Here is a 72089-nt window from a genome sequence, read left to right on the forward strand (position 1 = left end):
AATGTTGAGGGTCTGCCCTCATGAGAAAATTACTATGCAGTAATTTCTCCAAAAAACTGTGTCATCTGCGCTCCGAAAAAGCAGATAATAAATTCCAGCGCCAGCAGACTCCATTTCCCATGATTCTCTGCCCGGAAGCAACGTGATGATGTCATCAAAGCAATGTCGAACCCCGGACCCACAGTCCGCCTGCTGGAAAGCTATGAAAAGCCAGGCAGAATGAAACTTAACTCGTCTTTTGTTCCAGTTCAACTGGTGTGAAGACGCACTCGTTTGCTATCACGCTGGACAGCGTGCGGAAACCATCAGATCTGCTCAGCGCGAACAACGAGGGATGCCTTGGAATTTGTTCAGAGAAGGTTTCCTCTTTTTATCTCTCCCTTTCTCTTCCGTTTCTCTAATAAGTTCCGAACAAGCGATCACACCGCACGATTGCTTTAAAGTAACGACAGCTCTTTCTCTTCCGTACCAAAAACGCCATCGGACAATTGAAGTAAGCTTCGTTTCTTTATTGTTTAATATCTAAGTTGTTCAGGCTGTGGCCAGGCTGACAGTTTTAGATATTTCATTTGCCTTTGATTGATTGTTTTGTTTTGCTTCCTGATTCTTTGTGAAGCAGTTTTGAAGTTGTTTAAGTTACTGTGCATGGAAACTTACCACATCACTGTTGAAAGCTGTTTTACTGTGATTGAACGTGCTTTGGAAGTTTAAAGTGAAAGTTGCCCACGCACACACGCACACACGCACACACACGCACACACGCACACACACACACACACACACACACACACATTCTGGTTTTCAGTGTTTGGGAGGACACACACATCCCACATACACGGTCGGGTCCTTGCTCCCTCAGACAAAGGGACCAGCCATTTTGTTTTAAAACTACCTCCATCTTGGGTTACCCCATCAGATCATTATTTCACATGATCATTCCATTGTTTAATTACTAGTTATTCATTTGATAAAATAAGTTGGTGGATATTAATTAGCTAACACTTTGGAAGGAGCTGAAGTGGGTATATTAGTTAATAAATGTTATTGCCAATTAAGCATTTGTCTCAAGTGAGTTTGTTTGTGTTGATATAAAAATTAACTGCAGCTCGTTAAAGATTTCACGGAAAGTTTAGACAAGATTGATAAGAGGTGTGGATCCATCTTCCCCTGTAAAAAGGGGATGGTGCCCCGAGGACATCCAAGGATTTCCTAATTACGTAATAAATCAGTAAATATTTCCATTTTTACGAATTTATTGATGAATCCAAAAAAGTAAGTAAAGCTTACAAATTATCCGTTGACTAATAATCACAACACCAGGTAACTTCACTAAGAATAACAGACTTTTTTATCTATTTTTACTGAGTTTGGCATCTTCACGGGTCTTCTGAGTTCTGTTCGTGACACAAGTGGTATAATCTGGTACTTTGAACTTGTTTTGTTATAATAAAAAGGCAGAGGTGGAAAGTAACAAATTACATTTACTCACGTTACTGTAATTGAGTAGCTTTTTCATATATTTATACTTTTTAAGTCATTTTTAACAGCTGTACTTTTACTTTTACTTGAGTAAGTTTTTAAAAAAGAATTGTAATTCGCTACATTTTAAATCATATCCATTACTGAGTAAAAATAAATTATAGGCTTAATAAATTAAAAATATTACGTGTAGCAGCGTTGGAACGGAAAGAGACACCTGCATGAGCGCCGCGTCTAAACTGTGGGGGTGTACACTTTAGCTCAAAGACATCAGTTCAGTTCCTCAACTCGCTGTTTACCTCCTCTCTCCCTCCTCTCCTGTGTGTTGGATCCCGCACCTTCGCGCACCGGTGCGACGTCATCAGAAATCTGCTCGGTTCGGTAGCCGGACTCGGTTCCGTGTTTGAATTGTGTTTCTCTACCGCTCCGCATGGAAGCAGCAAAATAATGTTTAGCGCTCATAACAAGCGGATTATCAGCGCTCTGCTCATAAAACAGAAGACCTGCAGGCCTCCGTGAGTTAAAACATCCTGATATTGTTCAGTTGTAAACAATGTGCTCCATCCCTGTGTTTGAACTCAGAAGATGCTTCTTGATGCCACAGATATGTGATGATTTAGCTTGTTTCTTTATGTTACTCCAGAATAAGAGATGAAATTATTACTAAAGCAGTTCAGTGTAGTTAAATTAGTCATTCAAAAGATTCTAACATGCTGCAGTGTGTGTGTGTGTGTGTGTGTGTGTGTGTGTGTGTGTGTGTGTGTGTGTGTGTTACACATATAGGACTGCATGAGACAGCATAGTTTCATCAAATCCATGCAGTCCTATATCTTGGCTGAAGTAATGGCTCAGGAAAATAACATATTTCATACATAATGACGTCTCTGCAGTGTTTATGATAATGTTTTATCTCATCTTTGGTCTGGGAGGTGTAACTTATCATGATACTAGCCTTTTAAAACATGTTAACGTTTTACAAGAGGAGATAAATGCATAAATTTAAAGTTCATGTTTGGAGACCAACCTTCCCAGTTTGGAGGCTCACGCTGGTGAGGAGACACCATTAGTTCTAGTAACACCTGGGCTCCCAAGGCCTGTTCTGACAGGATGGACGTTACGGGACCTTTAAGGATTCCAGTTGGACGATTGGAGGATGATTTAGGAAGATTGGAATGAACAAACTGATTTCAGTGGTGAAGGGTTAAATGAGTGAGTGAACCCACCACCAAGGATGAACTCTGCTAGCTTTACAAATCAGCTGCTCTAAATAAGCATGAAGGTCAGAGAGGAGCTCTAGGATGGACACGAATAAAGGAACTGTAATGTAGAGGTAAAGTAGGGTAGGGCCAACGTTAGCAGCTGTCATACGGTCCATCTGAAATGTTTGACTGCATTAGGCTTGTTATATTATGTGACAGGTTAGAGCACAGTCTCATGTTAGTTTTGTCATGAAAACATTGAGATACCTCACACACTGATGGCATCTTAAAAAATATTTTTTTCTCAAAATAAAGAATAATTTTAACCACAATAGAAACTTACCATCCTAGAAAAACCTCGTCCAATCAATGTGCACGTCCTGTTCTCACTGATTGGATAGAAATCCCTCCTTCAAGCTGAGTGTGTGTGTATGTGTGTGCGCGCGCACACATGAGCGAATTGTGAATCCTGGCGTTGTGATTTAGCACTACTTAGATGTAGCCATCCTTACGCTGACAAAAATGTAACTAAGTAACTTTTACTTTGAGTACATTTTGTTTACGATACTTTTTACTTTTACTTAAGTAAGAATTTAGGCAAGTACTTTTACTTGTAATTGGGTAAAAAATGATCAAAGTATTGGTACTCGCACTTAAGTAGGAAATTTTAGTAGTCTTTCCACCTCTGTAAAAAGGTCACAAAACGACTAATTCAAATGTGACTTTTGTAAAAACAGTTTGTTTCCGAATCTAAAAATCTGGTCCTCCTCTCAGAGGCTACATTTGTATAGGGGGCTGTTGTATGTATGTTTGTTATTATGCTTGTTGGAGCTATTTATACTTGTGTTAGTGTTTGTGTATTTTCTTTAAATTTGTGATTAGTACACTTTATATTTCTTGAAGCATTTATAAAGTTTTTTTGTAGATTAATAGTTGTTTATTTTTGTAGTTCGTTTTGTTGTTTACCTTTGTAAGTCAGTCAGGAAAATTCACTGGGCCATTTTGTATAAGTAGGCACTGGTATAGGGCCAGCATGCACTGGGGTGGGCGTATGTGGGTTTTTTTTGTTTTGTTGTTTGTTTGTTTGTTTTTACCAGAGCAGGAGAAGCAGTAGGAAACAATGGAAAACAGTATATGTGTTTTTTTGTTTGTTTTTTTTGCTTGCCAACCTGGAAAATAAACCTTGAAGAAAACGCAGCTTTCGAGTTTGGACATTGAACTTCATCTGCCTGCGTACTACCACAGTGCAGCAGTGGCTTTTAAAGTTGGAAAATATGAAGTGAGTTGACAAAGGAACCGCCACTACAATGCTCAAATAAACTCCTCAATACAATCCAGAAAGTGTTCTCTGTGATTTGAGGTGATTTTTTTTACTGTTTGTACTTTTACTGAAAGTACAAAAGTAAGAGGGAAATTCTTTATCTATATTTTCATACAGGTATACTTCTACTTAAGTAAAGGATGTCAGCAGAGTTCCTTTTGACAAGAAATTTTAATTACATTTTTGTTTTAGTCGTTTGACTAAAATTATGCTTAATTTCAGTCACAATTTAATCATCCAATTTGCTTTAGCTTTAGTCTCATATTAGTTGACTAAGGTAAATGTATTTGTTGCTTATCTGTCTGGTTTAGATGAAACAAACTAATTTCATCAGAAAAGTGGCTGTTATGTTTTAAAGGGGGAGTGTGTATACCAGAAGTGTGACCAAGTCACTGCTTTGCAAGACACAAGTAAGTCACACGTCTTTCCAGTCAAGTATCAAATAAAGTCCAAGTCAAAGACAACCAAGTCCAAGGTGAGTCCAAAGTCAATGATGTGGGAGTCCAAGTCCTTAACTTTGAATTTTCAAGTCATATTCAAGTAATCTGTTCAACTTCAATTTAATTACGATGATAATAAATAAACTCCGGAAATAAAGCTTCTTAAAGTTTTATTTGTTTGTTCAAACAAGCAGAAAGTGCAACTGAAACTGATTCTAAACAAAGTGCTGCTGCATTTAGCAGTACAAGATCAAACCCAGAGCGAACATTGATTTATGATTTTTGTCCATGTCGTGCCATTTTTGTGCCAAAATATCAAATATGCTTAAGTAATCATCAAGTCAACAGATGCAAGTCGATTCAAGTTGCAAGTCATTGGCGTTCAAGTCAGTCAAGTCGTAAGTCTTTATAGATTTTATCAAGTCAGAAGTCATTAAAATATTGACTCGAGTCTAAGTCATGTGACTCGAGTCCGCACGTCTGGTGTATACATTATGAATATGTACAAATTTGCATCATCAGGTTGATGCAGTGATGGCCTGGGTTACATTATGAAATGGCTGAATGTGTGAAATGATCTAATAAAACATCTGATTTTCTAACATCTGTTGCTCACATGATGAAAATCAGGTGACCACTGAAGGTGGTGTGATGGTTGTGACTGTCATGAACCCTTGTATTTTCACACTGACGCAGAAACACAGCATCTCCAACCTTCAACAGCAGTATGACACTGTTGGTCGTACTAGCAAAATAGGAAGGCTGACGCTCGTATGCAATGAAGGTCTTTTCTCCATTCTTAAACAACACAGCTCCTGTAGCATGTAAAGCATGTCCATGTCCATGTCCATTTATGTGGAACACAAAGTGATAAGACTCCTCTCACAGGTGCAGTGAAAAAACCTGTAAAATGTTTTAATGAAAACATGAATGTTAGGTTACGTGGCTAGTCTAACTTTTCACTAAGTGGGAGTGAGGGTTGGTGTGACATGTCCATGATGGACTGGAGAAAAAAACCCAGTTCCCCTTGATTCTCACTGGAGTAGCAGAAGATCGATGTGTTAATAGTATTTAGTGAAACTGAGTACCTGTATTTGGGCCGTAGGCATTTCCAATATTAGTAACAACATGTCTGAAGACCAGAGCTGTTTGTGCATTAAAAGGTCCAACATCTCCTGAGCCCGAGTCCATCAGAGAGGCTGAGAAAGCCACTTGTTTCACTGAGAGACAAAAACTTTATCAATGAATTTCTCAAAGCTGATTGCAAGGTGATCAGTTCTCTGTACTGAGCTAAAATTCCACATATAAAACATGAACTGACAAATTACTTATTTCAGTTTAACTATTAGTTTTATACATTTCCTTTATTATTTTTAAAGAATGAAAACCTGCACACATGAATAAATGATCCTTCTGTCTGACCCTTGTTAAAAAAAAATCTTCAGCATTTGTACAAAACTGGATATTTGAGTATCTCAGATGTGTGGTGTTTAAATTAGGCCATTAGAAGATTATTTCATATGTTATTAACAATGAAGGACAAACAGTAATACCTTGGTCTTATTGTTTTAACTTGACCAGCTCACTCTTTTGTAACTCTAGCTCTTTTGTCTTGGCTGAAAAATGTAGAAAATTATTACCTGATGTAATGGTCAGTTTTAAGTACAGTTTGACCCTTCAATATCTGGTCGACATGGAGACAACCGTCTGCATGTTTCCTTTAATCTGCCGGATCCTGCGTCCCATCAGCTGGAGCTCAGAGTCTTTCTGCAGCTCTGAACACGTGATACCGTATTGTCAACAATCAGGGCCGGAGTGGGACACATTTTCAGCCCTGGAGTTTCAGACCCCAGACCGGCCCACTTAACGAATTATTATTAAAATCATGTTAGAACTTTATGTGTATAGTCTACAAAAGCACATTACTCGGTAAAGCCTTGTAATTCAGTGCAAGAAAGAGTTGCTTTACAATGTAGGTTTATTTGAACATCAGTGCACATCTCCAACATTGTTCTTTACAACACATTCTCTAACAATATAACAATCTACCTTCTGTTCAAACAGCTGTTCTGAGATTTTCAAACCTTTAAAATGAAATGACTCAGCACTCCCTTTCACACTTTTTCCAGTTTCCCTAGACTCACCTGCACACAATTAAAATAATCATCTGTAAAGCTTTAGCACATTTGATATGGAAAACACATTTTTTGTAACCAATGAAAATATTTTCTATGGCAAAATATGCAGGCTTATTTCATTTTACTTTCATTCTAATAGCGATCTGTTGTGGGCTTTGTGCATTTACTAATAAAAATACAACAGGTCCCTACTATTATTTGGACATTAAAATTATTATAATGAAACTGATGTTTGCACATGAGTTGGCTCACCTTCTATCCCAACAGGAGCAATACCCTCACTGCTGGCTCCTGGCTCTTCTTCTGACACTACATTGTGTGAAAATTGTCCCAATTCAGCATTCATTTTCCTTTTTTTACACGCTTTCTGATCAATGCTGAATCATCTAGCATTTTAGAACACTTTCATATAGAGCCAGGATAGTTTTCATCATATAAATTTTAATAATATTCAGTTCACTGACTCAATAAGTAATCCTACCTGTACATGTCCGCTCTGGAATTGTGGGTTTCTGCCTGGTGCTTATTAGGCCTACTGGATCTTGTGTTTGACTCTGACAAGACAGTTTGGTGGCATCAGTCATATCATACTGTTAATTATATTACATAACGTTATGTCATGACGCCATATAATTCATTATTGATGCTTAATTAACTTGAATGGTGATTTGCAGCCGGTAAAGTTTAACATCTTGACTTGCCTTACCCGTTTTATCTTCATTTGAAGTTTAAGACGGCAAGCTTGTTTGAGAAAAAAAGTGCTCATTTTTGCACATTTAGCTGCATCTGTTTCCAGCCCTTTTCTCTTTTTAATTCTTGCCTCCTCCGCGCCACCCTTGCTCTTTCTACTTTCCATCTTTCCATCAACTGCGTGGTCACGTGGTGCGCACAGGCGCATACGGGGAAAAAGAAAAAAAACCGAGCTGCAGCCTGCAGGTAGAGACAGCCGGGAGGAGCGTATGAGATCAGCCCGGCGGCCTCAGTGCCATGACTGAACACCGGCACCAAAAAATAAAAATAAAATGATAAAAAACAAAAACGAGAGCACCGGCCCATGCGGCCCAAACATCGCGCGGCCCACCGGGAATTCTCCAGACCCTCCCGATTAGCCACTCCGGGCCTGTCAACAATCATGTTCCCTCCTCAAGGTCCAAGCTTCCCTTATCGTTCTACAGGACTCTTCATGCCTATGAATAAAGTGAACACTCTCAGCTCGGATTAGTTGCTTAATCAAAGAATTAACTTTTAAATATGATGTGAACATTTAAACTTATAGGTTAATTAATCATTAAAGAATAATTTGGTTGATGAACAAATGTTATATGAACACTAAATGGAACGTTTGATTAATCTGTGAAATGAATTTCTACATGGATCAGTAATGTTTTGATATGACAAGGCCATCACCATCTACACCAAACACAAGGACAAAGTAAAGTTAAGTCAAACGCGTGACACATAGATATTTTCTTACCCACAAATCAGAACCTCTGTATCTCAAGAAGGCGTGTGTTTCCATTTTGGGTTGTTTTTTAAACACAGATAAGGTTTCTCTTTACCTTGCTGACAGTTTCGTTTGCGGCTGCAAACATCCTCAGAGCTGACGCTGATGGTGGCGTCACTTCCTACTCCGTTTATCCGCGGGCAGCAGAGGACGTTGTCGCCCTCTGCTGCCCGCTCTCCCCTCTCCGATGATGCAGTCCCATGCATGATCCAATGAGTAAACCCCATTGTCTCTGTTCATGGTCCCATATCCACGTCTCCTTATCTCGATAGCTTCTTTTATCCATTTTTGCATTTCTGTTGTTCGGTGTTTATGATCCTTTTGTTATCCCAGTCCATTACATGGTTTTCTCTTGTGCAGTGATCTGTTACGGCTGACTTCTTTATTGTGCTTTCTGCTTCTTGTTTTGCTGCTCGTGTGTGTTTTTGAGTTGTTTCTTTCTCACATTCCTTTCTATTGTAGCGTGATGATCCCGCTGCATTGTGCAGTTTCGGTCACACAAAAACAACCTCTGGTAAGCTGGCTAAGAAACTTTTGCAGAAGTGGTCAGGTCCATACCTGATAACTGAAAAGCTCTCTCCGGTCATGTATCAAATCAAGATCACCGGCAGAAACAAAGACCCCATTTATAAGTGGGTCCACAGGAACCAAATCAAACCACACAAGGGTTCCACTAATCTGGATGTTATTACAACCAAAGACTCTGATAACCCTACTCGCATCGCACCAAAAGGGGGGTGAATTTTCCAACAGCAGTTCCATGACTCTTGATTCTAGTATACGTAAGGGAAAAATCATGCCACTGAGCAAAAATGTTATCAAAACGAAGGAGAAGGGTCTGGCTGCGGCCACTGTGCAGCTCCACACTAACCGGAAACACGTGACCTACACAGTAGCCGGAAGCACGTGCCCTCCGCAGTAGCCATAAACACTCATGGATACAGCGGACGTCTTGCTAGTCGCTCGCAAAGGTTGGGGCAGTCTTTCTTAAATAAACTTGCCGTTAGTTGTTGGATAATTTTATATTACTCCCAAAATTACCTCAAAGAAAGTCAGAGCATACACAGAGGGATTAGATTAATAATTTGCTTAATTATAATCAAAATACAATCAATCAACAAATTCAACTTTGCAAAGGGTGAAACATACACACCAAAGTCAGAGGCGGTTTGTTCTCACACAGAGGTAAAGCTGTCGAGAGCTTTTATTAGGAATCACATCACCAGAGATAACCACACCTACTTATCACGGAAGACAAAGGGGAATACTTCAAAGAGGTTTCACAGCAGGACCATGCAGACGTCCAGTCTGGCCTTGATTAGCTGCAGGAGGGAGGCATTACTAATTTAAATGTAAATAACGATGATAAACTCTGTTTGATTACCACAATATTTATCCAACATATCCCTCCTGTTCAGACGGAGTTTATCTTGAACAATCATCATTAAAAGTAATAAATCTACTAATCCTTCCTGTGGAACCATAGTTCATCTACTACATGTAGCAAAACAAAACAATAACAACTCAAGATTAATGTATGTAGTATTAAAATTAACCTCTTAACACACCAATAAGATCACAAAATATGTAGTGACCTTAAAAAACAAGAAAAGTTGTAAAATAAGTAACAACTTGTTTTAAAATGAATTTAAACTAGATGATCAATAACAACTTAATTCTAAAATGATTATTAAGCAAAATTAAAGAGTAAACTAATAAATTTAAAGGATAATAATAAACTCTGAGTTGATAACAAGAATATCAAACAACAATGGTTACAAAAACTGCAATTTACATTGTTGTAATCATACGGAAACCAACTTTATTAGGCAATGTATTCCCCTTCTGTCAGCTCCTCTCTTTGCTTCAGGAGTGTGTATTGGATCAAGGTATTTGTCATCAGTTTGCTTACCATATTCTTCAAACACGGAAGCACACAGCCTAAAATTATGCAAATCATGACCAGGATAACAATAACAGGCGTAAGAAACTTTGACAAAAGCTGATACCAGTTACCAGATACCAGCCAACTCATAAAACTCCAGGATCCCTCAGTTGATTCTTTGGATTTCAGGAAATCTCCAATTTGTCTGACACGGTCGTGAATCAGAGTCCAGTTGTCATGTGATGAAGGGAGAAAAGTACAGCAGTGTTCGCCAATTTTTGCACAGAGACCGCCTTCTGAGGCAAACAGAATGTCTAGGGCAAGTTGGTGCTGCATCAACATCGTTCTCATCGCTTTTTGCTCGGGGTTGTCAGCCAGGAATGAGGTCATTTCAGAGAGTACAGTGGTGATGTTTTCGAGGGTCCACCATACTTCATTCATTCGTTTCATCAGGTTGGCAGTTCCTAGCTGGGGAAAGAGTGTGTAGAGGATACCTTTGGAGTCACCGTAGAGAGGTCTGTGGCCGTCGTTGTTGGAGAAAGGGCGGAAGACTTTAACAGGTTTAAATTCCCTCTTAATTCTGTCCAGCTCTGGTGTCCTCGTAAGGACGGCCCCTTCCTCGGTGATGACATATGAGGAGGGTTGCAGTCGAGCCAAGCTGCAGGTGCCACACCAGTCGCGTGGCAGGTACAGATAGAGAGAGTTTCCGCACTTCCAGATGTATCCTTCAGGGGTCCCCATTCCCATGATTGAGGGGACTTCTAGAAAATGTTCATGTGACTCCCAAGGCGTGTAGTAGGGTTTTCCAGTCATTACAAGGCTTAACAAGGTCACATTTATGATAATGTAACCAGGAGCACTAACCCGGAGTGTCAACCAATGTTTCTTTGTGTGTGATGTGCGAGATCTCACAGTCCATCCGTCTCCTGAGAGAGTGTCATCACAGGTGGATCTGTCCAACTGGGTCATGGAGTTTGAGCAGGAGACGGAGATGCAGAATGGGTCTTTACCTGTGAGACGGAGAAGATGCAGTCCTTTGGAGATGGATGAGTTAGTTGATGCAGAGTAGTTGGTGGGGCGTGTCCAGCGTCTCTGTTGATGCTGAGGAGAGCAGCAGTGAGGAATGGTGCACTCCCGTATCTCAAAGGCTTGGCGGGTTTTGGCGTGCAGTAGACATATGGTGTCATTCAGTGAGGCGGGAATAGCTGTCATCGTGGGATTTTCCATTGAATGATGGGGGATCCAGGAGCAGATATAACAACTGTGTTGGGGTTATTAGGAGCGAATAATTCGTAAGCTTTAACTTACTTTTGGATTCTTCAATAAATTCTGTAAATATGGGAATATTTACTGATTTATTAATTAATTAAGATATTCTTAGATATACGGGGCACCATTCCCCTTCAACCGGGGAAAAATTGAATCCAAAACTCTTATCAGTCTTTCTTGAAGTTCGTAGAATCTTCGGAGCAGAGACTTCTCTTTGACACAACAAAGCTACTGGAGACGAAAATCTGAATTTTATAACGTTTAATTAAACAATTTGTTAAATGAATAAACAATGGAACAAATGAATAATAACCACTTGATATGATTGAAGATGGATGTGTTTGCGTGTGATGGAGGATGTATGAATGGGGTCCTTTGTTCTCACAAAGGAGTAGAGTGTGTGTGTGTGTGTGCGTGTGTATGGATTCAAAATGGAGTCTTGAATACAAGATGGCTGACCCCTTTGTCTGGCTAAAGTGTGGGTGGCAACTTGCACTTTAACTTCCAAAGCACTTAGAATCAGTAGTAACTTAACCTTAAATCACTCAAAACATTTCAAAGGATCATGAAACAACACAAAAGATTAATCACAAGTTAATATCTTTTAGTTTCACCACTTGGCCATAGTAGGAAACATTTAAAGATATTCAAACAATGATAAATAAGCAGTTTATTCTTTCAAAATGACCCGACGGACGTATTGGGAGCGAAAGAGGAAAACACGAAGCTACTTTTGAGCAATAGCGCGGTTTTATTGCTTATTCTGGACTATAGAGGAAACGGGAGAAGAAAAGGAGTGAGAGAAATGAGTTTTCTGATCACCAGAACAGCAAGGCGTCCCCCGCTGTTTGATTTGACGGTTCTCCGTGTTTCTCCGCAGCTTTCGGCGTCGTCCGTCGGTTTGATGCTTTCTCCGTTGTTTGGCGTTCTCCGTGAGTGTTTCTCCACGGGCTGGACACAAAGAGAACGAAGTTTCTTTTGTGCTGAGTTTGACAACTTACAGCGTCTCTGAGAGCTGGATGGAGCTCCGCTCGTTCCCAGTCAGGTCCCGATGGAGTTGGAGTGGTTTCCAGCGGTTGCGTGGCTCAACTTGGGCACTTAGAGCTTCCGCGTGCTCAAGTTGTCGGAGCGTTCGACAAGCGTGTCCTTACCGCCAGGTATCCTGGGCAAAAGAACGGAGTTTTCTTTGTCTTTGCTGAAGATTTATGGTCTTAGTTCGCGGGAAAAGCTCCACGGCCTCCCGCACATGCGCAGAACGTGTTTCTGGTATTAGGCGGTCACATCGTCCCAATGCTTCCGTGTGCAAAGCATCATGGGAAATGAAGTTTCTTGGCGATGATGTGATTATTTGCTTTTCAGAGCAATTTAAGCACAGTCATTTTGGAGAAAATCACTGCATAGTAATTTCCTCATGAGGTCAGACCCTCAACAACTGTTATTAAATCCTAGTCTTTTGGCGGTTAGATTTACCATGTGGTACCAGGTGTTTTGGTGTGCGTTGTGGATATTTATAGGAGCAGGATTTGCTTGTGTGGTGTGGGCAATTCTCAGGGTCCATTGGACCGTAACAAACATTAAAATGGTGGTGGAGAGCTTCATGGTCGTGGATGATGATGCAAACAACTGGATTAATAGCCTTCTCCTAACGAGAAGTTTGACCGCTAGGAGTTAGGGATCTCGTACCTGTGTACGTCTTCACCTCGCATTGAGATGCTCTGGGTCTAAACACCAAAGCCCCTTTGAAGCTGGACTTCTTCCTAACCCGTGTCTATTAATCCAGATGCTTGTGTAGTTTGCAATGTGAGAGATGAATCCAGGTGTTTTGCTCAGCGATTTTCACAGCAGTGGGAGTAGCCAGTAGTACCTGGAAGGGTCATTCTCACTTGGGACTGGTCCAGTTTTTCCTTTTTATGACCTTAATGAAGACCCAGTCCCCAGGCTTAACTGCAGGAGTCTTGTCCTGCAACACAGGAGAAGAAACAGGCCAGGTATTTGCAGTTTGAGATTTGGACAAAATAACCATTTTCATATAATCAGCCAAGGTTAGTTCATCTTCAGTCTTCTGTAAGTCTTTGTTAACCAAAGGCAGTCTATAGGGCCTGCCATAAATGATCTCAAAAGGTGTTAGTCCTAGATTAGTAGGTGTTATTCTCATGTAAAGCTTTACTAAATCTAAACATTCTGGCCACGGCTTCTTAGTTTCTGTCATGCATTTTCTGAGCCTGCACTTTATGGTAGCATTATTACGCTCAACAAGGCCAGCACTGGCAGGATGATAGGCACAATGATTCTTTAATTTGATTCCCAAATGAGCAGCCATATTCTGAATGACCTAATTCACAAAGTGAGGTCCATTGTCAGAATAAATAACTTCTGGAACGCCGTGATTAGCAACTATGGTTTTGCATAAGGCTTTGGCTACTGTTAGAGCATCATTCTTTGCTGTCGGTATAATCTCAACCCATTTGGAAAAAACATCAACAATGACCAAACAATATTTGTAGGGACCACTCTGTGTTAACTCAATGAAATCCATGTGCAACATTTGGAACGGGTATTTTGCCTGGGGAAAACGCCCTCTCTTTGGTCTTACATTTCCCTGAGCATTGTGTTTTGCACAAATTACACATGATCTGCAGAAGTGCCTGAGATAGGATTCAAGGTTGTAAGTTGTAGAATGCTGCTTAATTAAATGGCTCATCCCTCCTGTTGACACATGACATGGGCCATGTGCCACCAGAGCAGCAGCCTTAAACAGGGACTTCGGCAGAACAGGTTTACCATGTGTAACATAGAGACCATCTGGAGACAAAGTTGCACCTTTAACCTGCCAAAGGTGTTTTTCAGCAGCTGGGGCGTGCGTCTGCATGTCAGTCAAAACCGTGTGATCAATAAGGGAATCAGATGCTTGAATAGTGAATAAGTCTGAAGAACCAAAAATGCCCTGGGACGCAGACTTTGCTACCTCATCAGCAAATCTGTTCCCACAGGAAACCGAATCCGTTCTTGAGGTGTGGGCTTGGCATTTACATATTGCAAGAGCTGAAGGCAACAGGACAGCTTTAAGGAGTCTGAGAAGGAGTTGAGAATGTGTAATGGGCTTTCCAGAGGATGTAACCATTCCCCGACGCTCCCACTGCTTAGCAAAACAATGCACAGTAGAAAATGCATATTGGCTGTCAGTATAGACTGACAAAGGCTGACCAGAAGCCAGCTCACATGCTCTGGTCAGAGCAATTATCTCAGCAGCCTGAGCTGAGAAATGAGGTGGTAAAGATTTGGCTTCTATCACTTGGTCAGATGCTTGCACAATAGCATATCCCGTTTGAGTTTTGCCTGTCTCTGTTTTGGAACATGATCCGTCCACAAATCATATCAAACTATCAGGGAGTGGTGTGTCCTTTAGATCGGGTCTGGGGAGCTGTAAAGTGTCAGTGGCTTCAATACAGTTGTGTGGGTCCCCATCAGTTGGAGTGGGCAACAGGGTTGCAGGATTTAGGATGTTGCATCGCTGAATAGTGATGTGGGGCTGAGACATCAAAATGGCCGTGTAGCTCAGATGTCTAGCAGGAGATAACAAACCTAGTCTACCTTGCAACAACAACACGTCCACAGCATGTGGCACTAATAGAGTTAGAGGGTGGAACAGCACCACGTCTGCAGAACACAAGACAGCGAGCGCTGCCGCTGACACAGCTTGTACACAGATAGGTAAAGCGTGAGCTACCTGATCCAACTTCTTAAGAGTAAAAAGCAACTGGCCTCTGTTTATCACCATGTTTTTGCAGCAAAACAGATGTCATGAACCCATTTTTACAATCAACAGTTTGAGTGAAAGGTTTAGAATAGTCAGGCAAAACCAGAGTTGTGCTGGAATGGATATCTTGTTTCAGATTTACAAAAGCTGCTTCTGTTAAGGGAGTCCAGGAAAGCTTATCACTCATTTCCATTTGTTGGCCATAAATCATTTCAGAAAGGGGCTGAGTTTTTTCTGCATAATAAGGAATGTATTGTCTGCAGTAATTAGCAAGACCTAAAAACTGCATCATTTGCTTTTTAGTCTGGGGTTTTGGGGTGTTCAAAATGGTTTCCTGTCTTCCTGACTGGATTTGCCTACCTTCACCCGTCAAAGTGTGTCCAAGATACTGGACGGTGGTTTTGACCCATTGCAGTTTTGTCTTATTAACTTTGTTCCCAGTAATGTGAAGATGCTGCAGCAAAGCGAGAGAGTCTCTGAGGCAAGACTCAGCATCGTCTGAAGCAACCAAAATGTCATCCACATATACAAGGATTTGTGAATTTGCTGAACATTGAAAGTCCGCTAGACAATTAGTAATTGCTTGAGTAAAAATAGTGGGACTATCCGAATATCCTTGTGGTAAACGAGTGAAAGTAAACTTCGAGTTTTTGTAGGTGAAAGCAAACCAAAACTGTGAGTCAGGATGAACAGGAACACTGAAAAACGCATTGCTCAGATCAATCACAGAAAAGTACTTCCTGGAAGACTTGATGGAGTTTAACAACGTGTGGGGGTCAGGTACATGTGGGGCACGTGTTTGGACCGCGGTGTTGACCATTCTAAGATCTTGAATCATGCGCCAAGTTTTTCCATCTCCCTTTTTTATAGGCCAGATGGGTGTGTTACATGGAGAATCAGGACAATGTCTGATAACTCCAGCTTCCAGGAGATCTGAAATCACCGGAGCAATGCCTTTTTCTGCTTCAGGTGACAAAGAATACTGTTTAACTCTTGGTCTGAACTCGGATTTTGGTTTGATCTCCACAGGAGAGATAGAGTTCAAAAGGCCCACATCAGTCTGGCCTGCAGACCAGAGTGTTTCAGGAATTTGTTTAAGTTGCTCCTCCTCCTCATCCGATAACAACACAGAGTCAGTCTGTCACTTCAATGGGCTAACAGCAGTTTCACACTGAAGGGGGACAATCAGAGGAAACCGGTAGAGATCTGTGCTTTCACTGTATTGCCATAAATCCTTTTTATCAGGTTGAACTGGGGTGAAATCTGTGGCCTTTGACGCTATGCTAATCATGTATCCTAAGTCCTTCCAGCGTGAGGAGCTGCCCTTTGTCAAAGAAATGTGTGGAGGAGTTGGCAACTCATGAAATGCTTTCATGTTGGTAGGGAGTAACACAGAAATCGCAGAGTCTGACTCTCCGTTTGTTATCAGATAGGAGGTAGCCAACACAATTGGGGACAGAGGTAAGAAAAGTCTTTGGTATGGTAAATCTTGCTCTGGCCTGAGGGCCATAGTTACATGCAGCTGTGATAAGGCCATTTCATCTCTAGCTGTGTTGTTCAGTACTGGACGCAATGTTTTCATAATAAGCTCTGTTTCCACTAGATTTGCTTCAACGGAGACTTGCAAAGAATAATATACGCCTGTAGGGTCATGGAGATAACAGCAATCCTCAGCCACCCGAATAGCTCTCATGCCATCTTTTATGGGGACAATAGAGATTTTTAGCATTGACATGAGGTCTCTGCCCAACAGATTTAGCGGGGAGTCTGGCGCTATGACCAGAGAGATTTTTCTTTCCAATCCTGTCACTGGGTCATCCACCAAAACCGGTTCAGATAGAGATGAGCGAGTGATTTGTCCATCAGCAGTTTTGACCAATATGCTATTCCGAGACCTGGATAATTTCACATCTGATGACGATATCACAGAGCGGCATGCACCAGAATCACAAAGGAACTCAACTTTCTGTCCTTGAACATTAATTGTGATAAATGGCTTTTCTTTCAAGACATTAAGTAATTCCCAAGTGCCACAGCAATCAACCACATCATTTTCCTCTGTCCAGGCCTCAGAATCTGCCTCTAGTCATTGCTGATAGTCATCTCCTCGCTCCTGTCTGAATCGGGTGTGATCCGGTTTGGGATTGATAGGCTCATAACTAGGTTGGCTCCCCTGTGATTGGAAACCTCTGCCGTTATTGGGACCTCTGTTGGGTTGTTTGTTATTTGGGCCGCGTGGCTTAGAAGGGCAGTCATATGAGATATGACCCCGACCTCCACAAATCCAACAAGGACAGTTACGGGAGATATGATCCCGACCTCCACACATCGAACAACCAGATGGTTTCGAGCGGCCTAAAGAGGCCCATTGTCTCCGATTGTTGCTACGACCACCTCCCTGATGTTTAATTTTACCCCTGTTGTTACCTTGCTGATAATACACAGCTCCTTCCTCAGTGTTATCTTCTAGAAAGATTTGTGGGCCTGTCTTAGGAGTTTTTGGTTTATTTTTATCCTGAATGACTTGCTCCGCATGTCTGGCATTTATCATCAGGTCGTTAATTGTACGTTTCCCAGTAAATGAAATGTTCTTTAATCCGTGCAGTAATCTCAGGCCGGAACCCTTTCAGCAGCTCAGCGCACAAATATCTCACATAAGCCCCATCCACATTATCATCAGGTGGAATGGCGCTGTGAATGTTGAACTGGGTCTGATATCTCGAACGGAAATCATCGACCGACTCATCAGGTTTTTGTTTAATTGCAGACAACTGTGTTAATTTCGGAACTTTCTTAAAATTCTGTTTTAATTTTGTGACTAAAATGTCAAACTGGATCCTTAAATCTCCAATTAGGTCCCCTGTTACTTGATCTTTCTCATACAAAGCCACAGCTCCGTTGGGGCGTCTACCCGTATATTGGCCCCGAACTCCATGCCAATGCTTTTGAAGGCTTGCTTGAGCCAGCTGACCTAACTCATGCCCATTCAAGCGATAGGAGTGAATTATGTCTAGCATATCTAAGGCCCATTTTTCTGGATCATCAGTGTGAGGTGTAACCTGCTCAGCGACTTCCCTTGCATCCTTAAGGGACCAGGGTCTAAACACATACTGCTGAGACCCGTCATTTGTGGGACCTGAACCATAGGATAAGCTTCTCCCCTGTCTTCGTCATCTGAAGTACAATCAGAGTCCTCCTCCTGATGAGGATGTAAGCTACCAGATTTCTCTTTATCCCTTTTCTGCTGTTGTGTCACAACACTGGATGCGGGATACTCTTTTTCCATTTTAGGTTTAGTGCCTAGTTGCTCTTCATGTTTAATGGGGGGGGGGGGGGGGGGGGACAGAAGGGTCAGGAGATTCCATACTGACCATGGCTTTCTCCTCCGGTTCAGTTCTGCTCTCCACCAGAACTGTGGAGGGGGGTACAGCTTCCCCCGCAGCCCCTGCAGGCCCCATAGCCCCATGCTGGGGACCTGATGCCTGATGTGGTGGAGGATGACTAAGGGATAATTCATCACATATTTTCTTAGCACATACATGTCATTTTCTTTCTTTTTGTCTTTGCTAATTTGAATATCTCTCATTCTTTTATCTGTTTCGTCACGCCAAATTGTTGCAATCTTTAATTGCTCTTAGCCAGCCTCCTTTTGCCAGTGGCTGCTGCAACTTTAACGTTGCATATATCAACTAAATTATGCCACTGGTAACCTCTTAATGTTCCAACCACTTTGTATTTTTTCTGCCATTTATCCATAAATTTCAAACTATCTGGATGTTTACAGGACATATATTTTAAATCTCCCTCCAGTTTGGTTCTAGACTTAGAATTTCCCATTGTACCTAAGTTATTTTGTACTGATTTTGTAAAGCAGGCTGGACGAGCGCTGGTAACGTCTAATATGAATAGTAACAAAAATACAATCAATCAGACTGCTTATGCTTATATTAAAATGGTTCAAATTTAGCAAATACTCCTCCGTTTCTTCCTCGCACTCTCACAACAGACTCAGCTGATTCATACACTCAAAGCCGGCTCACACACACACAAACGCAGCAAGACAGCAGCCGAATCAACACACACACACACACAGCACAAACCTGCAGGTTTTATCACACACACACAGAGAGAGATGCAATCTATCGACAGCCGTAACAACGTTCCCAGCCGTGTTTTTTAGCGCTTCGGCACAATTTTTAAAACCACAACACAACACATATACTCACAAAACGACTGTTGACAATTTTTCAGCAACGAATCACAGAACCACAACGTTCTGCACAACCAGAAATGGCAATCCTGACCACTCAGAAATGGAACGCATCCCACGATGCCAGCAGCACAACAAATCACACAGCAATGGCAAATTTAGACCGACTTGAGATTATTTTGACCAATTTTAGCGGTGATTAATTTATGTGTACCTTCGTAGCACCAAGAAATATTAAACAATTCCAGCAACAGTGAGCTTTCATAGTGATTCTGCACATTCAACTCTATTACAACCCACATGTACTTTCTCTGTCCGTCGTGGGGTGTCCAGGTACGCTGACGTGGACTAATTACAACCTTCCTCACGTTTACTCTGTTCTCTCAGTGGCAAACGGAGTCCAGGACAAAGTCCAGCGACTCTCAGCCCAGTCCTTTGCTGGGGCACGAAACGTATTTCGTGCGTGAATGGCAAAAAATCACTACCAGCGTAAAACCACACTGTCAACTAGTTATTATGAAATAAAAGGGTGCAATTTTTAGGTACTCACTTTTTCCCTCTGCGTAGCAGACTCGGCCGGGATTCGAGCGCGAGAGCCTGTCGATGAAAGTCCGTCTGCAGAGCTATTTAGCCGGCCGATGAGACAATTTGCAGGCTCCCGGACTTTAGATGTAGAATTGGCGCCACACGGCTCCCTGGAGACAATCTTCCACCTATAGGCTCTGCGCTGCCCGCATTCTCCACCAATGAATTTTGGATAATTTTATATTACTCCCAAAATTACCTCAAAGAAAGTCAGAGCATACACAGAGGGATTAGATTAATAAGTTGCTTAATTATATTCAGCATACAATCAATCAACAAATTCAACTTTGCAAAGGGTGAAACATACACACCAGAGTCAGAGGCGGTTTGTTCTCACATAGAGGTAAAGCTGTCGAGAGCTTTTATTAGGAATCACATCACCAGAGATAACCACACCTACTTATCACGGAAGACAAAAGGGAATACTTCAAAGAGGTTTCACAGCAGGACCATGGAGACATCCAGTCTGGCCTTGATTAGCTGCAGGAGGGAGGCATTACTAATTTAAATGTAAATAACGATGATAAACTCTGTTTGATTACCACAATTTTTATCCAACAACAACTAGTGAAAGTTATTTATTAGAAGAAAGACCTCTAGAGTTGTAAATGAAGCAGAGCAGAATCTTAGGAGGAAAATATATTAATTTTTGTATGTGAATGTGTGTGTGTAAATGATACACTGTAGTGTAAATCACTTTGGAGTCCTCTGACTCCGAAAAGCACTATACAAGTACAACATTTCTGCACTCAGTCACCAAAGTATGTTTACGTGTGCCGATTTGATTATCTCCATGTGTGTTCACCATGATTTCGGCTCCCTGCAGCCACAACAGAACCAGACCCTCTACAACACCTGTATGCAGCCCACAGCCTGGTCCAGTCCAGTCCAGCCAGGTAAATAAAAGTTGTGTCTGTTTCATTAAATCCAGGAAGTCACTCCTGTCCTGCTAGGATCCTGTTTTCCTGAAATAAATCCTCTTTTATGTATGTGTTCTCTGAATCCTTGGTTCCAATCCTCCTAAACTTTGACAAACCCAGAGTGCAGTTCCATTAGCTCTTTGGTGATTAGAACAGATTTTATTGAAGTTTTGTAAAAATAAACTACAACGTTGTTTGTTCTGAATCAACCTAAACAAACAAACAACATAACAGGAATGATGACAAACGTAAACATAGTCACACATTTAAGTATGTTCACACAAACTAGGGAATTCCAAACTGAAAAATTATGGTGGTACATCTCTAATTATATACATGAACATACAACAGATATGAAAGTAAGAATGAGTGGAATAAAAAACAACTTAAATAAAAACTTCCATTCTTCTTCTACACAAAGGGTTTAGTACAGATTCCAGTTTGTCATGAATGAGCAGTTTACTTAAAGGAGGTGTCCGGATAATTCCTTTTTTCCTGATGGCACCATCTAGTGGCTGACAAGTGTATCACACCAAGACGTAGTTTCATTTCCATATTTATAGCCAAAAAAATAACTCTTATTCATGAATGCGCACTTCCAGCCAACAAAACAGAGCTAAAACACATTTTTTACAATTATAATGCTCATGTTATGTTTTCATATATTTATATTTTAAAGACTTACTTGTGCATGAGAAAGGTCGCCAACTCTACACACACTGAGGTACGTCCTCAGACGCTCGAGCAACTTCTGTGATTGACTTCTATACGTGAGCGGTGGTCTAATGCTATGGTTAGTGCTGATAGGCACTCATTTTATATTGCATTGACCTCTACAGGTAAATGAAACATGTGATCTTAAATCTGTTGCTCACATGGTGAAAATCAAGTGACCACTGAAGGTGGTGTGATGGTTGCGACTGTCATGAATCCTTGAATTTTGCCACTGACGCAGAAACACAACATCTCCAACCTCCAGCAGAAGTGTGACACCATTGGCAGCATTAACAGAATAGGAAGACTGATGCTCGTATGCAATAAAGATATGTTCTCCATTCTTAAACAATGCAGCTCCTGAACCATGTGAAGCATGTCCACCGCCATGAATGTAGAACTCAAAGTGATAGACTCCTCTCACAGGAGCGATGAAAAAACCTGTAAAATATGTTTTAATGAAAACATGAATGTTAGGTTATGTGGCTAGTCTAAATTTGTGTGAGAGAGGGTTATCCGTCCATGATGGACTGGAGATAAAATCAAGTTCACATTTATTCTTACTCGCTGTGTTCAGAGAAAATGAATGAATTAATAGTATTTAGTGAAACTGAGTACCTGTATTTGGGTTGTAGGCATTTCCAATATTAGTAACAACACGTCTGAAGACCAGAGGTGTTTGAGCATTAAAAGGTCCAATATCTCCTGCGCCTGAGTCCATCAGAGAGGATGAGAAAGCGACTTGTTTCACTGAGACACAAAAACTTCATTAGTTTTCTCAAAATTATTTGGTGATAAGTTTTACATTCTGAGCTAAAAAAAAACCCCTCAAAATATTGGGTGTCAAAACAATTACTGAGTTCAGTTAAACTTTTGCATTAGCAATTGTACCATATTAATTTTATAGATTATCTTTGTTTTGTTTTAACCCTCTCTGGCTCAAAACAAGTTTTAATGACGAACAACTAAGTCCTTCAGGGCTACTTCTGAGTTAAAAACTGCTCATGAAATACGTTTGTGGAGTAACCAGGTAGGTAGGTTTTAACAATGCAAATCTGCAACATCTGCCTCCAGAGGGTTAACAAACCTTCTCCTTCTCTTCTCAGAGCCTCCACTTGGTTTTCAGTGATGTTTGCGGAGGCTTTAATGGTGATCAGTTCTCCTTCATGAGCTGAAATTACAGAAAGCAAAAACAATAAGATGGCAAAAAAAAAATTAAAACCAGACAGATTTCACTGTACATTATACATGAACAATTTGACTAGGGTCTTTTAAAGATGAACATTGTTTGCTTTGTTTTTGTCCTGATTAATATAGATGTGTAACGTTTAAAAAAGCCATTAGTTTACTTAACAATAAATGATGAACAGTAAATACCTTGGTCCTGTTGCTTCAACTTGTCCAGCTCTCTCTTTAGTGACTCCAGTTCTTTTTTATTTGCTAGAAAGTTAAGAAAACAATTAACTGTTTTTTAAACAGTAACCAAAAGTAGCACTTACAAGTAAAAAGCCCCTTCTGATTTCTGATTTGTAACTTTTACATCTACTGTTATTTTCATCGTTTCTAATACCTTGGTCCTGTTGCTTCAGCAGCTCCAGTTCTCGTGTTTTAGCTGTTAATACTTAGGAAACAAAGATCAAGCATCAGTATTATTTCTATTAAATTACTCTAGCTGTACTTAGTAAACATACCTTCATTTTCTTTCTGTAAGTACTTCACCTCCACCTTCAGTCCAGCCAGTGAGGCGCTCATCTCTCTCAGCACAGCATTGATGTCCTGTGTACATGTTTGTTGGTGCTCTGAGGGATTTCCTGCTCTACGTGTGAACCTGCTGGCTTCAAATATGAATTTGAGTCAGGATCAGGTTGTTGTTGAAGCTGAGCCTCAGTAAGAGAGCAGATTAACAACAGTGTAAAAAACACTGTTACATCCATTTCCTGTCAGGCTCTGCAGGTCAGCTTTGTGCTTTCTGTGTGACTCAAGCCTTAAATACAGCTTTTGTTTGCTTAAATATTAACTGACTCTAAGGTGATATGACTTGGTACTTTGAACTTATTTTATTATAATAAAAAGCACAATTTTGGCCTTAAAGCAACAAGTTACATTTATATAATTTATAATATAATATAGTAAACTGAGTTTGTTTCTGAATCTACAAGTCTCGTCCTCCTCTCAGAGGTTCCATTTGCTTTTCTGAGATGTTTGCTGCAGTTTTAATGGAGATCAGATAGGAGATGAAAATGAAAATCAGTGTGAAATTAAATGTTGTCTGATGCATTAACAACTCAAATTCTCTAATCTTAGCTCTTTGCATCATAAAATAAAAAAATGAAAATTGTAATTAAAGAAGGTAAATAATGAGATAGTTAGAAATAAAAAAAAACTATTCTGAGAGATTATGAGTTTCTGTTTTAGATTCAGAAAAAGGCTCAGTTCCAAACAAACAAACAGTGTTGTTTCCAGGGAAACAATCAATACTATTATGGGAGGAAATAACATTGACTTTATTTTTACTACAGCGTCATTATTTTCCTCTAGAATGACTTTGCCCTTAAACTGAAGACAAAGCTAATGCATCAACTGACCCATTTAATGACTTACTGGTTAAAAACAACTTATTTTTTACTTATCAAAATTAAAGTTGCTGTGTACATGTTTGTTGGTGGTGTGAGGGATGCTATGGCAAGCCAAATGAGCATTTATTCTGATATCAGGATATCAGCCAGAATTGTCATGAACATGTAAGCCATTTCTGTCCACTAGTTAACTAGTTAGGCATGTTTGTGTCAACTAGTTAAATATCGAGGGTGAAAATGTGCCCACTAGTTAACTAGTGACAGCAGAAATGCGCACTAGTTAACTAGTGAACACATTTAGGCTTCAGTAGTTAACTAGTTGACACAAAAACTGCTCACTAGTTAACTAGTAAAAGCAGAAATGCATACAAGTCAGCTAGTTGAAGGTATTTGTCTCACTAGTTAACTAGTGAGGGTCAAAATGTGCACACTAGTTAACTTGTGGTAAACATAAATGTGCACTAGTTAACTAGTGAACATATTTTGGCTTCACTAGTTAACTAGTTGACACATAAATGGCTCACTAGTTAACTAGTAAAGACCAAAATGCACACCAGTCAGCTAGTTGAAGGTTTTTGTGTCTCACTAGTTAACTAGTGATGGCCAAAACGTGCACACTAGTTAACTTGTGGTAGACATAAATGTGCACTAGTTAACTAGTGAACACATTTTGGCTTCACTAGTTAACTAGTTGACACATAAATGGCTCACTAGTTAACTAGTAAAGGCCAAAGTGCATACCAGTCAGCTAGTTGAAGGTTTTTTGTGTCTCACTAGTTAACTATTGATGGCCAAAATGTGCACACTAGTTAACTAGTGAAGGCTTAACTCCTAACTAGTTAACTAGTTGGAGTAGGTCAGTGCCACTAGTTAACTAGTGAACCATTAATGACTCACTAGCTAGCTAGTTGATGGCAGCAGGCTCACTAGTTACCTAGTTGATGCATCCATTGTCCAAACTAGTTAACTAGTGAGGACATAAATGTATACTAGTAAACTAGTTCAAGTCTACATTCACACTAGCTAGCTAGTTGCGCAGAATTCTAATTAGGAGGCAGAGAATTTCTCAAATTAAGACTCTCTATTGGCTCCCTGTGTCAAAATAAAATATGACAACCAATCACAGTGCGGAATTTCATAAAATCCCACCCCAAACATTTGCATGCGGCACACAAGTTAACATGCTGGCCAGAGGAACCTCAGCTAGTGAACTAGTAGTGGCTTCAGTGTGACACTTACATGTAAACTTGTGAAGGCGGAACTGCTCACTAGTTAACTAGAGAGGGTACAAATGTCCACTAGTTAACTAGTGAGGTGCAAAATAAGTGTCACTAGTTCACTAGTGGGCCCCAAAACGCCCACAAGTTAACTAGTAAGGTGTGGATATGCTCACTAGTTAACTAGTGAGGTGCAGATTTGCTCACTAGTTAACTAGTGCACCCTTAAGCGCCCACTAGTTAACTAGTAAGGTGCAAAAAAGCATCACTAGTTAACTTGTAAAGTGCAGATATGCTCACTAGTTAACTAGTGGGCCCCAAAACACCAACTAGTTAACTAGTAGGGTGCAGATTTGCTCACTAGTTAACTAGTGAGGCACAGATATGCTCACTAGTTAACTAGTGATGTGCGGATTTGCTCACTAGTTAACTAGTGAGGTGCAGATTTGCTCACTAGTTAACTAGTGCGCCCTAAAGCGCCCACTAGTTAACTAGTAAGGTGCAAAAAAGCATCACTAGTTAACTTGTAAAGTGCAGATATGCTCACTAGTTAACTAGTGGGCCCCAAAACGCCAACTAGTTAACTAGTAGGGTGCGGATTTGCTCACTAGTTAACTAGTGAGGCGCGTATATGCTCACTAGTTAACTAGTGAAGTGCGGATTTGCTTACTAGTTAACTAGTGAGGTGCGGATTTGCTCACTAGTTAACTAGTGAAGTGCGGATTTGCTCACTAGTTAACTAGTGAGGTGCGGATTTGCTCACTAGTTAACTAGTGAGGTGCAGATTTGCTCACTAGTTAACTAGTGAGGTGTGGATTTGCTCACTAGTTAACTAGTGAGGTGCGGATATGCTCACTAGTTAACTAGTGAGGTGCAGATATGCTCACTAGTTAACTAGTGCGCACAAGACGCACACTAGTTGCTGTTTTTGGAGCAATCTAGTTTACTTGTTATGTAAAAATGTGTTCTTACTAGTTAACTAGTGACAAATTTACCTTCACTAGTTAACTAGTTGACATATTTGGCCTTTCTAGTTCACTTGTAATGGGACAGGAAGCACTCACTAGTTAACTAGTGAGCATATCTGCATTATAATTTTTTCTCAGTAGCTTATAGAGGGCAAACTGAGCCTTACATGTTAAGTAGTGAACACAAAACACTGTCACTAGTTAACTAGCTGCAGAAAAATGCCCCTAAAACTAGTAAATTTGTGGAATTTGAATAAATACACACTTGGCTGGCATTCTGTGTAACATGTTAACTAGTTCGACCTCTGTACTGCTCACTAGTTAGCTAGTGAGCAAATCCGGCCTTTACATGCAAATGAAGAAATGCAGAACAGCAATGTGATTGGTCCATTTAGGACTGAGAAACAGAAAGTATGGCGGACTCTGTTCAGGCTGTTCTAAGAGAAAATTTGATAAACTAAGATTGTTTGAGCATATAAATATGTTTTGACGACATTTGCAGCGAGAAAGTTGTGGTGTATTGCTGTAATCTTTGTTCAGTTAACGTGTACAGTCTTTAGTTTTCAGTTATTAGTCTGAAAAAGCCTGGAGGCGGAAGGCAGCGGCAGACAGCATGTCTGTTTCTGTTGACAGGAAAGTGCAGAAACTCCGCAGAAATCTCCGTCAGATATATTGTTTCACATTTGTACGGAAGCGACAAGTTTATAATAATAAAAAAGGCTCTATTTTACATACGTTGCTGTAAAGCCTGCCAGCACTCATGGTGTTTTAAAGGGATGAATTTGCGATGAGATTTTGCACCTTCTGCTGGTGGTCTAGTGACTAACGCGTTTGCCTGCAATGTTGAAGGTCGTGGGTTCGATCCTGGTTCGTATACTTTAGTTTTGTACATTATTTATGGCGTTTAAAGCGTGCCACAACCCGTGCACGCGCATTGGGTCCACAGCGCGCGTGTGAACGGGACTCGCGAGCGGAAATATACATGGCGAGAGGTCATTTGTGCACTGAGAGGGAGCAAACTGTGTCTGTGAGCGCACAAGGTTGTGCACAAGTGACAAACCTGCGTGCGCGCGTTGTCAACGAGCACACGGCAGAGGAAAACGTGCGCGCGCGGCAGCCTCTGTGCGCGCTCGGCAGCCTCTCTGCGCGCTCGGTTTCTGACTCCTGCTCGCTCGGCTGTAAGGGTTTTGGCACTCTGGAGGCGTGGCCTGTGGCAGATCTTCTCTGTCCTCTGATTGGTTAGTGTACCCCGCACTTTACCCTCTACCTATCTATACAAAAAAGTCTGCTATTCAAGCAGTTGCTGGCATAGCTCAGTTGGGAGAGCGGGTGACTCTCGCCCCGGAGGATCCGGGTTCGAGGCCGGGCAAGGAAAATGCAGTAGATGTCATGTTAATTTTTCTTAATTTCAGGTATTTTACAGTTGTGACCGTTCAACTGTCATTAAACGTCCGAATGTTTGCTGGGCAGTGTTTTAAAAAGTGCACATAAGCTAGATGGTTTTAACCATAGAAAATTACATTTTTTGTGATACTGGAAAAATACATACTGAAATAAAACTACTGATTGAAAACTTTATGACTGTGGTTGTACAATATATGACTCACTAATACACTGCAAACTCCCTTAGAGTGGGGCTTCCAGAGAGAGAGAGAGAGAGAGAGAGACAGAGAGAGAAAAGTTCTTGCCTCATTAATGAATTGTTTATTTTTTTCAGTATTTAATTGACAAATTATCCTTTCAAATAATTAATTGATGAGTTACATAATTGTCCATTTAGAATTGTTGAATGGACTGAGTCAAGTTTGGTGCACTTTATATATTTCAAAACATGTTTTTTTTAATGATGCATATAAATAATTTAAATGTTAATTTAATGAAATATTTCTATTTTTTCATTACCTCACCCTTGTTTTGACAAAAACGGGACCTTGCTGGATAATATCATGGAGAAACTATTTGTTCACAGTACATGGCTCCGTAAGGATCTGTGTACCAAAGGAGGAGATACTCAGAAATCTGTCTGCAGATTGTTACAACCCAGACTGGAAGTGGCGGGCTGTAATAAGAAAGGAGACCAAACAGAGCAGTGGGGGTTCAACAACTGATTTATTTAACAAAAGTAAGGATTTACTAAAGCAAGTTAGTGAACAGAAAATGGCCATCTCAAGGTTTTACTCGGATGTCCCTCAGCAGGGTGCAGCACTGTTGAAGGTCATCTGAATGAAAGCTTGATATGCAGTTTCTTTATGAAAGTGTGTAAATATACAGTATGGTTGCCGTACATATGTTGAGGTTCTCAGACATCAGGCTTCTTTGCCCAGGCCTTCACTAGTGGGCTATTTTAAAAGTTGGTAAGGAGAAAAACCACAGCATATAGCTGATTGTTTACAAATGCAAGGAGGGGAGTAACAATCAAAATGCTTGTGTTCTTGGACCAGATGAATGGAGCGCTCCACATGCACTCAGAGATGTTATGGCTTCTGTTTCTATAACTTTACATGCAGACATTTGAGGTTTGCCAGAAAGGAAAGCTGGCCTGTACACTTTGCAGGGCACAATGTCATCAATGAAGAAACCCCTGTCTACCAAGATGACCATCTCTAGTTGTAGCATTTTCATCACACCAGATTCCCAGGTTGGTCGCTGATAGTTCCAGCATACAGTGCTGAGACAAAGGTCACTGGCCTATGTGGCACAATCCAAATGAGCCTCTTCAGAGTGCAGTTGAACTTGAGGAAAATATATGACTCTGGAAGAGAGGGGAATATGGCCATTGACACCTCAGATCAGTGCAGTCAAGATTTACTGGTGTTTGGGTAGTCCTGAACGTGTTGTGATGCCCCCACCGTCTCATTGGGTTTTCATTTGTGTTTAATTGTGTTTTTCTTCTGTTGTAGGCAGCTGGTTAAGCAGCCTTGGAGGCACCTGGGCTCAGGGTGTGGTGCTGCCTACAAAGCCTACTGTTTTTCTGCTTTCACTGGGTCTCTCCTGTGTGGTGGAGAGTCCTCACTGGCCATTTTCTGTTCACTAACTTGCTTTAGTAAATCCTTACTTTTGTTAAATAAATCAGTTGTTGAACCCCCACTGCTCTGTTTGGTCTCCTTTCTTATTACAGCCCACCACTTCCAGTCTGGGTTGTAACAATCTGCAGACAGATTTCTGAGTATCTCCTCCTTTGGTACACAGATCCTCACTGAGCCATGTACTGTGAACAAATAGTTTCTCCATGATATTATCCAGCAAGGTCCCGTTTTTGTCAAAACAAGGGTGAGGTAATGAAAAAATAGAAATATTTCATTAAATTAACATTTAAATTATTTATATGCATCATTAAAAAAAACATGTTTTGAAATATATAAAGTGCACCAAACTTGACTCAGTCCATTCAACAATTCTAAATGGACAATTATGTAACTCATCAATTAATTATTTGAAAGGATAATTTGTCAATTAAATACTGAAAAAAATAAACAATTCATTAATGAGGCAAGAACTTTTCTCTCTCTGTCTCTCTCTCTCTCTCTCTCTCTCTGGAAGCCCCACTCTAAGGGAGTTTGCAGTGTATTAGTGAGTCATATATTGTACAACCACAGTCATAAAGTTTTCAATCAGTAGTTTTATTTCAGTATGTATTTTTCCAGTATCACAAAAAATGTAATTTTCTATGGTTAAAACCATCTAGCTTATGTGCACTTTTTAAAACACTGCCCAGCAAACATTCGGACGTTTAATGACAGTTGAACGGTCACAACTGTAAAATACCTGAAATTAAGAAAAATTAACATGACATCTACTGCATTTTCCTTGCCTGGCCTCGAACTCAGATCCTCCGGGGCGAGAGTCACCCGCTCTCCCAACTGAGCTATGCCAGCAACTGCTTGAATAGCAGACTTTTTTGTATAGATAGGTAGAGGGTAAAGTGCGGGGTACACTAACCAATCAGAGGACAGAGAAGATCTGCCACAGGCCACGCCTCCAGAGTGCCAAAACCCTTACAGCCGAGCGAGCAGGAGTCAGAAACCGAGCGCGCAGAGAGGCTGCCGAGCGCGCACAGAGGCTGCCGCGCGCGCACGTTTTCCTCTGCCGTGTGCTCGTTGACAACGCGCGCACGCAGGTTTGTCACTTGTGCACATCCTTGTGCGCTCACAGACACAGTTTGCTCCCTCTCAGTGCACAAATGACCTCTCGCCATGTATATTTCCGCTCGCGAGTCCCGTTCACACGCGCGCTGCCATGTATATTTTCGCTCGCGAGTCCCGTTCACACGCGCGCTGTGGACCCAATGCGCGTGCACGGGTTTTGACACGGGTATGACGCGATAATTATTTCACTTCTTTTCTTTTGCATAATTTTTGTATTTATGTCAACAAGAAACAAAATACGTGACGGATTAGTGGGCAGAGTTACACACACACACACACACACGCAAACGCACACACACACACACACACACACACACACACAAAACATGTAAACAAGTATTTTATGAGTATGAATCTGATTATTGCTGACAGTCGATATTTAAGCATGTGTGTCCCCCTTCCTCAATCCATCCTCGCAAAATAAAATCATCGGCACAGCACAGCAGGCTTTCTCTTGATCCAGAACTAGCACTTCGAAATTGATCATGTCCGCGGCCATCTGCTGCACAATCAGCTGCTCGCATCGCGGGAAACATTGAAAACAGCTTCATGAACTGAGACACAACAGGGTTAACATCGACAAAAAAATCCACAAATAAATCTAAATAATTAATGCCATTTCCGTCTTATTCGTTGAAATATACAAATAGCAGATCATAAATCTAGAGCAGAAAAAGCTGCTGCAGGAAGCATGGTTTGTAGTTATTCATGCACCAATTCATCAATGTGATTATTGATCAAGATCAGGTAAACTGATATTAATGTTGCAACATTTCATTTGATCATCTGAATGATACCATACAACTGAATGACCTGTTGAGTCTCTGCATATTCAGGTATTTACTACGGAAAACAAACAATAGCAGGCAGCAGCAGGACTCCCCATGTTATTTCTCGGGTCGCTGGCCCGCGGTCGTCGGGGCCGCTGCGGTCAGCTCTTAGGTAGAGCCGGGAAGCCCTCGTTCGGCTGCGTGGGCTGCTTCACCGTGGACCAGCTCCCAGCAGCCGCTGGTCGGGAGAAACGCTCTGGCTGCAGCTCCGATCAGACCCTACCAACACCTCGCCACAGACAGCACCGCATTAAAAGCCCACAATTACGACCCGCTCCCCAAAGTTACAGTTCTCAAGCACTGATGAACACATACATAACCCACAACAGCTATGAAATGTGTGTTATTTACGGCAAAAAGGAGATATTTTTCAAGCCGACGTGCCAATGTCAACCGCAGTTGGCTTGAAAATGTGCTGATTTTATTATTTTTGTCAATTAAAGTCCCCCTTGTTTGCTCTTACGTTTTACGAAAACGCAATATTAATTAAAGCACGCTTTAGTGATCAGCATGTAAAGCAAAGAAGAAATGTGAACATTTCAACCCATTTCGAACCAACCAGTAATATGATTTCTTAACACGGTGCAGCGGCAGCATTTAAAAACCAAAATATAGTTTTTACCCTCCAAAAAAAGGAGAAGACAGTCACGGTGCAGCAACCCATTTTAGTCCATTAATCTCCACAATAAATATCCAGACAGAGAATTTCTACGGCCTCGCTGTAAACTCCAGTGTCACCCAGGACCAGTCTTAAAGAGACAACGTGCTTAAAGGGAAAGTGTATAGATTTCTGGCAATAGGGGGTAGTAAATACCAAAGTCACTGCAAACAAGCTGTATTTTTTGTTCAAGTGAGGACCTTACTAACTAATGCTTATAAAGCCAATGTTACGGCCGCAGCCGTTTTGAAGCCCAGAGGTGTGCTCCGCGCCGTTCCCTGTGCAGCAGCGCAGCACCACGGACAGCTACGCTCTGGGATGTTGTCCTTACTCCAGCACCATGGAGAGCGCCGGAGCGGCAGGCACAAGCAGCTGGGACTTTTTATCTCATCAGCCGGCCCTTCAAAAGCGGCCAGCTGGAGCTCATCAGGGGAGAGAAATGTTTGGAGTTGCAGAGGCAACGTTTGTTCTCTCCCCGTTGGCAGTTAACAGGTTGTTGTTGGCTTTTTGTAAAGAAGCAGCTTTAGAACCTTTTGTGTTTTGGGATAGTTGCATTTAAGCGGTAATTTTGGTTTTGGTGTGTCTGCTAGACCATCTTGTGGTTTAAATTACCAGGTGGGGATTATTCCCCTTTTGAAGTCTCAGTTTCATGAGCTATTTTTGTTGTTTGGGTAACCTAAGTTAATTCAGCATTTGGTTTTGTCTGTTAGACAAACCTTGGTTAATTTAAGGGTGGGATTTTCCCCTTTTGCTGTTTCATTCCCTTTTTAAATAAAGGAGATAAATTTTAAGAGTGGTTGGTCCTCTGGACATTTTTAGTTATTCGTTTAAACTCAGTTTGGTAAGGGTTTTTGGCCCTTATTTTGGTACTTTCTTTTTGTAATAAAATCCTTGAAAGGAAACTTTGAGTTTGGTCTTGCTTGGACAAGCCTTTTTCTCCCCAACGAGGGTCACCTTTTGTTAGACTGGTCCATCTTATGTTTATTCCCCTCACCTTCCTAGCTGAGCCCATAGAGGGGTGTAACATAAATGGGGGCTCGTCCGGGATTTACGCTGATTTATAGCTGTTTTATTACACGTTTATAGCCTGTTTTAGATCAGTTAATCCCGTGCCAAACGTTTGGACTAGTTTTAACATTTGCTCTTTGTTGGTTTTGTGAAGACACAAAACCCACGCTGTTTTGTGGTGTGTCATTTTGTTTTGTGCTTAAACATGGCTCAGTTTTGTGTGGAGACATTTATGGAGGCTCCATCCCGTGAGGTGCTGGAGCGTTGCCGCAAGGCTGACCTTCTGCAGATAGCTGTCAACCTTGCTCTTGACATCCCAAACCCTGTGCTGAAAAAAGACTTGAAATTGCTCATTGTGGAGCATTTGGAGGACATGGGGATTTTAAAGACTGAGAATGAGTCTGGTGCAAAGACGGAACCAGAAGGATCTCCTGCAGATCCTGATGAATGTGACGATCCTGAAGTCCCTGCTGCTGCGGAGGATCATGAGGGTGAGACGATGGAGACAGGAAAAACTCCTCTAACCGTACGAAAGTCTGTTCCGACCTCCCCAGGTTCGCCGACGGAAGGATCTCGAGACGCACGACTGCAGGTGCGGCTGGCACGTCTGGACATGGAAAGAGAGGAGAGAGCCCAGGCTAAAAGACTCCAGATGGAACTGGAGGTTCGGAGGATGGAGATTGAAGCTGACACAGCTGTGAGAATAAGGAAATTGGAACTGGAAGCCCAGCTTTCCAACCCTGGACTTCATATCACGCCCACCAAAGCTCCGCAACCCGCCACAACCCCGGCCTTTGACATTAGTAAGTGCATTTCCTTAATGCCTACATTTAGAGAGACCGAGGTTGACAGCTATTTTGTAGCTTTTGAAAGAATTGCGGAGACGTTGCAGTGGCCGCGCGGGGTGTGGTCTCTGCTGCTCCAGTGCAAGCTGAGCGGCAGAGCTTTAGAAGTTCTGTCTGCGCTCCCTGTCACAGATGGTCTGGACTATGACCGAGTGAAAACTGTTATACAAGCGTATGAGTTAATCCCTGAAGCTTATCGTCAAAAATTCAGACAAGCTAAGAAAAGTGCTGGACAAACACATGTGGAATTTGCACGTGAAATAAGCATGCTGTTTGATAAATGGTGTGCGTCCACAAAAATTAAAACTTTGAGTGACCTCCGAGAGCTTATCCTTTTGGAGGATTTTAAACGTAAGCTGCCTGAGAGACTGGTAACCTACTTAAACGAACAAAAAGTCAGCACTTTATCAGCTGCGTCCCTTTTAGCGGACAAATTCACACTCACTCACAGAGAGATTGTGAGGAGAGATGAGAGAAAAGACGTTCAGCCCGTTTTGATGAAGAAATCCATAAAAAGAAGCTCTCAAAACGGAAATCCTGAAACCCGTACCTGTTACTATTGTCACAGAACGGGACACGTTCTTAAGGATTGTTTTATGTTGCAGAAAAAGAACGGGAACCCCACTGCAGCTCCTAAGGAAGTTGCATTCCTTAAAAAGTCGCCTGTGGTTAACCCCTTGTGCGCCGCCGGGGAGCCTGATGCTTGTTTTGCACCCTTTATTCTTTCGGGGGAGATCTCGTTGACTCCTGGTGATGCAGACAAGCAAAACGTTCGCATTTTGAGAGACACAGGTGCGTCTCAAACGTTAATACTGAGCAGCGCACTCCCATTTTCAGCCAGTAGTTCACGCGGGTACGCTGTTTTGTTACAGGGAATTGAAATGAAATCCCTGCCTGCCCAGGTGCACCGCGTTCACCTGGAATGCCAGCTCGTTAGCGGCTGCTTTGATGTTGCCATTTGTGACCATTTACCGGTAAACGGGGTTGATGTGTTGTTGGGGAATGATGTTGCTGGAGGTAAAGTGCTACCTCTTCTAGAAGTAGTTCCTCAACCTCAAGCCGAACATGTAAATTGTGCTGCTGATTCACATTTTTACCCAGCTTGTGCTGTCACCCGTTCGCAAACGCAGAATAATGTGGACATCCAGTTAAGTGACTCGGTGCTGATGAGACTCCTCAGTGATGACTCCGAACAGACAGCCCATGATGGATTTGGATTTGTTCCGTCATCAGACGCAGAAGAGCAGAGAGAAAAGGCTGATGCTGATCCTCAGCAAGGAGAACCTTTTCCACTTACGGCAGAAACCCTTTCTGCTGCACAGAAGAGTGATATTACTCTGAAACCTTATTTTGAACAGGTGACCACTTCAGATAAAACAGACAAAACTACAACACATTATTTATTAGATAATGATGTGCTGGTGCGTTGTTGGCCTCAGCCCGCGGCTGAGGGCATGGAATGGGGGTTGGTGAAACAAATAATTGTTCCATCCTCTTACAGAGAACATGTGGTCTCCTTGGCACACGAGAGTGACTGGTCTGGCCATTTGGGTGTCAACAAAACTTATAAACTGTTGTTGCAGCATTTCTTTTGGCCAGGGATGAAGAAAGAGGTGTCTCTCTTCTGTCGGCGTTGTCATGTCTGTCAGATGACAGGAAAGCCGAACCAGCCCATTCCTCCTTCCCCGTTACAGCCCATTCCTGTAGTGAGTACGCCTTTTGACCATGTCATCTTAGACTGTGTGGGACCTTTACCTCCTTCTAGAACAGGAAAGCGATTTTTGTTAACCCTTATGTGTTCAGCTACAAGGTTTCCGGAGGCCATACCGCTGAACTCCATCACCACCAGGTCTATAATCAGAGCTCTAACCCATTTCTTCTCCATCTTTGGGTTACCAAAGGTAATACAGACCGACCAAGGGACAAACTTCAAATCTAAACTGTTCAAACAGGTAACAAAAACCTTAGGAATCACACATGTCATGTCATCCGCGTATCATCCTCAGAGTCAAGGCGCTTTGGAAAGATGGCACCAAACTTTAAAGGCAATGCTGACAAAGTATTGCTTAAGTAAAAGCAAAACGTGGGAAGAAGGATTGCCTTTTGTGTTGTTTGCTGCTCGTGAGGCTGTGCAGGATTCTCTTGGTTTTAGTCCTGCCCAGCTTGTGTTTGGACACACTCCTCGTGGTCCCCTGAAAGCTCTAAAAGAGAGATTTCTTTTTTCTGATCCGCCTGACAGAAAAGTGCGGGAGTATGTCCAACTCTTCCAGAAAAGATTAAAGGAAGCAAACTCTATTGCTAAAACTCACTTGGACAAAGCTAAACTGAAGATAAAGGTTCAGTAGGATAAGACGGCAACCAGACGTAACTTTGCAGTTGGAGACAAGGTACTGGTTCTAACTCCTTTGTCCAATTCGGCTCTCAGCACCAAATTTGAGGGACCATTTGAGATCCTGAGTAAGCTCGGGGACACAAATTATGTGCTACACACACCTGCCAGGAGACAGAAAAGCAGGGTTTGTCATGTTAACATGTTGAAGCGCTATGAGGATGGTTCCCCTCTGTCTAAACCTGTAACAACTTGTGTTTTAGTACCAGATGCTGCTAACAAACCTATGGTACCACAGGAAGCTGGTGAAGTCGGAGAAGACTTCCCCTCTAGTTGTAGTCCTCGGTTAAATAACTCCGAGGCACTTAAGGAACTGGAAGGACAGATAACACATTTGTCACCTGAAATGGCTGGAGACTTAGTGAAGTTAATTCACTCTAGGAAGAGTCTGTTTGTTGATGTGCCCACTCAGACCACTGTGTTAGCACATCATGTTGAGGTGAGTGAAGCCAAGCCCATTAGACAGCATCCGTACCGTGCTAGTCCCGAGAAAAGACTGATTATGAAAGAAGAAACGGAGTACTTATTGAAAAATGGCTTTGCTATTCCCAGCAGGAGCCCCTGGAGTTCACCCTGTCTGGTGGAGAGGAAACCAGATGGAACCGCTCGGTTTATAACCGATTACAGGAAGTTAAATGCGGTTACCATCTCAGACTCATATCCTCTACCCCGTATAGATGATTGCGTTGACAGTGTGGGACCTTTCAAGTTTGTGACTAAGTTGGACCTGTTAAAGGGATATTGGCAGGTACCTTTAACAGAAGAAGCTTCTCTTATGTCAGCTTTTGTTACCCCAGATGCCTTTTTACAGTACACTGTGTTACCCTTTGGCATGAAAAATGCACCTGCCACCTTCCAAAGGTTAATTAACACTGTTACTTCTGGCCTCTCACATTGTAGTGCTTACCTCGACGATATTGTTGTTTATACAGACACCTGGGAAGAACACCTCAACACTCTCACTCAGTTATTTGATCGTCTGGTGCAGGCCAACCTGACCCTGAACTTGGCCAAATGTGACTTTGTTAAGGCTACCGTCACTTACTTAGGTAAAGAAGTTGGGCAGGGGAAAATAAAGGTCCTGCATGAAAAGGTGAAGGCTATGATGTCGTTTCCTCCTCCCTCTACTCGCCGAGAACTGAGACGGTTCCTGGGCATGGTTGGATACTATAGGGGGTTTTGTCGAAACTTTTCTGCCGTTGTTCTTCCTCTCACAGATCAGCTAAGTCCCAAAAGGAAGTTTGAATGGACTTCGGAGTGCCAAGCCTCTTTTGAGGCTGCCAAGCTGCTGCTGTGCTCTGCTCCTGTCCTGGCTGCACCCGATCTGACCAGGCCGTTCAAGCTGGAAGTTGATGCCAGCGCTCTAGCCGCTGGAAGTGTGCTGATCCAGGAAGATTCAGCTGGTATTGCTCATCCGGTCTGTTATTTTTCTAAGAAGTTCAACCGACACCAACTGCACTATTCCACCATTGAAAAGGAAACATTGGCTCTACTCCTTTCATTGCAGCATTTCCACGTTTACGTGGGTTCCAGTTGTTCTCCTACAATAGTGTATACAGACCATAACCCTTTGACTTTCCTCAGTAGGATGTATAACCAGAACCAGCGGCTCATGCGGTGGGCGCTCATCCTACAGGAATATGCCATCGAGGTTCGACACAAGAAGGGGACTAACAACATCATTGCTGATGGGTTGTCCAGAAGTTTTGGTAACCTGTAGCGTCCAATAACCACTACATATCACAGATGCATACAATTTGTTTTAACTCCTCCTTCCAGGGCCCCTTGTAGGCACAAGGGCTTCACCCTCTTTAGGGTGTTGCCGTTTGTTGTTTTCTCTAGGGTTGCGGCAAGAGGCTAGTGTTGTCTGTGTCCTGCAGACATCTCGGGAGCACCCCAGGGTGATGGGGGACGGGCTTGCCAATGGGCCACCCCTCGTCGTCGCTGGTTTGTATGTGTACACCCACACATGTGCTTAATCTGCCCGCCTTAACCCGCATGAAGAGCAAGGGTTGAGTTAGAGAAGCTCCCCCATAGGTAGTTAGCGGGATGCCCTGGTTGTGTGTAAATGGAGGATACTGTTGAGTTTTAAATGCATCTTGCGTTTTAAGAAAAAAGATGGTGGTGTCTTAGGTATGGTTTTAGATTCTTTATCTCACCCCCTCCTTTTTTCTTTTAAGGGTGGGGATGTTACGGCCGCAGCCGTTTTGAAGCCCAGAGGTGTGCTCCGCGCCGTTCCCTGTGCAGCAGCGCAGCACCACGGACAGCTACGCTCTGGGATGTTGTCCTTACTCCAGCACCATGGAGAGCGCCGGAGCGGCAGGCACAAGCAGCTGGGACTTTTTATCTCATCAGCCGGCCCTTCAAAAGCGGCCAGCTGGAGCTCATCAGGGGAGAGAAATGTTTGGAGTTGCAGAGGCAACGTTTGTTCTCTCCCCGTTGGCAGTTAACAGGTTGTTGTTGGCTTTTTGTAAAGAAGCAGCTATAGAACCTTTTGTGTTTTGGGATAGTTGCATTTAAGCGGTAATTTTGGTTTTGGTGTGTCTGCTAGACCATCTTGTGGTTTAAATTACCAGGTGGGGATTATTCCCCTTTTGAAGTCTCAGTTTCCTGAGCTATTTTTGTTGTTTGGGTAACCTAAGTTAATTCAGCATTTGGTTTTGTCTGTTAGACAAACCTTGGTTAATTTAAGGGTGGGATTTTCCCCTTTTGCTGTTTCATTCCCTTTTTAAATAAAGGAGATAAATTTTAAGAGTGGTTGGTCCTCTGGACATTTTTAGTTATTCGTTTAAACTCAGTTTGGTAAGGGTTTTTGGCCCTTATTTTGGTACTTTCTTTTTGTAATAAAATCCTTGAAAGGAAACTTTGAGTTTGGTCTTGCTTGGACAAGCCTTTTTCTCCCCAACGAGGGTCACCTTTTGTTAGACTGGTCCATCTTATGTTTATTCCCCTCACCTTCCTAGCTGAGCCCATAGAGGGGTGTAACAGCCAACAAAACCCTCTGGAGTCTAGCTGTAACTCTCAAATTAGGATATGAGATTAATGACTCTGGTTCACGCTCCAATACATTAATTGTTTGAGAAATGCATCTTTTTATGTTGAGTGCCATCCGCCAAATAACACACAAGAAAAGGAAGAAGAAGAGTGTTGTTGCACAGTTTTCAAAGGAGTCAAAAACCACCAGCAAAACCATAAATACAGCTAAATAAACATAGAATCCAACATGGCATCCTCCAGAGAGTCGGACCCTCGCCTGTGTATTTTATTACTATGAAGGGTACATGAACTGATTAGGAACACAAGGTCATAGGGTCAAAGGTCAAGGTCGTGTGAGGTCATATATATATATATATATATATCAAAAATTGCCTGAACGGGTTGAATGATTTTGACCAAATCAGAGGTGATAGCTCCCTATCAAAGGTAGATAAACTGATCAGGTCACAACCTCATAGGGTCAAAGGTAAAGGTCGTGTGAGGCCGTATATATGAAAAATTGGTTTTTGTGTGCAATATCTTCAGAACAGGTTGAAATACTTTGACCAAATCGCAGGTGAGAACTCCCTATCTAAGGTAAATAAACTCATGAGTTACAAAACCTCATAGGGTCAAAGGTCAAGGTTGTGTGAAGCCGTATATATGAAAATTTGGCTTTTGTGTGCAATATCTCCTGAACGGGTTGAAGGATTTTGACAAAATCAGAGGTCATAACTCCCTATCAAAGGTAAATAAACTCATCACATACACAAGCTCATAGTGTCAGAGGTCAGTGTCATGAGAGGTAATATATATGACCAGTCAGGCATATCCCGCGACGCTCTGCATCGATTTGCAGGGCTTTCTTGTTTCTACAGAGTTTATGTAGGGTGCTGCTGGTTTGGGGTGTTATGTCAGCAGGCAGAGTTTAGGAGTCTGACAGCTGTGGGGAAGAAACTGTTTCGGGACCTGGTAATCTTAGTCCATAGGCTCCTTTAGCGCTTCCCAGAGGGCAGGAGGGTGAAGAGTCCATTCGATGGGTGACTGGAGTCTGATGGTTTTCCCTGCCCTTTTCAGACACCAAGAAAAGAGGAGAGTAACTTTATTTTGTTTGTGTGATTTTATTTTGTTGTGTGACTACTGGTTGCAGTTCCCTGTTCAATTGATTGCTGTTCCCTGTTAAATTAAAAAAAGAAAAAAGTCTAAAGTTTTGTTTTGACTGGAGAGAACTAAAAAAGGTTACACTGTCTTCTGGTACTAGCTCAAAATAACAAGTGGTGCTTGCTGCAGAACCACAAAGGCGGAGCTGCACCAGAAGGTGGAGCTGCACCAGAGTCAGCCCCGCCCATTCCAGAATCAGCCCCGCCCATTCCATCAGAGTCAGTCTAATTCCTTCCAGTTGTCAGACTTGATAGCATTCTGGAACCAAAGAGGGTGTTGTAGCTAAAAAATGCGAGATTGAGGACGGAGTTGAGAAGTTAATTGAACAGTTTTTGTAAAGGTTCCATATAATTAAAAATCTAACTTTTGGAACTTTTAATCATGTTATATTGTCATTTCCTCATAAGAACCACGCCAAAGCCATTTTTAGCCTCATTCATGCATTTTCCTCCCATTTCTGCTTCAATTTGGTCTCCTCCCCCGAAGCGGGTCTGGTCTTGGTTCTCAAATCTGGATATTCTGTGAATTTTCTGACAAATTATTTCTGAAATGACTTCTACTGAGACACCGCCAATAAACCATACATCCCATCTCAGAGACACACTGGGAAGCACAATTACATGTAACGCCACTTGATTTATAACAGATGTGGTGGTGTAGTGGTTATGGAGTCAGGTTGACATGCTGTTTCGCCTCCCAGTAGTGTAAGTTTTAGGTAGTTTACAACCTCTTTTCTTCATTTCTAGCTACACTTGCCAGTACTATGTTTACAACAATTTACTGGTATACCGTTTAACATATAATGTGTTTTTTTATTTATTTATTCATTTATTTAGCCAGTGTGAGTCCATTTGTGAGCAGAGTTTCAACTAAAATGCTGTTTAGGAACTACCAAATTCAAAGAACTTTTAGCGACATAAATATTTTGCTGAAAATAAACATTACAACTAAAATATAAACAAATTGAATGTATCAGCTGGCTAAATAGACTGCTGACGATCCCACCGAGAATCGAACCAGCATCAGCTGAGGGGAAAGCAAAAACCAACTGAGACGATTTTACCACTAGACTACCAGAGGCCATTCAATAGACTGAAGTGCTGTTGTACACCACTTTTATTAGACCAGCTGTAGGCAGATATTCGCTAAAAGAAACCTTTTCATTTCGAGATATATTCAGTCTTTGTCATGTAGCAAGTTATAGTTATCTTGTTTAATTGGAGCATAGAACATAGCATTAACGACTGTAAACTAGTAACAGCCGTAATTCATGTGGGTCAGGTCAGTTTGCGATAAAGTTGAAAACAAAAACGGAAGTCAGTGGGCTAGGCTGAGTTTGCGTGAATGGGCGGGGTGCAGCTCCGCCTTTGTGGTTTTGCAGCGAGCACCCTCTCCAAAATAACCACAGTTTTTTCCCTCAGTGTCATTTGATCTATTTCTTGGGAAGATGGGTGGATGGATGGATGGAGATATATATATATATATATATATATATATATATATATATATATATATATATATATATATATATATATATAATTATTTTTAATATAGCCTTTTTCAATACCAAACTTTCAATACCAAACAAAAATGAACTACAATAAAATTACTGGCACACTAAATTCAAATTCTCCTCAATGGGACTTGAACTCGCCAACTGATCTCCCTTACACTACACCAAACGAGGTGCTTTACTTGATTTGGGAGGGGGGAATAAAAGCAGTAAAACAATAAAACTTTGAACATTACAACACAAAGAGAAAATAAATAATGTTACAGCAATTGCGTAATGCCATCTGCTGGATTCGAACCCGCCACAACGACCAACCAGTAGGTGTCAAACCATGACTAATGAGTGCAGGCCGTGGCGCTCAGGGACACCCATCAGTATGTGATTGTGAGGCCACAGCACATACGTTTTAGACTGGGTGGGATTCTTATACCCAACAGGAGTCTTCTGCCCGCCTTCTCATTAGAATATGCATAATTTGTGTTTCTGGCACTAGTTAACTAGTGAGCTGCTGCACTGCCACACATGTAAAGTGGTGAAATTTCAATTGTTCCACTGGTTAACTAGTGGACAAAAATGGTCAGCTTGTATATGTTTTTAGATGTAACTAGTTAACTAGTGAGCAAATCCGCACCTCACTAGTTAACTAGTGAGGTGCAGATATGCTCACTAGTTAACTAGTGAGGTACTAGTGAGGTGCAGGTATGCTCACTAGTTAACTAGTGAGCATATCTGCACCTCACTAGTTAACTAGTGAGCAAATCCGCACCTCACTAGTTAACTAGTGAGCAAATCTGCACCTCACTAGTTAACTAGTGAGCAAATCTGCACCTCACTAGTTAACTAGTGAGCAAATCCGCACCTCACTAGTTAACCAGTGAGCATATCTGCGCCTCACTAGTTAACTAGTAAGCAAATCCGCACGTCACTAGTTAACTAGTGAGCATATCTGCGCCTCACTAGTTAACTAGTGAGCAAATCTGCACCCTACTAGTTAACTAGTTGGTGTTTTGGGGCCCTCTAGTTAACTAGTGAGCATATCTGCACTTTACAAGTTAACTAGTGATGCTTTTTTGCACCTTACTAGTTAACTAGTGGGCGCTTAAGGGTGCACTAGTTAACCAGTGAGCAAATCTGCACCTCACTAGTTAACTAGTGAGCATATCCACACCTTACTAGTTAACTTGTGGGTGTTTTGGGGCCCACTAGTGAACTAGTGACACTTATTTTGCACCTCACTAGTTAACTAGTGGACATTTGTACCCTCTCTAGTTAACTAGTGAGCAGTTCCGCCTTCACAAGTTTACATGTAAGTGTCACACTGAAGCCACTACTAGTTCACTAGCTGAGGTTCCTCTGGCCAGCATGTTAACTTGTGTGCAGCATGCAAATGTTTGGGGTGGGATTTTGCAAAATTCCACACTGTGATTGGTTGTCTTATTTTATTTTAACATAGTGAGCCAATAGAAAGCCTCAATTTGAGAAATTCTCTGCCTCCTAATTAGAATTCTGTGCAACTAGCTAGCTAGTGTGAATGTAGGCTTGAACTAGTTTACTAGTATACATTTATGTCCTCACTAGTTAACTAGTTTGGACAATGGATGCATCAACTAGGTAACTAGTGAGCCTGCTACAATCAACTAGCTAGCTAGTGACTCATTAATGGTTCACTAGTTAACTAGTGGCACTGACCTACTCCAACTACTTATCTAGTTAGGAGTTTTGCCTTCACTAGTGAACATGTGGACACTTTGAACTGTCACTAGTTAACTAGTGAGACACAAAAACCTTCAACTAGCTGACTGGTAGCATTTTAGCCCTTACTAGTTAACTAGTGAGCCATTTTTGTGTCACCTAGTTAACTAGGAAGCCAAAATGTGTTCACTTGTCAACTAGTGGGCATTTCTTCTGTCACTAGTTAACTGGTGTGCACATTTTGGCCATCACTAGTTAACTAGTGAGACACAAAAACCTTCAACTAGCTGACTGGTATGCATTTTGGCCTTTACTAGTTAACTAGTGAGCCATTTTTGTGTCACCTAGTTAACTAGTGAAGCCAAAATGTGTTCACTAGTTAACTAGTGAACATTTCCATCTCCCACTAGTTAACTGGTGGGCTCATTTTGACCCTGACTAGTTAACTAGTGAGACACAATCACCTTCAACTAGCTGACTGGTATGCATTTTGGCCTTTACTAGTTAACTAATGAGCCATTTTTGTGTCAACTAGTTAACTAGTGAAGGTCAAAATGTGTTCACTAGTTAACTAGCGTGTACAGTTTGACCCTCACTAGTTAACTAGTTGACCTGTTGACAAGATATCAGAATTAATGCTCAAGCGGCTGGCCAAATTGGGCAAAGTTAACAAGTGGGATTTTTACATTCAGTAGTCAGCTAGTACAAGTTTTTGTACCTTACTAGTTGACTAGTAAAAACTAAATGTGTTTTAACTAGTTAACTAGTGGACATTGATCTGTCCACTAGTTAACTAGTGAACACACTGAGCAATACTAGTTAACTAGTAAGATATGAAACATTTTAACTAGTTAACTAGAGAGAATTTAGGCCTTACTAGTTAACTAGTTGACATTTAGGCTGTCACTATTTAACTAGTTGACACAAACATGTCTAACTAGTTAACTAGTGGACAGAAATGGCTTACATGTTCATGACAATGCTGGCTGATATCCTGATATCAGAATAAATGCTCATTTGGCTTGCCATAATTTCCTGCTTCTACATGGGAACCTGCTGGCTTCAAATATGAATTTGTTTCATTTTCAGGCTGCGGAAGCTGAGCCTCAGTAAGAGAGCAGATTAACAAGAAAAGTGCAAAAAGAAAAGGCATCTTTGTTTCCAGTGTAGTGTAATGGTTTATGCTCTTTTATTAAAGAGGAACCATTCTACATATTAATTTGAGATATTAATTTTAATAAATTGATAACCAAATTTTATAGTGTTAAGAAGACTCAAAGGTTGTTTTCATCGATAAACTGACGATCATATCCGTGTGTCTGTGTTTCAGTTCAATGAAAAGACAAGTTTGAAATGTAAGTGTTTTAATTCTTCAATTTGAACTAATGATTTGAAATGACAAACATAGGAAAAATAATCAACACTGGCAACCTTGTTGGACAACCTTTAACAGTTGATATTTTAAGCTTGCACAAATAGACCTTGTGTTGGATGTGCTAAGATTTGAGCATGATGGAATTATGAATGCGTGTGTGTATGTGTGAGATTGGTTCAGGGAGAGAAAAGGTGAATCTGAGTGAAAATGATGGTTTGAATTAAACTTAGTTCTTATTAGAAAAGATGCATCAGAACGCTATCTGGTCGTGGACTGCCTCACCGACTTTCGCACCCTCTTTCGGACTCGGAAGATGTTCATCCCGGTCACACCTTGGCTGGCAGAGGAGACGAAGGTGTGCGACGCTCCGGTCCAGAGATGACCTCGGTACACGTTGATGAAGCGTTTGGCAGATGCGCTTTCTCAAGTTTAAATTAACTCAGAAATCAAAGACTCTGGACGAGTCTGCGTTAGCTGGTGGCGTTTCAGCTATCCTGTCTGGCTTGACAGGAATAGCGTGTGGGGGGGGGGGGGGGGGGGGGGGGGGGGGGGCAGGAGCCGGCGGCTCCGTTCCCCGTTGGCGTTTGTTCACACGTCCTCTCTCTCTCGTAGTCCAACTCGAACTGAACCGAACTGACTATCTTACCAAAAGCCACTTCTCTTCCCAAAGAAAACTTGTGCGTCAGAGCAAATGTGTTTTGGAGTGACTGTGAATGCAGACCTGTGTGAGCGAGTGTGAAGGTCATCACCAAACATCTCCCAACACATTATTTAATTAAGTATTGATTCATTATAGTTCATTATGATTACCCAAAGCATAATAATCATTCATTTGATTAAAACACATTTATAATGAGCAAAATGATAAAATGATTATTCAACATTGAATATAATGAAAAGGAAGTTTAAGACTTTGTTTTGTTATGACTAGATTTCATGAGAACTCCTTCTTCGGGAAGCTGCAGGTGTTAGATGTTGTGGTTTGCTGCAGACTCGCTGGCGGGGAAGGTCTTTATCTGTGGGTGAAAGTTCTGTGCGACCCAGCTTTTGACCCAGCCGGGCAAATACAACCTTTGGCACAGAAAACCCATATTTCCTCACGTTACACCAGTGTCGGCTTTTGCAGGTCAGACTTGTGCTTTCTGTAATAACCCAGGCCTTAAATACAGCTTTTATTATCAGTGGTTAAATATTAACTGATTTTAGTCACAGGAACATTCCCAGGTGGTATAATCTGGCACTTTGAACTTGTTTGTTTCTGAATCTAAAAATCTGGTCCTCCTCTCAGAGGCTACATTTGTATGTGGGCTGTTTTTAAATGTTTAACTGAGTTGGCGCCACGTTATCTGGCGGATCTGATCCATCCTTATGTTCCCGCAAGGAACCTTCGGTCAGCACAACAAGGACTGTTGGTCGTTCCTAAACACAGACTACATTCTCGAGGGGGTCGTGCTTTCTCGGTGCTGGGGCCGAGGCTCTGGAATGAGCTACCTACATGTGTTAAACAGGCCACCACGCTCGGCAAGTTTGAGCCAGCTGAAAACACACTTTAATTCATTAGCTTTTATTCAAGAAGAGTCCTGTTAACGGATGGGTTTGCACTTTTTGCTGCCCCACCTAGATTTTATCTGCATGTTTTTGTTGGTTTTTAAATGGTTTTGTATGTTTTTATTATTTTTTTTATGTTTATTTCTGCTGTGCAGCACTTTGTTTGGTCCTTTGGCCATGTGAAGGCACTATATAAATAAAGTTTTAGTTAGTTAGTTATACTCCTTCTAATTTTTTAAATCTTCATATTGCTCGAATTACAGGGCGAGGAGGAGGAGTAGCAACCATTTTTCATTCGAACTTATTAATCAATCCAATCTCTTACCAATTAATAGCTACAGTTTTTTTGAACATCTTATTCTTAGTTTTCCTAATCCAGATTGCAAAACTGTAAAACCACTCTTGTTTGTAGTTTTATATCGTCCACCAGGCCCTTAATCTGAGTTTTTGGATCAGATTTCTGATTTTTTATCTGATTTGGTGGTAAATACTGATAATGTGGACATTGAAAATGATAGCCTCAATGTAGCCTTTAGTAATGTCTTAGACTCAATTGGTTTTACCCAAAGAATACATAGCGCCACCCACTCCTGCTGTTGGGTAATTTAATTTATTGTTCTTATATTACCTCAAAGAATGTTAGAACACACACAGAGGGATTAGATTCTTAATTTGGTAAATTGTAACAAACCTTTAAACAGACAACAAACTCTGCAAAGTGTGACACTCTGCAGAGGGTGAGAGAGAATCAGACCATACAACACGGAAGCCATTTTCCTCTCACAAAGTCCCAAAGATTGTGGAGTCAATTTATTGAATACATAAAACACACCCACAATTTATGAACAACCCTTCTTTGCCTTTAGGAAGTTTACAAAAACCACAGGAGAAGTTTCTAGTAATGTGAAATTCCCTGTCTGACCAGCTTGCTTTAACTAATGGAAAACCCCTCCAGCCGAAAGGTGTTTTCTGAAAACACCCAAACGTAAAAACAAGTAAGGTCAGGGTTTTTCCCAACACATTTAACAAAGGAAAAGATTTCACAACAAAGACGAACAATTAAAAATACCTATCAATCCCTCCTGATGTTCATTTTTTGTTGTTTTAACAAATCAGAATATGCCGCCCATCGAAGCGTTCGAGGACTCCAGTTCTTTTTACAGATGGCGTTCTTTATTTGTGCCGTTATTGACTAGCAAAGCTAGCATCATGCAGCACCATAAACCACCGTAGAACTACAAACCGACAGAATAAACAATATGTTTACATAAATATAACACATAAATCACAAATAAAGGTTACAAAGTCTACTAACCACTTTGCCTGCTTGTAGCTCCGAATGGGAGGGGAGAAAACAAGTTTTGCTTGCTGTTAGTCTCATATTAATCTGAACGTATTCAGCATATATATCAGCTTCCTTTCATATGTTAGAAAAAAAACGAGTGCACCCGTTATGCTAACCGGAAGTTGTCGAGAAAGGCAAGTGTACCTTTCAAAATAAGAGCACGAGCTCCGGTTTCATCAAAAATAAAAAGAAGCATTTTACAATGATGTTTTCACAGCATTCACACTCCCACCAATCACACAAAGTGATTCATTTAAACTATATACAATAACTTGTTAAACAAAAAAAAAAAACTACCAACAGTAAACAAAGGCACCTTCTTAAGATAACCCTTTACTCTGCTTCAAGTAATAGCACTGTTTTATGTATGGCTCTTTCTAAATAAAGTGGCTGGGATGTGCGCTTGCCTCTGTTGTCCAAAAATGTGTTACTAACAGCTTGACCTTTCTAACCCTGTTGTCTGCAGCTGGGAAGACTTCCACCACCCTTGCCAACTTCCACTGGTTTCTTGGCAGGTTGTCATCCAACAGCAAGACAATGTCATTTACTTTAGCATTCCGTCTCTCAGTAGTCCATTTTCTTCTTTGTTGTAAATTGAGCAAATACTCCCTTTTCCACCTGGTCCAGAACTCATTTGATAGAAACTGAACCCTCCTCCATCTATTCTGAAGATATAAATCTTCCTTCACAAACTCACCAGGCGGGGGCATGATGACTGAAGATTTCATTGTGAGGATATGATTGGGGGTCAGAGGTTCCGGGCCTGATGGATCATTGAGATGGACAGTGGTCAAAGGTCGACTATTCACTATAGCCATCACCTCATATAAGTATGTCCTCAGTGATGAGCTGTCAAGTCGACTTGCAGATTGGTCGAGGATAGAGGTGAGGATACTCCTTACAGTGCGGATCTGCCTCTCCCAGACGCCGCCCATGTGACTGGAAGCAGGAGGATTCATCACAAAGCTGCACCCAAGTTCTTTCACATGTTCCTCTGGTAGTCCTTTCATCATGTTTTGGAACTCATTTTTTGCACCTACAAAATTGGTACCTTGATCTCTTTGAAGTTGTCTCACATTGCCTCTTATTGCAATGAAACATCGCAATGCATTCAGGAAGGCGTCAGAAGAAAGGTCATCCAATACTTCTAAGTGGATGGCTCTTGAGCACATACATGTAAATATGAGCCCATATTTCTTTAGCTCTTTCCTTCCTTCTCTGACGTAGAATGGACCAAAACAGACCATTCCACTGTACGTGAACGGAGGTGTACTTTCCATTCTCTCAGGGGGAAGATCGGCCATTTTTTGTTCTTGGTTAGACCTTCTGAACTTCCTGCACTTTACGCACTTAAAGATAAAGGAAGAGACTTCACCATTGCACCCAAGGATCCAGAAGCCATTCGCACGAACTTCATTGATTGTCATTCCACGACCTTGATGACACACCTTCTCATGACAGTGCTTGAGTATGAGACGAGAGACATGATGTCCTTTAAGAAGAATGGCTGGGTGTCTGACATGTGGATGAAGTGCGGCTTGGGTCAATCGTCCTCCCACCCTCAAGATACCCATTCTGTCCAAGAATGGGCTTAGCCTTTGGAGACAAGTTGACTTGTTCCCTTTGACTTCTTCCTCTTGGCTTAGTGCGTTGATCTGGTAGTGTCCGTCCTGCTTCTGATTTATACTTTCTTTCAGTATTGCAAGGGACCGCAAGTCTTCTTGTGATATTGGAGCTTCTCCACCCTTTCTTTCAGAGAAGTCTGACTCAAAAACCTTTATCATGTCTGATGGGGAGATAACTTCTTTAACTTGGGTTCTAGCAGAAAAGTGGACTTCTGACTTGAGTTCAGAGGAAGGCATTGTAAGTGGTATGACTTGCTTAGCAATGATATGGTGACTTACACCTATTTCATCTTCATAATCATTGATGGTACTGTTGTACCCGACAATGCTCCAACCCAGCACAGACTTGAGTGTAAAGGGTTGATTTCCACTTCCATGGATGACTTCTCTTGGAGCCAGAGCCTGAGAACAGGTATAACCGATTAGCAAACCTACCTCACAATCTAATTCTTGCGACATCTCCTCTGCAAGATGTTCTAAGTGAGGCCAGGACATTGCGGTTTCACTTGTGGGAATATGAGCTCTGTTAGCCGGTATATACTCCCTGGTGTAGCTTACTGGAAGCTTGATCTTAACTTCAGATTTCAAGCCTCTCACTTCCAGACCAGTCACCCTTTCACTGGATACAACCTTTGTTCTTGATGTTATTGTTGACACCTTGAGCTTTACTGGATTTTTCTTGGCATCCAGTGTGTCGGCTACATCCTTCAAGATGAACGTAGTGTCGCTCTGAGAATCGAGCAGAGCGTACACTAGTATTTCCTTGTCTGGTTGAGTCAATGAGGACACATAGACTGGAACAATTGGTGAAGTGAGAGTTCCGCCCCTTTCTTGAATAATCCTTAGAGAAGTAGCTCCATCTGACTCAAGTGTTTGCTTTGGTTTAAAACTCTTGTCTTTGTCTTGGTTGTTTACCCTTGGTTGATCTTGTTCAGACCCATCCTTGTCATTTTCAGTTGAATGAGTTTGTTTTGGATTAGTTTCTTGCTTCTGTTCCCTTTTTTCACGATTTTGATGTAAGCACGTTGGGTGAGGTTTTTTACACGTGTCACATGTACTTCTAGACTTACAGACCTTGGAGTGATGTCCATTCTCAAGGCAACCAAAACAGAGTTTCTCTTCCCGTACAAACTTGACTCTATCATCAAGTGGTTTTTCGATGAACTTGCAACATTTATGGAGAGTGTGATGTGGCCTTTTGCAGTAAAGACACTTCTTATCTACTTTCACTTGTGTTTGTAGTGAATGTCTTAGCACCAACTTTATCTTTTGGAGATCCTCTTATGTCTTGCTCGCTTGACCTTGATTTCTCTCCCTTTAGATTCATAGCCTGCCAAGATGTAACAGGGTGGCAAGCAATGCGAGCCTCTTTGTTGAGGAATGAGACGAAGTACTTAAAGTCAGGAAATGCACCGATTTCATCCTGGAAAGTAACGACTGCTCTGTTCCACCGTGAGCTCAACCAGTCTGGTAGTTTTTGTGCTATTTTTTGATTTTCCATACAGTCATTCAGAACTTGTAATCCTTGTACATATGGCATGGCTGATTCCACGCTGCTCAGAAAATCTGCAAACTCACGGAGCTCCACAGTTTCCTTTGGGCCAATTTTGCGCCATGAATGTATTTTATCACGATATGCCTTGCCAATCAGGAAAGGATTGCCAAACTTGTCTTCGAGCACGTTCCAGGCAGCATTATAAGCTGTTTCTGAACCAACCAGAAAATGACCTTCTATAGCTCTTTTTGCTGCACCGCCAACATACTTGCGTAAGAAGAACAGTTTTTCTTGGTTTGGAAGGTTTTTCTGATTAATTAAAGTGGAAAAAGAAAGTTTCCAATCAGTGCACTTCAGGGGGTCTCCAGTGAAAACAGCAGGTTTAGGAATTGGGATTCGATTTGCAGTGATAGCTTCCGCTAATGTTTTAACCAATTCATTGGTTGTGTCATTTGGGTTGTTTGATGTAACTGTTAGAATGGGATTGGGCTGATAGTTCACAGTTGGTTTATTAAATGAAGATGCTTGTGGCACAGATACTGAGGTATAGTTTGGTGAATGAGGAGTAAAGCTTTTAGTGACTGTAACCTGGTATGGTTGTTGAGCTACAGATTGGTTTGCTGGAAGGATTTGAGGATGCCTTTCTTGTGAGCTAAGAGGTTGAGAAAGTGCTGGATTTTGTGGTAGAGGAGGTGGCAACAGATGATCTTCTTCATCGTCACTATGAACAATTTCAGAATACACTTTCAGCCTTGCCTTTGCTGCATTAAGCTTTTTAAGTTCCTCTAATCGTTCAACTTCTTTCTTCTTCTCCTCAACCTTCATCTTTCTAGCTGCACTTTCTGCAATAAACTGAGCTCTTTTCCTTGCATTCTCAGCCTCATTTTCAGCTTTCTGCCTTATTTCCTCTGCTTCTTTTTCAGCCGCCAACACTTGATCTGCCTGCTCAAGTCTCCAGATTTCTTTTTCACAGTCACGTTGAGCTTTCATTATTTTTAGGACTTCCTCTGTGGCAGCTGCTTCTGCTGCAGCTTGTCTAGCATCTTGTGACCTGTACGAATACTCCTTTGAATGTCTGGTCTTTCCTGAAGATAAAGAGACATTAGATGTTGTAGCTTCAAACACAGACTCTGCATCGGGCCAGGATGATACTTCTGTACCATCACTGATGAGAAACTTCTGTGCCTTTTTATTTGCAACCTTGGTGAGCGATTGGCAGGTATCGTTGATTCTGCGGATTTCTGAATCTGGATGATCTGGATGTACAGTATCTCTTATTTTTAGATAAATATTATCTATCTCAACTTGGTTTGTATTTATTTTACTCATGATCTCCGTTAGCTCAGAATCATCATTGTACTTTATGGCCTTTTTCAGTCCATTTATTTTGTGCTTCCACCGCTCATAAGCTCTGTTGAACTGTGCCTTCAGATCCTTCAGTCGATCATCTGCTAAAGCTTGTCCTTTTTCAGTGAGCGTTCGCATGCGTTCACTTTTCCTAATGCATGCAGAATGTGGGAGATCTTTAGTTTGAGACAGTGAGTCTAGTGCAGTTGATGTGACCGTCTCACTAGTAGCTTGCTTATGTGACTCAACCTGAGCTTGCATTTCCTTTGTAGTTGCTTCTACTTGCTGATTAATATCAGCTTTCTCTTGTGAAGTACATATATTTTCAATATCACCCCTTTGTGACATACTGACTGTGTACTTTTAAGCCTATAAATGTACTAGAGTTGTAAACTAAAGGAATAAAATGAATTTCAGTAAACAGATAAAGGTTGATCAATTTTCTATCATTAACTTGAGCTTAACTTGTGACTAAACTCTTATGTAAACAACTTAAAATAAATGTTAACAGCACATTTGGCAGAAACACAAATAAGAATCTCCTGTGATACAATTACCAGCAACCTCCACACAATCTTAATGCAAACACAATGCAATTATATGCATAACCTAGAGAATAAACCCTTAATAATATTATTTATTTATTATATATATATATTTTTTTTCTAATCAAATTACTTGAGTGGATTTGCCTATAAAGTTACTTAGCTCTTGCAGTGTAACCAAGTGGAAGGGAAGCTTCGCTGCTCCTTTAAGATGCACACGAGGGAATGTGTGATGAAAAGTTCGTGGCAGTTCTGGATCTTTCTGCTACTTCTAACCCGTTTACTTTAACGTGTCCACCTTTTAAGCTTTGTCCATACTGCTCCTTTAATCTTCTCAACACAACGTTCACCAGATGACACGATGCATCTTCAACTGCAGACTGCTCCTCTACCCGACGTCCTCAACGGTTTGGCACACTTCGCTCTTCATATGGAGTCTTCACCTTTTCTTTGCGTGGTGAAGTGTTCTACTATGCTGCCCATCGAAGCATGCGAGGACTCCAGTTCTTTTTACAGATGGCGTTCTTTATTTGTGCCGTTATTGACTAGCAAAGCTAGCATCATGCAGCACCATAAACCACCGTAGAACTACAAACCGACAGAATAAACAATATGTTTACATAAATATAACACATAAATCACAAATAAAGGTTACAAAGTCTACTAACCACTTTGCCTGCTTGTAGCTCCGAATGGGAGGGGAGAAAACAAGTTTTGCTTGCTGTTAGTCTCTTATATTAATCTGAACGTATTCAGCATATATATCAGCTTCCTTTCATACGTTAGAAAAAAAATGAGTGCACCCGTTATGCTAACCGGAAGTTGTCGAGAAAGGCAAGTGTACCTTTCAAAATAAGAGCACGAGCTCTGGTTTCATCAAAAATAAAAAGAAGCATTTTACAATGATGTTTTCACAGCATTCACACAGAATAAGATGTCACTAACCCAATAATCAATGAACACGAATTATGAATCAATACGAGGATTTTAGCTTAACAATAACCCAAACACCAAAATCTACTTTATCCTGTGTGCCTAGCTTTATTAAGATAACCATAACAGGTGCAAGAAACTTTAACACGAGTTGATAGCAATTATCAGATACCAGCCAACTCAGTCCATCCGTTGTATTTCAGGAAGTTGCTAGAGGGGGAAAATTGATGTTATTGGTAGCTCTAACTGTGACAGAGCTGAGGTGAAAGGCCTTGTCCGTGGACTGGAAACTGTAGTTTGAGCTAAACAATGTCTTCCATAGAATGGTGTTGCCCTTTCGTCGAGATGAAACAGTAGGGTCATCACGGACCCAGACTCTCTTTCTTCAGCTCAAATGTCCTCGTAAGGACGCCCATCTTCAAGCAACGTGAAGTGGGGGGTAGAGAGCCAACCTGCACTTTGGGCCACACCAGTTGTGTGGCAGGAGAGAGAGAGAGACATTCTGAGAGATGGTGAGGGGATGTCTTTCGGACAGGGAGCCATGAAACCAGATGGGAGATTTGGGGTACTGGATACATCGTTGGAGGCAGGTCACAGTGTCATGTGGACGACCCAGGATGGGTCTCAAACACCAGGTGTTGTTTCCTTTGTTCCTCCCAACTGCTGCTATTTCCTCTCGTTCCATCAGATGCTGAGGGGCAGTTTCAGAGCAAAGTGCGATCCCCCACCATCAGCAGCGACATGGTGGATTGACCCTGCAAGCTTAAGGCAGATTGTTTACTTATCTGCCGTCCTCGGCGAGCCTGCATGCGTTCCATCCGATGATGTAGTGGCCCTCTCAGCAGTATGAGCAGTGGGAGGGATGAGATGAGTGACCTTGACACCTCATTTTGGTAGTATCACGTGCAACAGGACCCCAAACTCCTTGGTTCTATGGCCTGCGGTGAGAAAGTGCAAAAGGGTCATTGTGGCTTTTTGACATCTTCAGCAACAACCATTCAGTATACAGTCCAGTTTGGATTAATGGGGCCAAAATTCACCTGAAATTTATCATCATCATCCCTAAGCTGGAATCAACTCATATAGTTATCAGCAAACTATACTAAAGTGCATTCATCAATTCATGTTCCATGATGTATTAAACCACCCTACACCACTTATAGGCAAAACAAAACATTTAAACAACAGTCATAGTAAAAGAAAAGATGTAAATACATCACTCCAGGAGTTAGAAAACCAAACTGAATAAACTCAAACAACAGTAACTAATTATAACATATAAATCATTAGATTTGAAAAGACTGTCTCAGCAAAAGAAAATTAACAGAGCTTTAACAATTAACCCTAAGATATAACATTTCTGTCTCTTTTGTCCTTTACTGATAAAGATCTGAGACAAACCTTTGTTGGCTCAGAGCCAGAAAACACTTATCTGATCAACTGTTCAGCATGACAGGTTTGACACCTTCCTTCAGAAATACCTCTCCTGACCAGTTGAACTGGTTAGACGTCTCCCAGCAACAGCAGATTTTTATAACAAAAGGAAAAACAAATCCAATGAAGATTTAACAGAATATCAGGGAAAATTTGCACTCCCAGAAAGTAAAAAGTAAAGATAAACCCAATATACAATTAACTGCAATTAAAAGAACATAGGATGGAGTCAGAGTACTTTAAACCAAGCTTTTCATATGTCTCATGCACTGCATTATGCAGAATTATATCGCTCCCTTCTTCCAGTACCTCTAGATTCATACTTCCTCATACATGCACAGACAGACAGACAGACAGACAGAACCGACAGAACAGAACCGGTTCAAAACTTCCAAAAACTCAGATATGCACACACACTGATGCTCAGAACTGCAGTTAAGCCTTACACACACACACACACACATGCAAATATCCACTGAATCAAAGCTCACAGCTGGGGTTTTAACACTTTAGCACAGCTTTTCACAGACGCCCGATGTCCGTGATGCAACAGCCGACATCAATATTTCAAATACCAGCAACGAACGATAACAACACCACAGGACTACAGTTATCAGTCCTGCACAATCCGAAATGAGACGCAACCCACAAACCCACGAACTGACAAAGGGTGAATTTTTAGAACGTTTTGGATTCCTTTAGCCAATTATAACGATGATTAACACGGGTACCTTTCTGCACCATGGAAATATTTAACAATACAATCGTCAGTGAGTTTACATAGTGGTTCGCACATCCAATCCCATTAAAACCCACATTCCCGTTCTTTATTCGTCGTGGTGGGATGTCATGCGTACGCACATGCAGACTGGATTACAACCTCAGTCGCAGTTCCTATTTTCCATTTCACTGAGGCAAACGGAGTCCAGGACAAGATCCGGCTGCTCTCACACCAGCTTTCAGCCGGGGCTCAAAACGTCTTTCGAGCGTGGATGGCAAAAAAATCACTACCAGTGTAAACCACACTGACAAATAGTTATAAAAATAAAGGGTGCAACTTAATTTAGGTACTTACTTGGCATTCCTCCTCCTGGTAGAGCGAGAGCCGTAGGCGGAAGCTCGCCTGCGGAGCAGCCGGCCGGAGAGCAATTCAGCTGGCCGGACTTTAATGAGGAAGTGGCCATGCAGCTCCCCGAAGGCGATCTCCCACCGGAAGGCATCTGCTATCCTGCTCGAAGGACCATTAACTGTTAGGTATTTTTATATGTGCCACCTGAAATATCACACCTTACATAATTAGAAATTGAGGAAAGAGGGAGAAGGCCCAAACTCCCTCCGGAACTTTCCATCGTCTCTCTCCCATATTACCTTAAAGGACGACACACAGAGAGAGAGAGAGTGTAGATTGATTATTCGTAATTTCCATGACCCTGAATCAAAATGCGAGAGCTGGGCGCAGAAAGCCAGTCCATGGAGCCAAACGGAGCCTCGCCACCACTCAGCTCACAGACAAAGCACTCAGCTCACCAGCTCTGCATGCCCGCATTCTCCACCAATATAATGGGTAATTTAATTTACTGTTCTTATATTACCTCAAAGAAAGTCAGAACACACACATAGGGATTGGATTCTTAATTTGGTAAATTGTAACAAACCTTTAAACAGACAACAAACTCTGCAAAGTGTGACACTCTGCAGAGGGTGAGAGAGAATCAGACCATACAACACGGAAGCCATTTTCCTCTCACAAAGTCCCAAAGATTGTGGAGTCAATTTATTGAATACATAAAACACACCCACAATTTATGAACCACCCTTCTTTGCCATTAGGAAGTTTACAAAAACCACATGAGAAGTTTCTAGTAATGTGAAATTCCCTGTCTGACCAGCTTGCTTTAACTAATGGAAAACCCCTCCAGCCGAAAGGTGTTTTCTGAAAACACCCAAACGTAAAAACAAGTAAGGTCAGGGTTTTTTCCCAACACATTTAACAAAGGAAAAGATTTCACAACAAAGATGAACAATTAAAAATACCTATCACCTGCCATCATACATTAGACCTTGTGCTGACTTATGGCACAGAGTGTCAGGAAATAACAATCTTTCCACATAATCCAGTCCTCTCGGACCACTTTCTGATAACCTTTGAGTTTTTTATAACTGACTTTTCGAGACATGCAAGTAAATTTCACTATAGTCTGTCTCTATCTGACAACGCTGTTGCATCTTTTAAATTAACTGTTCCATCCTTACTGTCCTCAGCATCTCAGGGGAACGTGTCAGAGGGCAATATTTTCATTTCTAGCCCCTCACAAATTGATGCCTTAGTTCATAATGTTACTTCCTCTTTACATGTGGCATTAGATGATGTTGCCCCTTTAAAAAAGAAAGTAATTAGGGACAGGAAGTTGGCTCCCTGGTTTAGTTCACATTTACGAGCTTTAAAACAAAACTCTAGATAATTGGACAGAACATGGCACTCTACGCACCAGGAGTCCTTCTTATCCAGGAAAAATAGTTTTGTGCTTTATAAAAATAAGCTTCGACAAACTAGAACTGCTTATTTCTCAGTGTTAATTGAGGAAAATAAGAATAATCCTAAATTTCTTTTCAGTACAGTTGCCAAACTTACACAGAATCATAGCTCTGAACCATCTATTTCCTTAGCCCTCAGCAGTAATGACTTTATGGGATTTTTTTACAAGTAAAATTAATTCTATTAGAAATAAAATCTGTAGCATCCTCCCTAAAGCGATTTCTTCTTCCTCAGTAAGTGAGGCAGCATCAGAGGTGACTGTAGAACCTCATCTGTGCTTGAACCGTTTTGATTCAGTTGAGCTTTTGGAGTTATCAAAAAATTTATCTTCATCTAAACCTTCAACTTGCATTTTAGATCCAATCCCAACCAAATTATTTAAAGATGCATTTCCTTTGGTTACTGCCCCATTCTAGATATAATGAATCTATCCTTAGTAAATGGATATGTACCACAGGATTTTAAGGTTGCTGTAATCACACCTTCACTTAAGAAGCCTTCTCTGGATACAGATGGCCCAATGATTTATAGACCAATATCTAACCTTCCATTTTTATCCAAAGTCCTGGAGAAAATAGTGGCCATCCAAGTATGTGAGCATTTAAACACTAATGATCTGATTGAATTTCAGTCTGGTTTTAGAGAGTATCACAGCACTGAAACTGCGTTTGTGAGAGTTATAATGATATTCTCATGGCCTCAGATAAGAATCTTGTGTCTGTTCTAGTCTTGTTAGATCTCAGTGCTGCCTTTGACACAGTAGATCACAATGTTCCTTTAGAAAGACTTGAACATGTTGTAGGGATCAAACGAACAGCGCTAGGCTGGTTTAAATCCTACCTGTCTGATATATTTCATTTTGTAAATGGACATGGCAAATCTTCTTCATACTCCAGGGTTACTTGTGGAATACCACAGGGTTTAGTGCTTGGACCAATTCTTTTTACTATATATATTCTCCCAATTGGTAAAATCATTAGACAGCATGGGATAAACTTCCACTGTTATGCTGACGATACTCAGTTATATTTATCCATTAACCCTGATGAACCTAATCGGTTGGGTAGATTAGAGGCTTGTCTTGAAGACATGAAAAATTGGATGACTCTAAACTTTTTGCTTTTAAATCAAGACAAGATGGAAGTTCTCATCTTTGGACCAGAAATCCAGAAAAGGAAATTGCTTAGTCAATCACCTGACCTGAATGGCATTACATTAATCTCCAAGAACAAAGTAAGGAACCTTGGAATTATCTTCGACCAGGACATGTCATTCAAATCCCAAGTTAAACAGGTTTGTAGGATTTCCTTTTTCCACCTTCGGAATACTGCTAAGATTAGAAGCATCCTTTCCAGGAGTGGTGCTGAAAAACGAGTTCATGCATTTATAGATCAAGACTGGATTACTGTAATTCATCACTCTCAGGAAGTCCACGGAATGTAGTTAAAAGTCTTCAGCTTGTCCAAAATGCTGCAGCTAGAGGTCTGATGAGAATTAAAAAGAGAGATCATATCTCTCCTGTCTTAGCTTCCCTACATTGGCTACCTGTTAAATTCAGAATGGATTTTAAGATCCTTCTTCTCACATATAAAGCTCTTAATAATCAAGCTTAATCATATATCAGTTATCTGATTGTTCCATGCGTTCCTAACCGAGCACTTCGCTCTCAGACTGCAGGTTTACTGGTGGTTCCCAGAATATCTAAAATAAGGATGGGAGGCAGATCTTTTAGTTATCAGGCTCCTCTCCTGTGGAACCAGCTCCCAGCTTTAGTCCGTGAGGCAGACACCTTGTCTACTTTTAAGACTAGGCTTAAAACATTTTTATTTGATAGGGCTTATGGTTAAAATCTGATGTTAGCCTAGATCTGGACAAGTGGGGGAGTAGAGGGAGGTAGAGTGTACAGTCGGTAAAGACGACTCTCCCTTTGCCTGCCTCCAACATGCCTCCATCTAAAAAAGCTAGGTCATCCAGAGTTATCTCTGTAGTTATGCTGCTATAGGCTTAGACTGCTGGAGGATACACTGACCACTTTTCACACTCTACTACTTTCTTCTACAATCTACTCTTTAACTGTATTATTTCCTGCAATTTCAGCTGTTAACTTTATTTTTTCTCTAAGTGTTTTTCACCTGTTTAATTATAGATTCACTAGGATAAATACAATAAAGTGTATCTCTTGCCAAATAGAATATTTACTAAGAAATCACAATGTAACCATAGACACATTGCTTGGTGTGTGTGTGTGTGTGTGTGTGTGTGTGTTTGTGTGTGTGTGTGTGTGTGTGTGTGTGTGTGTGTGTGTGTGTGTGTGTGTGTGTGTGTGTGTGTGTGTGTGTGTGTGTGTGTTTTAGCTTATCTTCTCCAATACAGACCGTGATGTGAGCAAAATTTTACAGTAACTTTACCAAACACTTCAAAACCTTAAACCCGCTTCACAAAACTCAAGGAAAAACAAAAGATCAATCACAAATGAAATATCTAATAGTTTGTCAGCCTGGCCATAGCATAAAAGTTAAGATATTAAACAATGACAAAAACAAAACGGCTTACTCTTAAGATGATCCGATGGCGTGTTTTGGTACGTAGGAGAGACCGTATTTTACTTTGAAACAATCACGCGGTTGATCGCTTGTTCGTACTTATTAGAGAGAGAACGGGAGAGAAAGAGAAAAGGAGAGAGAAAAAGAGAAAATCTTCTCTGAACGAATCCCAAGGCATCCCTCATCGTTCGCGCTGAGCAGATTTGATGGTTTTCCGCTGCTTTTCAGCCGTCAGGCCTCGTGCCCACACATGGGTAGAACAAAGGCATCTCCTCTCCAAACCAGAAGAACTCCTGGACAAAAGAGAGTTAAGTTTCTTTCTGCGCTGGGCTTTAGACTCAGCAGGCGGACCCTGGGTCCAGGGTTCGATGTCGCTTTGGTGACGTCATCACATTGCTTCTGGCTAGAGGATCATGGGAAATGAAGTCACTTTTGGCGCTTCCTTTATTTCCTGCTTTTCAATGAGTGCAGATGACAGTTTTTTTTTTGGGGGAGTAATTACTGCGTTGCAATTTCTCATGAGGGCAGAACCTCAACGCTGCTTATACTGAGCCAGGATCCTTTGGAGGTTTCTTCCTGTTAAAAGGGAGTTTTCCTCTCCACTGTCGCTAAATGCTTGCTTAGTATGAGGATTGCTGTAAAGTCACTGACACCAGTCAGTGACTTGATGCAATTTGCTGGGTTCCTTATATAGGAACGTTTTTTCTATTTGGCTTAATGAACTGACCTGGATTGGAATGTTTATTATATGAAGTGCCTTGAGATGACTCTTGCCGTGATTTGATGCTATATAAATAAAATTGAATTGAATTGAATTGAATATGTAGGGGGCTGTTGTATGTATGTTTGTTATAATGCTTGTTGGAGCTATTTATACTTTGTGTTAGTTTTGTGTATTTTCTTCAAATTTGTGATTAGTTTTAAAAAAAAACATTGAACTTTATTTTGGTAACATACCTTCATTTTCTTTCTGCAAGTAGTTCATCTCTACCTTCAGTCCAGCCAGCGAGGCGCTCATCTCTCTCAGCACATCACTGATGTCCTGTCTACATGTTTGTTGGTGCTCTGAGGGATTTCCTGCTTCTACATGTGAACCTGCTGGCTTCAAATCTGAATATTTCTTAGGGTTAGGTTGTTGTTGAAGCTCAGCCTCAGTAAGAGAGCAGATTAACAACAACAGTGTAAAAATCACTGTTACATCCATTTTCTCTTTCAAGCTCTGCAGATCAGCTTTGTGCTTTCTTTGTGAACTCCTGTCTTAAATGCAGCTTTTGTTTGCCGTGCTTACATATTACTGTGATACTCCAAGATAAAAGGACTTGGGACTTTGTACTTGTTTGTTTAATAAATAAATGCTGTTTTTTTTATACATGATGCATGATTTCTGTCGTTCTCAACATCCAAATAAACAAATGTCATGTAAAAAATTAGGCTTTGGTAAATGGCCTGCATTTGTATAGCGCCTTCCTTGGGTTCTACAATCCCCCAAGGTGCTTTACAACACAATCAGTCATTTACTCATTCACACACACAGTCACACACTGGTGGAAATGAGCTATGATGTAGCCACAGCTACCCTGAGGTGCACTGACAGAGGCGAGGCTGCACAAGTGCCACCAGTCCCTCTGACCACCACCAGCAGGAAACGTGAGTTAAGTGTCTTGCCCAAAGACACAACAGCAGAATTCTCTCAGTGCCAGAATCGAACCTGCAACCTTCAGATTACTGGACAACCCACTCTCCTTCCTGACTTATACTACTGTCTCTATTGCATTGTCCATTTCAGTTCATTAAAAACATTCAAAATGTTTTTGATTTATTAAACAACTGATATTGCTCCTATTTCAATTAAATACATGGCATAAAAATTACAACTTATTAGTCAAAATTAAATATGCTAAAACAAAACTTCAAAATTTGAGGAAGTCACCACTTTTAACCAGTATTTGTACTGTACAGTATTGTTTTACTCTTCTCTGCACTCATGAGTGAAGCCAGCTAGTCAGGATAATGCAGATAGCTGCAGCTCAGCCAGTGAGGATGGAGAGGGCCACAGCAAACAGGAATAAAGAAGATAGGACTTGATTTCTGGATTCACACGCTCTGGTCTGTTGCTGGCTGCAGTCTGGAGCAGACCTTATCTAACTTTGAAACCTGTAAGTATTTTTGGCAGTAAGCTCCTGGGTCTAAGACATTTGGCACAAGCCTGGATTTAAGTAAAGTAGATAATAGAAATAAGTATCTCGGGGTCGTGTTCAGGAATGGGTGAAAAATGGAGCGTGAGATCAATAGGCGGATTGGTGCTGCATCTGCAGTGATGCGGGCGTTGCACCAATCTATCATCATCATCATCATCATCTTAATTTATAAAGCATTTTCCAACTGACAGGAGGTGAACTAAAGTGCTGAACATGCACATCACTGACCCATACAATGGCAGACAAATTGCAAGGAATGTTAGTAAAAGAACAAGATGAAATAAGTAAAATACAACTGGATAAAATTAGCTAAAATATCTAAAAATATGGCTAGCTCACGTGCTGAGGGAATGCCACTGTATAAAAGTGAGTCTTCATCCAACTCTTAAAAACCGGCAGTGATGATGCTTGTCTGTGAGTGGAAGGCTATTCTATGGCTTGGAGGGCTAAAACTGAGAAAGCCCTGCGTCCTCTAGTAAAGCGTTTTACTCTTGGAACAACTAGTAAGTCTTGCTGTGATGACAAGCGCACAGGATGGTTTCTATCGGGTTAGTAACTCAGACAGATAACTTGGAGCACATTCCTGCAGAGATTTAAAAACAAAAACAAATATCTTGAACTGAAATCTGAAAGATACTGGAAGTTAATGTAGATTGGCTAAGACAGGTGGGATGTGTTCCCACTTTCTGGTGTCGGTCAGGAAACTAGCAGCAATGAATCAACTTTTATTTGTTCCATTCTTTGTGTTCTCAGAATTCTTGGGTCCTTGGAACAGATGTTATAATGTCCTTCTGTAAAAGCAATAAGCTGAGGTGTATTTTTTAACTCCATTTAAACAAACATGACATGAATGATGACAAATATAAGCATAAATTAAAGAGAAAACATCCTATGAAATTCCAAAGATTATCTTATCATGTACTGTGATATAATGAAAAGCAATACCTCTTTTTTTATTTAATTATTTTTTACTAAGCACGCCCCTGCCCTGCAGAGCTCCGTGCAATAGGAAACTGAGCGCTGACCAGAACTTACCAATAGCGTTAGACTACCGCTTAGATCAGGGGCGTCAAAGATGCGGCCCGCGGGCCGGATCCGGCCTGCAAGCGGGTTATATTCGGCCTGCGAGATGGTTGTGTAAACTTTATTTTCACACTTTACAATGTAGAGTGAAAATAAACTTATCTTTGTGAGCAAGTTTCCTCTGTAATGAGTATAAATAAAACAAAGCTGCGCTCAAGGCTCACACAAGAACTTGAATCACATCCTGAAGTTGGCTGCCACTCAGGATGTGACTTCTGATATTGATGTGCTGGTGAAAGCTAAAAGATGTAAAGTAAAATGAGTCAAATATATTTTAAGTGCTGCATAAAACTGATCTAGCCATGTGATCTGTAAGCTCTTTGAATCACTAAGGAATGTTTTTTTTATTTATTATTTTTTTGTTTTGTTTTTTCAATTTTTCAAGTACACTTCAGGTGTTGTACTTGTACTATTTTGGATACACTGTCCTCAGGCTCCAGCCTTGTTTTATATTGATTGTATTAAAACAAAGAAAACAATCTGAAGTTGTTTTTAATTTACCAGTCCGGCCCACTTGGGACTAGATTTCCCTCAATGTGGCCCCTGAGCTAAAATGAGTTTGACACCCATGGCTTAGATGCTTCAAATTTAAGGAAGTACCTCGGCTGATGCAGAGTTGATGACCTTTTCATGGACAAGTAAGTCTTTAAAATACAAATATAAGACATCACAACATGACGTGAGAACAATACTTGTAAAATAACAAGTTTTAGCTCTGTTTGTCGGCTACAGAAGCACATTTATAAACAAGAAACGTGAAGTTGCCATCTTAAAAAAAACAGAGCGACAGACTTTTTGGGTGATATGCTTGTCAGCAACTAGATGGTGCCATCGGATAAGAGAAATACTCCGGAAAGAGACTTTAAATCTAAGCAAAATAAACAAATAATTCCAAATTAATTAAACAAAAGGGATTTGGGATGTATTTAATTTTGTTATGAGTGTGCAGTTTACTTAAATGAGATTTTTACTTTGTGCAAACAAGCACAAGGGTATAAAACATGTTAATTTCTATGAATTGAGCAGCAGATGAGCATCAGTTTCTATGGAACTAAATAAAATCTTTGCAAGGTAAAATAATTAATAAAATGGCAAGTTGAGCTGATTTAATTTGCTACTAATTTGTCTGGTTTAGATCAAACAGACTAGTTCATCAGAAAAGTGGCATTGGGCTGTCACATTGAGTGTAGGTGGTTGGACCCAAGATGCAGAAATCCCCAGAAAGACTCAATGCAGGAGAGGTCCTGCGAAAATAATTCCTTTATTAAAGGAGGACATGCCGATATCCAAGGCAAAAAATAAGAATAACTTTCAAAAACTCACTGAAAACTCAAAAACAAACTAAAGCTCACACAAGAGCACAGACTCGGGAAACTCGAGAGGGGTCAGCCAGCCAGCGAGGCGCTCATCTCTCTCAGTGCAGCATTGATGTCCTGTGTACATGTTTGTTGGTGCTCTGAGGGATCTCCTGCATCAACATGTGAACCAGCTGGCTTCAAATATGAATTTGTTTCATTGTCAGGTTGTAGGTGAAGCTGAGCCTCAGTTAGTGAACAGATTAACAACAACATTGTAAAAAGAATATGCATCTTTGTCTTCAGTGTCAGCCTTCGCAGGTCAGCTTTGTGCCTTGTGTTAACCGGGTCTTAAATACAGCTTTTATTATCAGTAGTTAAATATTACCTGATTGGTTAGTTGCTTAGTAGTTGCAGCTTCGGTGGCTAGCGGGTAGTAACTCGCTAATATTTTTAATTTAATAATCATATACACAATTTAAAAAGTAAAAGGCTCGTTATATATTTATATTGAAACTAATACATACAAAATATTATGTTATCTCCCGTGTTACGTGAAGTTACGTCACCAGCGTGGAAGTTGTGGTCACGTAATGCGAGTCTGTTCCATTTAACTGTTTTCTTTGACCAAGGAAGGACAGTGTCCTTGTAAGCAAGGAGCATGGCCTCGCAAGGCAAGGCGCCTTGACATTGAGAAAAACCCAAGGTTTTATACACAGGAAAGGTGTTCAAGGAGACTGGGAGCAGGTGTGGCCAATGAACTGACTGAGGAGGTAAAATAAGCAGGAGGCTGAAACTAACATGATGAAAATGAACACAATTAACTAAGATGGACTAAAAGGTTGCAAAGGGAAACACAAACACTAAAAAAGCCTGAACTTAATTAAACTGAAGAACAAAAACCAGTGAGATACAAACTGGAGGGCTGGAGAATAAATCTAAGAAAACTAAAGATAAGTGAACTACTTAACCTGAAACTACAGAACTAGAGACACAGTAGGGCTGGGGAGAAAATATCTAAACAACATACACCAGAATAAACTAGAAACACTATCTAATCCAATCCACCTTTATTTGTGAAGCACTTTCGACCAAAGTGCTTCACACACAGATAAAAAACATAGCGACAAAACTAAAAACAATAAAAACATAGATAATATATTAAAACATATGAAAACATTGTAAAAGAAATTAAACTCAAGACTGCTTAAAAACAGGAGTGGATAAGAATAATCAGTCAGTGTTAAAAGCCAGTGAATAACAGTGAGTCTAGAGGAGGGACTTAAAAACGACCAGAGAAGATGCCTGTCTAATATTGTCTGAAAACTGGATATTTAAGAAATGAAAGAGACAAGAACTAGAATGAATCTAAATGACACAGCCAGGGAAGGAGACAAGAAGGGATGCAGGAGACGAGACGTGACATCTACACCCAAAAAAACAAACTCTGCCTATTGCTGCTTTTAATATGTTCATTTTGTTGTATCTACTTAATAAACTTGATTTTGCAAAGATTGGTAATGTGCTTGAGCAATTGTAATGTAATACAGTAATCCCTCGCTACTTTGCGGTTCGTTCATCGCGGATTCGCTGCTTCGCGGATTTTTTCTTTGGAGCATTTTTCAGGGGGAATTCGCAGATTCGCGGTATTTTTCACTGATTCGCGGTATTTTTCTATGTTTTTTTTCATCAAAACATGCACTCTTTGTAATAAAACTAAAAAAACCAAGTAAAAAAAACATTTTCTTGAGTTTTACCCACAAAAAGACAATGTGATCATACGATAATTCAATATAGTACTGTATGTCAGACAGGTCGACTGGATTCGGGAGCTGAGCTTGTAGGGAGCGTGGTTTCACAGACGCGGAAGTGATAGCGTCGGTGAAACGCCGGCTCATCTAGGAAACCCCCGAGCGTTCGAGCGTCAACAAAGTGACACGGAAATGCCGGGCTTTCCAGAAGTAAGTAAGATAACTAACTATGAGCTGATAGTTCGTTGGATTGATCAGTAGGTTGGAAACTCTGATCATGAATCTGAAGAAACGATGACTGAGTGGTGAGCTGGAAAGGCGACTTCCGTTTATAGCCGCGGTTTGTGACGTAGGTGCAACGTGGAGGGAATCCCCGCGAGGGGCATGCTGGGAGTCCCTACTTCGCGGATTTTCACCTATCGCGGCCAGGTCTGGAACGCATCTACCGCGATAAACGAGGGATTACTGTACTGTTAATTTCTGTTTCTACACAAAACCATTGAGCTATGTCAACAAAACATTGTTGAGTAAATTCAGAGTTTTGTCCCTCTTCTGATACCGTATTGCCCAACTTGATAGCCACATGAGCTGCCTGCCCAAACAAAGGCCAATGCGCATGTTCACCATCCATGGGCAAGGTGCATTGTGAGTAGCCGGTTTTCAGTTGATTATTTCTATTTTGGTGTGTTTTCATGTGTTTTGTTGGGGGTTTTACTGCTAGGGTTGGGTTTTGTTGGTTGTTTCAGTTAGTTGCTGATGTTATTTTGGGTTGGTAATGTAAAGGGTTAATTTACATGTTATTTAATGAACCATGAGATATGAGATTCCATAGAAAATATGAAATCAATCTTATGGATCTTTGGTACTTTGGTACGGAGAATGGTGTAGTGTGGAATGTTGTTCAGAACCAGCAAATCCAGAGAAACGATTAGTTCTGATGGGAGTGAAGGTGATGTCTTCGCACTAAGCTTTTATTCGGAGATTCATAAACACATAAGACGCCATTTTTGTCGCTCCACACATACCCTTAGAATGAGACCTCCGAACAGATCCAGACTGCCAGGTCCTCGAACCTCTTTTTCGGTACCGGAGCCAATGAAACAGCATCAGCAGTACGACAGACTAGTCTTTGGATTGTCTCCAGGTAAAAAGCGACAGTTGGTTGACTGTGTCAGATGGACCCGGAGGGTCAAAGAGTTCAGCTTTTATTCTAAAAGGAACCGTTGCTTGGTGAAAATATATGTAACTAACCTATAAGCTTCTTTTATATTTACCTTATAAGCTTCTTTTATATATTTACCCTTTAAGCTCATTTGTATTACTCTATGATATGTACACTTGCTCAGATACTCAAGGCCTCTACACAAAGATTTACAGCAGCATGTTCTGTTCTGCAACCTTGAAGGGAGTGAGCACATACCAGCTCCTCGGCACCGGTGAAATGTATCTTCATGTATCAGGATGCTCCTACTAATCTCAAGGATGCATGTTCTAGTGATGTATTAACTGTCCACTAACAAGGCTGTTATTCTTTACCTGTCATGATCATTGACGTATGTACATGGCAAACTGCGTATGTAACATTCCTGTAATCTTCAATAAAAATCAGCCGTTTTCAGCAGAACGGCGAGAGTCTGTCCGAAGCAACTGACAGGAGCAGATTGCGGGACCTGCTGTATGTTGCAAAGGCTCTCCCCCTCATGAGCGGTGAAAACAGTGGCTGGACATCTGATCATTTGTCTCCTCATTCTGCCAACTCAAAATGTGTTTAACTCCATCTTCTCCGTACCCGTGCTTGGTCTAACAGAAGAAAGACCAACAAATTTGGCGTCACGAACAGGATTTTTTCTTTTTGAAGAAAAAGGAGTTTTTGGAGGACAATTTGACCAACCGACCCAGTGAACGATCTTGGCACAGAACACCGCGGTGGAAAACAAGGTGAGCAGAACCTTATTTCTAAAAACTGCTCATTGGATTTATCCAAAGCCTTTGTGTCCAGAATCATAGTAGCTGTGGTCCTAAAAATAATAGTTGGAGAAGAAAGTGGAGACAAGTGCAGAAGAAATAAGAGATTTTTGTAATGGTTTAATGGTGAAATAAGATAAGGATTTTTACAATGGTTTAATGATAAATGAGATAAGGAAATAGTACAGAAGAAGGGTTGGAGGCCAAGGGTTATTAGAGAAGCCCTAAATTCCATTTTCCAGGTCGTGGCTGACCACACTATTTGCTGACGAGCGAATAGAAAATATAACGAGGTTATATTAAGCTAGGGTAGGGCCTTAGGGGTGGGAACCCTAAAATACTGCAGGTCAGGGACCTGGTTCGGGTTAAGGCCCTGGGAGGCTAAAGAGAGCTCCCTAAATTTTGAAGCACAGGTCAAGGACCTGGTTTAGGTTAAGGCCCTGGGAGGCTAAAGAGAGCTCCCTAAAGTTTAAAGTACAGGTCGAGGACCTGGTATGGGTTAAGGGCCTGGGAGGCTAAAGAGAGCTCCCTAAATTCGAAAGGTCGAGGACCTTTGCATGAGATGAGAAAAATGTTCTAAGGTAACTGTTTTTGCATAAAATGAGCAATGTTTTAAATATGACAAGCAGCCCAGTTGAAGCCACGAGAAATTAGGTTTTATTGAGAAAGTCAGCAGAAAAGGCGATGAAGGAAAAAGGGGTAGATGTTAACAGTAGAGGTAACTGGAGCAAGATTTGGGAAGTGAAGGCTGCAGAATCGAGAGAAAAAGGCACAGCTGTAGACAAGCTTCACTGTGTGTGTAAGCTGAGTTCAGCCTGTGTGTGTGAGGCGCAGCAAGAGGCTGCTTACGGCTCTGGATTGAAAGTGCAGCACTAGGAGAGTGCAGAATGCAGAGCAGAGTTTTGGGAGCTCCGTGTGTGTGTGTGTGTGTACAGCGCTGGATGTGTGTGTGAAGGCCTGATGCGGTACCAGAAAATAAATAAATAAGATAAATAAGAGCTTTAAAAAGTTGCAACTCTTATATGTAAATTACACTGCAGTGCTAAAATTAATGTTTGGAGCTACGCAAAATTCAGATTCTGCAACCCTGTTCTGATCAGTCTTTGAACAGAACACCATAAGTTAATAAATAAAAGGTTTTTAAAGTAACATATGTATATGTATGTGTGTATGTATGTATATGTGTATACACATATATACATATGTAGTGTAGAAGCGTGATAATCATTTGTGTGCGGGGCAGCATGTGAGGGACCCCGATCTGGGGGTTAAGTGGCCTGGAGATAAAAAAGGGAAAAAAAAAAAAAAAAAACCAATAAGAAATGCAAGTAAGGTTGTATATGACAGCTTTATTTCAGAAATATATGGATATACATATACATAAAGTCAGATAGCTGCTAAACAGTAAAATCAAAACAGATCTGCAGAAAATAAATATATAAACTATTCCTCAGAGCGCTCTCAAAAAAATTGCAATTGGATTTGCTCTAATGTTACATAAGGCCTGCTTAAAAGCATAGTAAGCATTAAATTCTGAAAATAACCAGTGCAGTGTTAAATAAATTCTGTGCTTAAAATATTATATATATATATATATAGAGAGAGAATAAATAAGTGACGGACTGACTTACTTTAAAAAAAAAAAGACTGTGACAAACAAAGAATGTCTCTGTGCCTTGTGAATGAGTGAATGCGTGTCTTCTTGCATGAGAAGTAAATGCTGCTTTCGCTGGATCTTCTCCTTTAATAGAGGGAGCAGCTGCTTGAGAAACAGTGTGCGGTCCATGTTTTTGCTAGACGGTTATTTAGTTCAAGAGACTGTGGAAACAATAGAAAAAGAATTTATCGTTAGTGTGATGACAAGAAAATCCTTTAAAATACAAAAGTTGTATGGTTGTGGTTATAAAGGAAGTATTTTGTCTGATTATGGGCCGTGGAGTCAGCTGGACTCCCTCGCTCTCTCTGTTTTTCTGTGTAACATGCAGTTTTAAGCAATTTGTGACTTTAGAAAGGATATTTTTCAGTGTTTTGGACGTACCTTAAGGCTTCTGGTTAGGGTATTCAGGAGATCCTTCCTCTCGGACAGATCTAGTGAGAATGACTGGAGTTTCAGCCTGGGGACCTGACTCCACCCACTTTTACACACAGGAATCCCATAGTCTAAAAATAGCACAGGGTGCTGCGAAAAGCAGCTCTGAACGGATCATCTTTATGAAAACCATAAAATTAACAAATAATCTGTCAGGAAATAAAATATTTGTTAAATCTTGCTATAAAACAAAATCCAATAATTGTCTTGCCTCAACTTTAAGAACCATTAACATTAATGGCTGGATTTTGGGACGCTGAATAATGAAAAAACAGATAAACTAAGTATTATTTCCTGTAACCTGGCTAGAAACTGTACCAGGCTGTTTTGAGTTAAAAACTGGTAGTTATTTTCCCAAAATAAAAATAGATAAATAAAAAATGAAAGGAGGGATCTTGCATTTGGGATAGATTGTGCCTAATGTTTAAAACCTGTGTAGAACTGATTTGATGATTCAGAACAAATTGTGCATAGGAAGTAGTCTAGATTTACCTTTGGGTCAATAAAGTCGACTAATTATTAGAAACCATCGTTGATTTTGATTTGTAAAAGAGAAAGTTCTGTCATTTCAACCCAATCAACATATTTAAGGAAAACGTTTGCTGTGCATTGTGGTGGGCATGAACTTTACTGGGTGGGCCTGTCACAACCAGCTGCAAAGAATGTTTGGGTCTGACTTCTATACAAAGAGAACCTGGAAGCCCTCACCAAAAGCTGTGACTTATAACATCAAGACGGGGAGCACTACAAGATGGACAAAGAGGCAGAAACTTATTTGCCCTGCTGCTGATGAAACAAAGTACAAAAGGGGGAGCATGTGTGCTAACATGTGAACTTTAATCAATGACGGTGGTCATCCTGGACTTACAAAGAGAGGCTCAAAAGAGACTGTTTCCTATGGTTACACCCAGTAAAAGAGTGCTTGCTGCAGTCAGGTAATGAACAATGCTTTTTGGCAACAACCAGTTGAATTGATGAAATGTCAGAACTGTGGAAAATTTACTAAACTACTGTAGAACATAGTTAACTGAGAAGGTTAGCCTAAAAAAAAAAAAAGATAATAATAATAACAATAAATAAATAAATAATAGGATTAGTAACCTGGATTTCAGCCCAACTCACCATTGGACGTCAATATAATCTTTATTGTCTTAAGATTCTCAGCTGCAGCGGACATGCAGTAAAGCCTTATTTTCTTTTCAAAACGGAATACATCAGCGTTATCACTCATTTTCATTGGTTAAGGAAACGGTGTCTATTTATAAGTCTAGGAGAACGCTTTAGGCTTCAACAGTTTTCTCCTTCGAGCAAACATGCGCAAATTTTTGAACATTTCCATCCCATTTCATTCATTGCATAAAAATAACAATTAAATGAATAATTTGGCATTCAGCTGACTAAATGATTCATGGAACATCTCATCCGAGACAACAGTGTTGTTTCAGCTCCGTTGAGTTTCCCAACAGATCTAGCCAAACCTAGCTGATCCTATATTTTTATATCAGCTGTAAGTTCTAACGTAGAAAATAATGTCACAAAAATATTGAATAATTGTACCCCTCATTCGATAAAAATTATGTTCA

General features: G+C 41.0%; 1 protein-coding gene and 2 long non-coding RNA genes across 6 annotated transcripts; all 3 read right to left on the reverse strand.

Moving 5' to 3' along the window:
• Window positions 1-3389: 3389 nt before the first annotated feature.
• On the reverse strand, window positions 3390-23387 carry LOC107373492 (complement C1q-like protein 2). 4 transcript variants are annotated; one of them, XM_070545158.1, is made up of 7 exons: window positions 23113-23387; window positions 22992-23042; window positions 22799-22861; window positions 22509-22592; window positions 22040-22171; window positions 13100-13195; window positions 11482-12397 (listed from the first exon to the last, which is right to left on the reverse strand). In XM_070545158.1, exons 1-6 carry the CDS (start codon window positions 23171-23173, stop codon window positions 13176-13178), a joined length of 411 nt encoding a protein of 136 aa, XP_070401259.1. In that variant the 5' UTR covers window positions 23174-23387; the 3' UTR covers window positions 11482-12397; window positions 13100-13175. The 4 variants fall into 4 exon arrangements, with proteins under 4 accessions (XP_070401256.1, XP_070401259.1, XP_070401257.1 ...); XM_070545156.1 differs by adding an exon at window positions 19753-21862 and having other exon boundaries at window positions 11482-13195; XM_070545157.1 differs by having other exon boundaries at window positions 11482-13195.
• Window positions 23388-47473: 24086 nt separating this feature from the next.
• LOC139063381 (uncharacterized) lies at window positions 47474-48075 on the reverse strand. The gene is made up of 2 exons (XR_011516752.1): window positions 47638-48075; window positions 47474-47557 (listed from the first exon to the last, which is right to left on the reverse strand). It is a non-coding gene; the product is annotated as an uncharacterized lncRNA (long non-coding RNA).
• Window positions 48076-53183: 5108 nt separating this feature from the next.
• On the reverse strand, window positions 53184-54746 carry LOC139063355 (uncharacterized). Its single transcript, XR_011516736.1, has 2 exons — window positions 53348-54746; window positions 53184-53267 (listed from the first exon to the last, which is right to left on the reverse strand). It is a non-coding gene; the product is annotated as an uncharacterized lncRNA (long non-coding RNA).
• Window positions 54747-72089: the final 17343 nt, after the last annotated feature.

Source organism: Nothobranchius furzeri, chromosome 15 (assembly GCF_043380555.1).
Source record: "Nothobranchius furzeri strain GRZ-AD chromosome 15, NfurGRZ-RIMD1, whole genome shotgun sequence".
In the NCBI taxonomy this organism is placed as follows: domain Eukaryota; kingdom Metazoa; phylum Chordata; class Actinopteri; order Cyprinodontiformes; family Nothobranchiidae; genus Nothobranchius; species Nothobranchius furzeri.

What these genes read in the sequence shown, in the direction of transcription:
- LOC107373492 (XM_070545155.1), bottom strand. Translation starts at nt 11,193, where the DNA reads ATGGAAAATCCCACGATGACAGCTATTCCCGCCTCACTGAATGACACC.